This window comes from Citrus clementina, unplaced genomic scaffold (genome assembly GCF_000493195.1).
Source record: "Citrus clementina cultivar Clemenules unplaced genomic scaffold, Citrus_clementina_v1.0 scaffold_9, whole genome shotgun sequence".
NCBI lineage: Eukaryota > Viridiplantae > Streptophyta > Magnoliopsida > Sapindales > Rutaceae > Citrus > Citrus x clementina.
In genome coordinates this window covers 21,221,152-21,293,240 of record NW_006261964.1, presented here as the reverse complement: position 1 = coordinate 21,293,240, position 72,089 = coordinate 21,221,152, and the positions used below count along the sequence as shown (strand labels likewise).

The 72,089-nt window shown below is 33.6% G+C and overlaps 4 protein-coding genes, 2 non-coding genes and 1 pseudogene across 7 annotated transcripts in view; 3 read left to right on the top strand and 4 right to left on the bottom strand.

Annotated features, from left to right (window-relative positions):
• The first annotated feature begins 15,869 nt into the window (after positions 1–15,869).
• LOC112101582 lies at positions 15,870–15,977 on the top strand. The gene has a single exon (XR_002907613.1). It is a non-coding gene; the product is annotated as a small nucleolar RNA R71 (small nucleolar RNA).
• A 7,041-nt stretch (positions 15,978–23,018) lies between these two features.
• LOC112095510 lies at positions 23,019–23,122 on the bottom strand. Its single transcript, XR_002903883.1, has one exon. It is a non-coding gene; the product is annotated as a small nucleolar RNA R71 (small nucleolar RNA).
• A 20,818-nt stretch (positions 23,123–43,940) lies between these two features.
• LOC18031972 lies at positions 43,941–45,324 on the bottom strand (annotated as a pseudogene).
• A 3,616-nt stretch (positions 45,325–48,940) lies between these two features.
• On the bottom strand, positions 48,941–56,642 carry LOC18031491 (DNA repair protein recA homolog 2, mitochondrial). 2 transcript variants are annotated; one of them, XM_024191766.1, is made up of 8 exons: positions 56,466–56,642; positions 55,713–55,773; positions 54,916–55,151; positions 53,965–54,052; positions 52,532–52,704; positions 51,082–51,228; positions 50,851–50,985; positions 48,941–49,758 (listed from the first exon to the last, which is right to left on the bottom strand). In XM_024191766.1, the coding sequence occupies exons 1-8, from the start codon at positions 56,544–56,546 to the stop codon at positions 49,474–49,476; spliced, it is 1,206 nt and encodes a 401-aa protein (XP_024047534.1). In that variant the 5' UTR covers positions 56,547–56,642; the 3' UTR covers positions 48,941–49,473. The 2 variants fall into 2 exon arrangements, with proteins under 2 accessions (XP_024047534.1, XP_006421174.1); XM_006421111.2 differs by having other exon boundaries at positions 54,916–55,130.
• Positions 56,643–61,972: 5,330 nt separating this feature from the next.
• On the top strand, positions 61,973–64,390 carry LOC18031548 (40S ribosomal protein S6). Its single transcript, XM_006421110.2, has 6 exons — positions 61,973–62,071; positions 62,203–62,267; positions 62,588–62,645; positions 63,240–63,348; positions 63,522–63,794; positions 63,923–64,390. The coding sequence occupies exons 1-6, from the start codon at positions 62,066–62,068 to the stop codon at positions 64,162–64,164; spliced, it is 753 nt and encodes a 250-aa protein (XP_006421173.1). The 5' UTR covers positions 61,973–62,065; the 3' UTR covers positions 64,165–64,390.
• Positions 64,391–66,165: 1,775 nt separating this feature from the next.
• On the bottom strand, positions 66,166–69,003 carry LOC112099762. The gene is made up of 5 exons (XM_024187235.1): positions 68,866–69,003; positions 67,078–68,751; positions 66,514–66,954; positions 66,366–66,428; positions 66,166–66,270 (listed from the first exon to the last, which is right to left on the bottom strand). The coding sequence occupies exons 1-5, from the start codon at positions 69,001–69,003 to the stop codon at positions 66,166–66,168; spliced, it is 2,421 nt and encodes an 806-aa protein (XP_024043003.1).
• Positions 69,004–72,085: 3,082 nt separating this feature from the next.
• LOC18031983 (protein FATTY ACID EXPORT 1, chloroplastic) overlaps positions 72,086–72,089 on the top strand; it is a 4,266-nt gene continuing 4,262 nt past the window's right edge. Inside the window, exon 1 of the mRNA XM_006421109.2 lies at positions 72,086–72,089. This exon is cut by the window's right edge and continues 252 nt beyond it. The gene's annotated coding sequence lies outside the window, so the exon portion shown is untranslated.

The following is a 72,089-nucleotide window of genomic DNA, read 5'->3' as shown; positions in this document are numbered from 1 at the left end:
GTTATCTTGCTTATTAGTCCAGTAGTGGTGCAGTCAATTAAATGAGCTAACCCGGGGATCATTTGGGAACATACAATAGTGGCTACAATAATTAGGCATGTAATTAAACTAGCCCAATTATTTAATTCCAAATCTACTCCACTAAAAGATTGGAACTGACTTCCATAATTGTATGCTCGAATAATAATTCGTCCCAAGCCACATTGATTTCTTTACTGCACAATCCTTTGTACCACATCGTTAATTAAATTGATATCTCAACTGTCCAATCAATTTAATAACATCTTATTCCTTGATCCTTACTGGTTTTCTCTAATGATCATTTTCAACATACTAAATATGTTGACACACTCTGGCCAGAGAATTCTATGATCAAGTACCGAAAACCCATCAAGAGATGTGTTGTACAAGTTCTATATTGTTAATCCATAACTCCAATACTCATAATTGCTCCCACCAAGATACCGGGTAATCTTGACCACAAGGATGTGTCGTGCCCGTTGGTAACTCAAATGGAATAACAATTACAATCATGAAATCATAATTAACTCAAGATTAAGATTACAGTAAAATCAACGCCTATGAGATTTAATAAGTCTGACAGTTATTACAAAGTTAATTAAATCTCATATGTGATCCTGTTCAATGTAGTCGCACTACATCAATAAATTCATACATGATTAAGACAAATCATTCAATGAATTTATTACAGTCTATACCTAAATAAAGTGCCCAACTTTATTTATCAACTGCGAACTAAATTTATTTAATCATAAGATAACTTGTATTTATGTCTTCTGTGAATCCACATGGTGATCACATAAATACATATAATATGATTAAATGAACTTTAATACAAATATTAATGCAATTAAGATATTTGAATAAAATACCTCATTTATTTTATTAATCAGAAAATTATTTATTACAATTAAATAAACACATATGCTTTTAAAGAGCATATTTTCCCAACATGTAGTGTTAGAGAGAGAGAGAGGGATACGTGAGTGAGAGAGGGAGTTAGTAAATTTTGTTATGATGATATGTTTCAGGTTCATTGACTTAGGTGGCGTTTGTTTTTTAACTTAATAATTTAAAGTGACTTAATTTAATTAATTAAGTTAATTAAAGGTGCTTGTTTTTATAACTTAATAAGACTTTTTAAATAATTTTGACTTAATAAAATAAGTTAATTTTTTTAGCTTTTTACTTAATGGAGAAATCTAAATTAAGTCAATTACTTGCTAATGTCAAAAATATCCCTGTTTTATAATTTATTTTTCATGTCTATCCCAAAACTCACCCATAGACATTTACCCCACATAAAAATATCCATATTTTTTCTTTCTTATATTATATAAGATAAAATTTAAAATTTATGGTATTTTATATATTAAAATTCTAAAATAATTATGTATTCACTTTAATATAGTTTTACTTATAAATGTTAAAATATTGTGGTATTTAATTTATTATTTATTTGACATTCAAATTTAATAAGGATACAAATGTAAAAGTACATATTTTCAGTTTTTTAAGTTGAAAAAAACAAACAACTTAATACTTATTACAGCTAATTTAAACGGCACCATTGCAAAATCCATATAAATCCATATTACATAAACATGACTTATATATATCATATGTTTATGTCTTTAAATTTTAAGTCACGAATATATCATGAATTCATGACATGTGTATATATGTCACAAACCTACTAATCACGTGTATATTAATATCAATTATACTCTTTTACAAATCATCAAATAAAGATTATATACCTCTCAACTTCTATCAGAATTGTTTTACGGTATCAGAGCAACTATGGCTTCAATTTCCCAAATAATCAAACCTAGACTTTCTATTCAAACATTCCACCAATGCTCCGGCCTAGTTTATGTCAAACTTACTTCTTAAAACTACCTTTTATGGAAGTCCTAGGTTCTTCCATTTATACAGAGCGTGGACCTTCAGCATCACATTAACGATGCTGAGACACCATCTAGTTGACAAACTAATTATGGGAAATAAGTTAACAATCTATAGTTTTCTAATTGAAAAACAATGATAGATTACTCACGACTTGGCTAAGAGGAATTATGAATGAAGATGTACTAACACTAATCATAGGCCTTCAAAATGCAAAAGCTGTTTGGTTGTCCATAGAGAAACAGATGCTTCCTGCAACCAAAAAGCAAGAGTCGTGGTTAAAAGACTTTCTAAAGAAGTTCAAGGGGATATATGACAACCTTGCTACAATTGGAAAATCTTTATATGATAAAAGATAAAGTTTTTCAACTGGCTCGTGCCTTGGGAACAAAGTATGCTGACTTCAAGACTGCAATGCTTACCTAACCTCTTTATCTAAGCACAAAGGAGTTTATGTAGCTTTCATAAACATGAGCAGACAATGATGCTACCAAAAGAAGGAGAAGGCAAAAAACATAATGATCATAATTATACGTTTTACCGGTCAAAGAGAAAGGGGCAAAAATTATAAAGGAGCTCGCAGAAGAGGGCACTCACAAAAAAATAGAGGTCAAGGAAATAATAACAATCAATATCAATGGGCCTATAATAATCAAACTCAGTCAGCATATAGTCAATGGCTTCAAAAGCCACCGCAACAACCATCTCGAGTATCAACGACGGATGAAATAAACAAAAACAAAAGGAAAATTCAGGTACCATACTTTGTCATATTTGTGGTAAAAATAACCATAGTGTTGTTGTGTATTATCACAGGTATGATTATTATGGGCCTGAAGATGAAATATCTTAAGCTCTAGCTATTTTGAATATCAAGGATGTAACGGATCAACAATTCAGGGGCCACTATTCATATAACCAACACAACAGGTAACTTAGTTCAATATTCACTATATGTGGGATATGAAAAATTTATATAGGTAATGGAAAAGGCTTACATATCTCACATATTGGTAGCACCATTTTAAAAACAACACACGATAATTTAAAATTGAATAATATTCTTGTTGTACCACGTTCAAAAAAGAACTTATTATATGTTCCTAAACTTACTAGTAGCTCTAAATGTTCTTTTGAATTTAATTCTGATGATTTCATTATGAAGAACAAGGAGAACCAAGTTCTGGCAAGGGGCATAGGAAAGGGAATCTTTGTGCTTTGGAAGAGGTTCATGCTGCTATCCTAAATGCAATAAAAGGAAAGTTTGAAGAGTTTAGTTTGTGGCACCATCGACTTGGACACCCAAGTTCATGAATTCTACAAGCTTTAAAAAATGATAACCTTATTTGGTTTTTTAGATGGAATAAAATACCAAGTGTGTGAATCTTGCCAATTAGGCAAAGCCTATAAACAGCTATTTGGTCTCTCTAATAATAAATTAGGCTTTCCTTTGCATGAAATAAATTATGATCTATGGGGTCCCTCTACTATTAATTTATCTCAAAATTTTAGATATTATGCATTATTTATTGATGATAATACTTGATTTTCATAGTTATATCATTTAAAATCTAAAAGTGACTTTCTTGATTGAGTTTTGAAGTTTCAAAGACAGGTTGAAAATTTGTTTGACAAGAAGATTAAAATCTTCCAAAGTGATGGTAGTGGAGAATTCAGTTCAACAACATTTATCAATCACCTTGAAAAATGTAGAATTATAAGACAAGTGCTATGTCCTTATACTCCTAAGCAAAATGGGGTTGTTGAAAGAAAGCATCACCATATAGTAGAGATAGCTTTAACTATGATGTATCATGCTTCCTTACCAATGCACTTGTGGGTAAAAGCCTTTCTCACTACTATATACTTAATCAATAGAATGTCATTATCTACACTTGGAATAAAGAGCCCATATCAGACAATTTTCAAAAAATTACTCGATTATAATGGTTTGAAGGTTTTCAGTCACATGTGCTACCCTTATCTTAGAGACTGTAGAAAGAATAAGTTTGATAATAAAACTTATCTATGTGTCTTCTTCGGTTACAATCCATTACATAAAGGTTATCATTGCCTACAACCTAAAACTAGATGCATTTATAATTTAAGACACGTTGTCTTTGACAAAAGTATTTCCAAACAACTTCAATTCATCCTCTAATAATCATTCATCTAACGAGCAGGAACATGATGTGATTATTTCATACCCAACTCGTAATAAGTGGCTTACAAAAAATGATCCAAGCCAAGATAAAGAACTTGAGGAGCATTCAATTACAACAAGTAATTCAACCCCAAATAACTACGCGCTATCTTAAGAAATAATCCACAAGGAATCACAAAATTTTAGATGTGAGAAGATTAAAGGAGAGTTAAATAATCAAAAGCAAAATGCCTCACAAGATGTTCCATACAATGAAAATTTTGATGCTCACTCAGAAAGTTCTATTTTGCAAGAAATCTCTAATAATAGTCTTGCCTCTCATGGATACGTAGCCAATGGTGTCACTCAAATCTCTGCAGAACACATTAGTGAAGCATTTTCAACAAAGAAACATCAATTTTAGATAGCCATCATAACTATCATGATATTTCCAAAAACTTGGTGGTTAACCTTATGTTACCTCATAAAACTGCAAAATATGCTCTATTACAAATGTGCATCCCATAATCACTAGAACTAAACTTAAACATAACCCCAACCGAGCTTTGCAAGCCTTTCATACTAGCCATACTGAGTCTAAAACTTTCAAGACTGCCTTTAAAAATCCATTTTGGTTACAAGCCATGAAAGAAAAACTTCAAGCACTCCATCACAGCAACACATGGACGCTTGTACTTAAACTAAAAAAAAATACTAATATCATAGGAACATTGTGGCTCTATAAGATAAAATACAAAGAGGGTTGCTCTATTGATAGATACAAAACTTTTATTCAAGTTCGAGGCATAGACTATGAAGAAACATTCAACCCCGTTGTCAAATCGATAACCATTAGACTTATCTTAGCAGTAAGAATAAGCAAAATTGGTTGATTAGACAACTCGATATTTGAAATATTTTCCGACATGGCTCTCTTAAGAAGACATTTTATAAAGAGCAACCCCTTGGATTCAATGATCCAATAAATCCTACTTATGTTTGCATACTCCATAAATCACTCTATAGCCTTAAACAGGCTCCTAGAGCATGGTTTGAGTGCTTATCTAAAGTTTTGTTAGGAATTGGCTTCAAAAGCAGCAAGGCTGATTTTTTCCTTTTTACCTTTCATAAAATTTATGTTATTAATCTTATATTAATTTATTTATTGTCATAGGAAATCACGAAGGCATCATTTTTTAAATCATTAACAGCGTAAGTTCCTAATTCGGTTTAAAAGATCTTAGGGTCTTAAGTTATTTCCTTAGCATTGAAGTAAAGAAATTTAGAAAAGGCCTCTTCTTGTCACAATCCAAATACACAAAAGACATTCCGGCAAAGGCAAATATGCAAGATTGCACACTGATTCGAACTCCAATTGCCATAAGCTCCACGGCTTGCATTGGCGATAATGAATTGGTTGAAGGTACTGAGTATCGAGGCTTAGTAGGGAGCCTTCAATACCATACATTACACCATTAACCACGTATGTCAATTTTAAAGCACCTACCAAGGCTCATATGCGGGCTATTAAGCGCATCTTAAGATATTTCAAAAGCACCATTGATTATGACCTTCGGTTTTTATCTCAAAGTTCTCTAACACTTTATGGTTTCTCTGATGTTGATTGGGCAGGTTGTTCAGTGACACAGCAAAGTACAACTGGCTACACCATCTTTCTAGTGCTGATATGATCTCTTAGTATTTAAACATCAAAACGCAATCTCTTATTTGAGTACAGAAGCAGGGTATGGCGCCTTAGCATCCACTACGACAAAGATTACTCGGATTACTGTTGGTTAATTTTTACTCAATTGTTATTGATGCCAATGTGCAACTGTACAAAACAAGTAATAAAGTAATTGGTATTTAAGATCGTCTCCACAAGAATTGATGTTACTATAAATGCTACAACAATTACAATAGTGCAATCTACCTTTATTTCAAGATGAACAAATTTAAAGTTGATTACTACCGAAATTAACAATTGTAAGAAAATAAAACAATTAACTGTGGTAGTGAAATAAATTAAATAAATTGCGTAAAAGAATCAAATGAGAATGAAGTAGTTGAATGATCGAACTCTCTTTATGGGTTGATTGTTTTTCATCAAATTAGCACCAGTTGCTATAGCAATTCCTACAGCACTGGGTAGAATCATTTCGCATCCTTAGTTGTCGCGTGTTGGACTTCTCATACCCTTAAGTGTCCTAACAATGACCAGTTGCTATTCTATCTAAAATATGGCATTATGAACATCTACTCTCTCTACCCTACAAAGTGAATGACTATGTCTAGTTCTTCACAAATCTTAACTTCAAGTATAGCCCTTATGAGATTCAAGAAAAACTTAATTCAAGAAACTCAAATTAAGATTAAGTATTACTCCAATAATATCCACTAAGACAGGTCATTTTACGGTTCTATCTTAACTTGAACTATTAAATGGGTGGTCAACCGAAATAACAGTTATAATAATAACTATTAGAGTAACATGCTACAACAATCGTACAACAACTCAAAAGAACAGTCAAATACCCATTTAAATTGTTTGACACTCAACTACAAGCAAGTTTAGTTCATACTTTGAAAAAGAAAAAGAAACAGCAAAATATTGGTCACGAAATTCATCGATTCAATCAAAGAGTAAGGACAAGAACAAATAGAGAACAATGAAGATTGAATCCAAATAACTCTACTGGATTCTTCATTGATGCAGACTTAGTTCTCTTGAATTCTGATTGTTTTCTTTTTTTCCTCTCGATTTCTCCAATGTTAATTCCTTGCCGCTGTTTTATGTGATGCGAGCCCCTTTTTTATAACTGAAAACTAGGGTAAACGAAACCCTAGGGCGCGCATGAGTCAAATTAGGAAACTGTAGATCGTAATTCTGCAGATATCCAACGCTAAGTTTTCTCTGTCTTTGTTCAAGGATTGCTACAACAATGGTCACTTCAGCAACGGCTACATCACTACTACTCCAGATTTTGTTTCATTTCTTTTGTGGCTGTATTCTTCCTTTTCTTTGCCAGCCTACTGCATTAGCATCCCTTTCATGAATTATAAACTTCTGGAAACCTACAATTATGCACTTGTTTTGAGCACAAATTACTTCAAATCAAGCAAAACTTATTAAGACTAAACTAAAATGAATGTTTATAGAAAACGTGACAAAAATGTAATAAAAACACATCATTTACTCTCTAAGTGCTCTTGATTTAAGTTTAAAATTTCCATAATAACTCTCATTTCATAGAGTTATCACACCCCCAAACTTAAACCGTTACTTGTCCTCAAGTAATGACAATATACTTAACACTTCATGCACACAATCATGCAACAAATAACTTAGCCCTGTCATCAAATTTGCAGGAATTCGTCCACCCTTAGATCACACTCTCAATCACGCAAAATAGCCCTAGTGGTTCAGTTCTAGACTTAAGTTTCCTTCTGTCCAAAGTGTGTGTGTGCCACGTTGATCAAATTCCAAAGGTGCTACAACATTACAAAGATTTTGCATATAATTCAAAGGTAGAACCCAAATATACTCCAATATGGGATAGCAGAAATCACACATACTCAAACTGTGCTATAATAAGAACAAAAACTTAAAGGTAATCAACCCTCTTCACTGCAACATTCATTTTTCATGTGAATGTCGATCATTTGTAATGATGACACCCAATTACTCAATCAATGTGTAGATCATAGTTGCTGTAGCAATATCCGTAGCATAGTCGTATCTAAAGATATCTTTAACTCAAGGTTGAACATGGGCTCATGAACAGACCTGGCTACTCAATATCCTAGACAGAGGGCCTTTCTTTTCTTTTTTTTTTCATAAGATGCTACAGTAATGCTCTTAACTCTTGTTACTTTTGGATTCAAGTCTGGATATGAGGTACATACTCAGCCTTAGTTACTCAGCAACTTGAGCCATTGGAACCAAATTCAATTTATTGAGATATTCTACTCCTTTTTGTTTTCTTGGCTTTGCTATAGCATCCTCATAAAACTCAATCAAAGTCTAAGAGTCATGATAGAATTTCAACCTCTATCTATAACTATCTCCACTTGGCATTCTGATAAATACTGAATAACACTCATTTTATCTTCATTAAGTTTTCAAATCCATACACAAATATTAGATAACAAAGCTTCACAATACACAAACATAAACCCACACATTCAGAACACAAAGAAACACAACCCCCGCCCCCCCAAACTTAAGTGGTGTTATGTCCTCACAAGCACACAAAACAAAACCACATAAATCAAACATGCATACACTAAATAAAAGGACATGCAGAATGAATCAGAAAATTAGAACTAAATGAAAGAAAAGTTTTTTGTAGAAATAAGTAAAATAAACTAGCGGGTAGAGGGTACTTCCCTATTATTGGGGACTTGCTGCAGTATGGTGTAGTGACTTCAGCACTTTTTGGATGCACTTCACAGCCTATCCTTAGGGGATTCTTGTAGTGAGGCAGCTGGTAACGTCTTTTTCTTTTTCGATAATGGGCTAGTGGGAAGAGTTGCAGTTGGGGCAGCCTACTTGGTGGAAACATATCTGGTCCTTTTTTATTCTGGTGAGGTTGCTGTAGCAAATCTTCTAGGAGTTCCTTCATTTCTTTTGCTGATTCCTCTAGGACTAGCATGAATAGGTTTGCTGGGAGTTTGATGTGGACGAGTTGGAGTTGGGACGTCAGCTGCATGTCCCTCAGCTGTGATGGCGGCAATGATATCCAGTAGCTGCTTTGTCTCTGTGGATGTACGAGTGACTCTGGCTGCTGCAGCTTCCAACTCTGCGTCAATTTGCTCGACTTCATCATCAGAGGTAGGAGGGGTGATTACTTTTCCTTGCCTTTTCTAGAAAGGAATGGAATGGGATGCTCCTCTACAGGTTCATCTTCCTCTGCTTAGACGATGTGCTTTTTTCTGGATTTGGAAGAGGTCCTGACTGGGGATTCCTCGAGCTCTTTCTCAAGCTCTTCCTCTGCCTCTGTTGGGGAACTGTCGGTTGTGAACTTAACATCATGTGCTTCTGGCTGGTCTGACTGGTCATCATCATTTAATTCGGCCTCTGCTCGTGGTTCGGCTGCAATTTCCTCTTTTGGTTCATCTATGTCAGTAGCTTCTTCACTGACTTTTGCTGGAGCCTCTGTAGTGTTGGTTTCAAAATTGTATTGCTGGAGCAATGAATCAGGGAAATTTCAGTGGGTACTTTTCATATATAAAGCAAATTGGTGTAGGTGGCTTTCCAGGTGCTGTAAATAGCTCCAAAACTGATTGTTTTCCCTTTGCTGAGCTTCAACACATTGAGTGATGCTGGTGCTCAATGCTTGGATTGTCTGTTCTAACCCAATAGCGCTTCTCGCCCTTGTTACAGTAGCTGGTTCAGATGGGGCTCCAACAACTTCACCAGCAATTCTCTTGATGGTGAGTGCAGTAAGGGCACCATCATTCTTGACATGCTCATCTTTTGCATCAAGACGAACTCCCGATATCACACAGATGCTGGTGATAAGTGAAGGAAATAGCAAGGCAGTTATTTTGTGGTTTTTCATGGCACAGTCCCGAATTTCTTTTTCGATAATGCTTCCCAAATCTATGGGAAGCCCTCTAACAATAACATACAACAATACCAACCTTTTTTGTGAAACAGTGGTGGTGTGGGTGGTTGGTATAAGTCTGGATTTCAAAAATTTCACGCATACCTTAACAATGGGTTTTTAATCTATCCTATTAATTACACACCCTTCCTCATTAGCCCAAGATGCACCCTCTATCGTAAGTGTCGTGAAATTTTTTTTCCATCTTTACGGGGTTAATTTGTCAAGCAACTGGGCATACTTGCAATTAATATCAGCAGGTAAATTATATAAAGCATTTATAACTCGAGAATCTAATGGAACAAGCGAGTTTCTTACCCAAATATTGTGCTAACCAGTGCTTACCAAATTGGCGTAAAATTCTTTTACTACTGGCAACACAGGGTCTTTAAGGAGGTTACAAAACACTAGCCACCCGTGCTTTACTGCAGCATTATATAATGATTTCACAATTCATGTGGGTGGAGGTGGAAACTTAAACCCTTTTTCCTCCAGAATCTTTCGCGGTTCAATGAATTCCTCATATTTTTCTTCCATGTGGTAACTTTGGAATCGTGAAGGGTCTTTTAGTCGGTTGCTTGTCCTTTTGTACCTTGGCATTGCTAGAGCAGTAAGAATTCGATGGTAATAGAGCTAATAGTAAAATGAGAAGAAGAGGTTATGGAGTGCTGGAGTTGTAACTACGAAAGGGGAGAGAGAATAGTGTTAAAGGTTAATGTGCACAGTGACGCCCTTATATATGGGGAATTAAATCAAAACAAATCTGGTAAAAAGAGATAAATTAGGAAAGAATATTTTTTAAATTCATTAAGCATATCCCATAAAAATAGGCAAGAGAAATTAATGCATTAATTTAAAATATATTCTTCCTCAATTTCTATCCAAATCCATCCACCCATCTGTCACATATTATCTCCAACGGTAAGTGAGAGGCTCCATGATTAAGTTACTGTAATGGTAATATTGTTTGCTGCAGCACCCAATTGTTTGCTATAGCAACGGTTACATACTCTCCTCAAATAGCTGCTGACACGTGGCTTGCTTCTGTTCTGTTAACATTACAGCCCAATTGTTAGTATTGAATCCAACTTCAATAAGTGCGTGTCTTGGCACATAAATTATATATAAATAATAAAACAACAACAAAAAAGTTAAACAATCCTAAATAAGGGGAAATAAAAATAAATAACAATAACTAATAATAAAAAATAAAATAAAATAAAATAAACAGTATTTAACAAAACCAAGGAGAATCCATCTCAATTGAAGTGATTGCCTCTGCAATGGGTTGCCTCCCATTGAGCGCTTGATTTAAGGTCTTTTAGCCTGACTTTACTTGAGTGCTCACAAACTTGGTTCTTTAAGGAGTGAGACCTCCTTTGAACAATCAGTAGCTGAATGTATGTAATGCTTAACTTTGTGCCCATTGACTTTGAATTCATGATCTGTCTTTTCATCTCAGAGATCAACAGCCCCATGAGGGTAGATTCTAAGCAGCTTGAAGGGTCCAGACCATCGAGATTTCAGTTTCCCTAGAAATAGTCTTAATCTCGTATTATGGAGCAGCACTAGTTGATCAGGGATTAATTTCCTATGTTGGATATGTTTGTCATGCTAGTGTTTTGTTCTCTCTTTATAAACTCTTGCATTTTCATATGAAAACATGCGTAATTCATTAAGCTCACATAATTGAAGCTTCCTTTGCTATACTGCAGCATGTATATCCCAATTTCACTGCTTCAGTGCCCAGTATGCTTTGTGCTATAGCTCGAGTAGCAAGTAACAAGCTTTCCCATACATAATTCGGTAGGGAGACATGCCAAGTAATGTTTTGTATGTTATTCTGTAAGTCCATAGGGAGTTATATAAGCGCAAGGACCAATCTTTTCTTGATGGGTTCACCATTTTTTCTAGGATCTTCTTAATCTCTCTATTAGACACTTCTACCTAGTCATTGGATTATGGGTGATATGTTGTTACTACTTTATACCTGACTCTATATTTTACCATAGTTGTAGCAAATACTTTGTTGTAGAAATGAGTACCCTCATCACTAATAATTGTTCGTGAAGTGTTAAACCTGGAAAAGATGTTTTTCTTAAGGAAGTTCACTACTGCGCTAGCATCATTGATAGGTAATGTTGCAGCTTCTACCCATTTAGAGACATAATCCACAACAATCAAGATATATAAGTTCCCAAAGGATGGTGGAAAAAGACCCATGAAGTTTACTCCTCATACATCAAAAACTTACACTTCCAGAATATTTGTCAATGGAATTTGATGTCTTTGAGTTATGTTTCCTGTCCTTTGACACCTGTCACAACATTTAGCAAACTCATAAGCATCTTTAAAAATAGAAAGCCAATAATAACCTGATTCCATAACCTTAACAGCTGTTTTGTGACCACCAAAATGTCTTCCATATGCTGCAGCATGGCAGGATTCCAGTATGTGAGGAATTTCTTCCTCTGAAGCACATCTTCGTATTACTTGATCTGAGCATAACTTATACAAATATGGGTTATCCCACTGGTAGCTTCTAACATCATAAAGAAATTTCTTTTTCTACTGAAACTTCAACTCAGGTGGTAGTAATCCACTTATTAAGTAGTTAGCAAAATCTGCATACCATAGAGGTCCTGATTGCTGCAGCATCTATGCTTACTAATAGTTGTTCATCAGGGAAAATTTCAATGATGTCTTTTTTTGTCAATGTGCTTGTGTCTGCTTCTAGCCTAGACAGATGGTCTGCTACTTGATTCTTAGTCCCCTTTCTAACTTTAATTTCCAAATCAAACTCCTGAAGCAATAAGATCTATCTTATTAATCTCGGTTTAGCATCCTTCTTTGAGATTAGGTACTTGATGGTTACATGGTCTGTGTACACTGTCACTTTAGTACCCACCAAGTAAGCTCTAAATTTATCAAAAGCAAATACTATTACTAGCAACTCTTTTTCTGTAGTGGTGTAATTAATCTGAGTTTAAGTAAGAGTTTTGCTGGCATAGTATATAGAGTGGAAAATCTTATCATTCCTCTGCCCCAACACTGCCCCAATAGAATGGTCACTGGCATCACACATCAGTTCAAATGATAAAGTCCAATCTGGTAAAATAACCACTGGTGCAGTGATCAAAGCTTTCTTTAATTCTCCAAAAGCTTGAAAACAGTCTTTATCAAAATGAAAAGGTTTGTTATATTCTAGCAATAAGCATAGTGGTTTAGCTACCTTGAAAAAGTCTTTTATGAATCTTCTGTAAAATCCAACATGACCCAAAAAACTTCTAATCCCCTTGATTGAAGTGGGAGGTGGCAGTTTATCTATCACTTATATCTTTGTTTTATCTACATTTATGCTCTTTTTGGACACCTTATGACCCAACACTATGCCTTCTTGCACCATGAAGTGGCATTTTTCTAATTGAGTACTAAGTTAGTCATCTCACATCTTTTAAGAACTTATTCCAAGTTATGTAAACAATCAGTATATGGCTCTCCAAAGACTGAGAAATCATCCATGAAGACTTCCAGTGTTTGCTCTACCATATCTGAAAAAATAGACATCATACATCTCTGAAAAGTTGTTGGAGCATTGCATAAACCAAGGGGCATCCCTCTGAAACTAAAAGTTCCATAAGGACATGTAAGTGTAGTCTTTTCTTAATCCTCTGGAGGTATAGCAATTTGGTTGTAGACTGAATACCCATCTAGGAAACAATAATATTGTTTTCGAGCAAGTCTATCCAACATCTGATCTATGAATGGAAGTAGGAAGTGATCCTTCCAAGTGGCTTTGTTGAGCTTCTTGTAATCCATACATACCCTTCATCCAGTCACTGTTCTTATAGGAATAAGTTCACTTTTCTCATTTGCTATCATTGTTATTCATCACTTCTTTGGAACACATTGAACTGGGCTTACCCAATGAGCTGTCTGATATTGGGTATATGATCCCAGCATCTAACCATTTGATGATTTCTTTCTTCACAACTTCCTTCATAATGGGGTTTAGCCTTCTATGTTGCTCCACTGAGTTGCTGAAGCAGTCTTCTAACAGAATTTTATGCATGCATATAGATTGATTGATCCCTTTAATGTTTGCCATGGTCCATTCAATTGTTTTTATGTATTCACCAAGCACATCTACCAGGCTTTGTTCTTGACCTGCATCTAAAGTAGATGAAATGATTACAAGGAGTATGTTATTTTGACTAAGATAAGCATATTTCAAATGTGAAGGTAACAATTTTAATTCAAGAATAGGAGGTGATTCAATAGATGGTAAAGTTATCTTTACTTCCCTGTCTGAAAGATATAGATGTTTAATAAATCTACTATGTCTGTTAGATTGCTTTCCTTCCATCCAATCAATCTAGTTTGTTGCAATATCTTCTTTTTCAAAGCTCTCAGAGGTGGCAACTTTGATGACCTCATTACTGCAGCATTTGCTGCTACAAAAAAATCCACAACACTTAGGAAATTGTAATTTTCTGCCTCATCAGGGTTCTTGATAGCTTCTAATACATTGAATGTGACTTGTTGGTCATTCACCCTCATTGTTAGCTCTCATTTTTTCACATTTATCAGAGTTTTCCTAGTTACTAGGAAAAGTCTTCCAAGTATAATGGGTACCTCTTTATCAGCCTCAAAGTCTAATACAATGAAGTCCACTGGAAAGATGAATTTGTCAAACTTCACTAGTACTTCCTCAATTTTTCCTTTAAGATATGCATGAGATCTGTCAGCTAATTGCAGAGTGGCTCTTGTTGGCCTGCATTCTCCTACTCATAATTGCTTAAATACAGATAATGGCATCAGATTAATGTTTGCTCCTAAGTCACAGAGTGCTCTGCCATTGTACCTAGTTTCAATGGAACATGGTATTGTGAAACTTCTTGGATCCTTCAATTTTTGAGGAATCTTACTTTGGAGCATATGACTGCTTTTCTGTGTTAAAGCAACAGTTTCAAACTCTTTCAACCTTCTCTTTCTTGCTAGGATGTCTTTTAGAAATTTCACATAATTAAGCATTTGTTCCAATGCTTCCACAAAAGGTATGGTGATGTGTAATTACTTCAGCACTTCCAAGAATTTACTAAACTGCTTGTCTTGTTTTTGTTTCTAGAATCTCTGTAGGAAAGGAGGTAGATGCCTAAATTACTGGGTAGCTTCAGGAGGTACCAATCTCTACTCATTTGGTTTATTGCAAGTTGTTACCACTGGTGTTGCAACGTTTTCGTCAGCATTTATTGGTTTATTTCCTTTCATAGTTGCTGCAGCTTGACCACTAACACCAATATCTTGATAGCTGGGTTGCTGTAACATGCTATCATCTTGAGGTGGTTTTTGTGAGGAATTGAGTTCCAACCTTTTTCTAGCCACATCAATAGGGATATCAACATTTTTTCCAAATCTTAAGTTGATTACTTTGCAGTGTTCATTTCATTCTCTTCTTGGATCTTCTGTGTTGCTGGGCAAGCTTCCCTGAGATCTGCTACTCATTGATGTGGCAAGCTGTCCAATTTGATTTTTCATGTTTCTTAGAGATACAGCTTGACTTTGCACAATTGCTTCATTCTCCGCAATGTTTTCCTTAATCAGTGTTTCCAAAAAAATGAGAGAATTATGGCTGGTGTGCTTTTGCCCTTGATTCTGCAAATGAAAATCAGGTGGTTGAATATTTCTATTCTATCCACTCAATGCTGGAACATTTTGATTCTGTTTGCTCCATGAGAAATTTGGGTGTTGCTTCCATCCAAGGTTGTAAGTATTTAAGTACGGGTTGTTTTGAGTCTGTCGGTTGAAATTATCCACATAGTTTACTGATGCTGAATTTTCAGGACAGTTATCAAATTCATGTTCTTCACCACAGTACACGCAAGACAGTTCAGCATTTTACTTTACTATTGCTGGAGCAGAAGTCATGGCTTTCACCATGTTAGTCAATGAGGTTACTTATGCTAATTATGTTGTAATTGCATCTATATTATGTACCCCCACTGCTCCTCTTGCTATTGTCTGTCTAGTTTATGGTCACTGATAATTATTGTTGGCAATTCTCTCCAAAATTTAATAAGCTTCAGTGTAAGATTTAGTTAACAAAGCTTCATTTGCTAAAGCATCAAAAAATAATCTTACTTGGATTTAACCCATTATAGAAGGTTTCTAACTGTATGCAATAAGAAATGCCATGATGAAAACATCTTCTAAGTAGTTCTTTAAATCTCTCTCAAGCCTCATACAAACTCTCATCTTCAAGTTGAAGAAAAGAAGTGATCTTATTCCGTAATTTTGCATTCTTGGTTGGTGGAAAATATTTCATTAAGAATTTATCAGCCAATTCATTACTTGTAGTGATGGAATCAGATGGTAATGAGTTCAACCATACTCTTGCTCGATCCCTTAAAAAGTAAGGAAAAAACATTAATATTAAAGCATCTTGTGTTGCTCCCGCAATTTTAAAAGCATCATTCACTTCCAAAAACAGCTTAAGATGGAGGTGAGGATCTTCAGTTGGTAGTCCATTGAATTGACCCACTGTTTGCAACATTTGAAACATCACTGGCTTAAGTTCGAAGTTTGCGGCTTCTACCTCAGGTCTGACTATTCTAGGATGTATAACTTAAGGAGTTAACACAACATAATCTCTTATAGCCCTATCTCTGTCATCTGCCATGTAAATGATATTGTTGTTGCCTGGTTGTCTCTGATTAACATGCTCATTTAGCCCCTCTTGAACATTGACAGGTTGTAGTGGCCCAATAGGGTCCAAGTTCCCACATCTTGCAGATTATCCATGTCTGAAACAGTTTTTGAATTTCTTTGTTCTCTCTGCAATCTCCTTACAGTCCTTTCAATCTCATGATCAAATTGAAATACAACAGATTTGTCTTTGCGCATGCAAGTGTTAATCTGTCAATAAATAGAACAACTCTGACACGGCTCTCTTAAGAAGACATTTTATAAAGAGCAACCCCTTGGCTTCAAGGATCCAGTAAATCCTACTTATGTTTGCATACTCCGTAAATCACTCTACAGCCTTAAACAGGCTCCTAGAGCATGGCTTGAGTGCTTATCTAAAGTTTTGTTAGGAATTGGCTTCAAAAGCAGCAAGGCTGATTTTTTCCTTTTTACCTTTCATAAAATTTATGTTATTAATCTTATATTAATTTATTTATTGTCATAGAAAATCACGAAGGCATCATTTTTTAAATCATTAACAGCGTAAGTTCCTAATTCGGTTTAAAAGATCTTAGGGTCTTAAGTTATTTCCTTATCATTGAAGTAAAGAAATTTAGAAAAGGCCTCTTCTTGTCACAATCCAAATACACAAAAGACATTCCGGCAAAGGCAAATATGCAAGATTGCACACTGATTCGAACTCCAATTGCCACAAGCTCCACGGCTTGCATTGACGATGATGAATTGGTTGAAGGTACTGAGTATCGAGGCTTAGTAGGGAGCCTTCAATACCATACATTACACCATTAACCGCGTATATCAATTTTAAAGCACCTACCAAGGCTCATATGCGAGCTGTTAAGCGCATCTTAAGATATCTCAGAGGCACCATTGATTACGACCTTCGGTTTTTATCTCAAAGTTCTCTAACACTTTATGGTTTCTCTGATTCTGATTGGGCAAGTTGTTCAGTGACTCGACGAAGTACAACTGGCTACAGCATGTTTCTAGTGCTAATATGATCTCTTAGTGTTTTAAACATCAAAACACAATCTCTCATTTGAGTACGGAAGCAAGGTATTGCGCCTTATCATCCACTACGACAAAGATGACTTGGATTACTGTTGGTTCATTTTTACTCAATTGCTATTTATGCCAATGTGTAAGTGTACACAACAAGTAATAAAGTGATGATTATTCAAGATCATCTCCACAGGAATTGATGTTACTATAAATGCTACAGCAATCACAATAGTGCAATCTACCTTTGTTTCAAGATGAACAAATTTAAAGTTGATTACTACCTAAATTAACAATTGTAAGAAAAAATAATAATTAACTGTAGCAATGAAATAAATTAAATAAATTGCGTAAAAGAATCAAATAAGAATGAAGTACTTGAATGATCAAACTCTCTTTATGGGTTGATTGTTTTTCATCAAATTAGCACCAGTTGCTACAGCAATTCCTACAGCACTAGGCAGAATCATTTCGCATCCTCAGTTGTCGCGTGTTGGACTTCTCATACCCTTAAGTGTCCTAACAATGACCAGTTGTTATTCTACCTAAAATATGGCATTATGAACATCTACTCTCTCTACCCTACAAGGTGAATGACTATGTCTAGTTCTTCACAAATCTTAACTTCAAGTATAGCCCTTATAGGATTCAAGAAAAACTTAATCCAGCAAACTCAAATTAAGATTAAGTATGACTCCAATAATATCCACTGAGACATGCCTTTTTGCAGCTCTGTCTTAACTTGAACCATTAAATGAGTGGTCAATCGAAATAACAGTTATAATAATAACTATTAGAGTTACATGCTATAGCAATCGTACAGTAACTCATAAGAACAGTCAAATACCCATTTAGAGTGTTTGACACTCAACTACAAGCAAGTTTAGTTCATACTTTGAAAAAGAAAAACAAACAGCAAAATATTAGTCATGAAATACATCAGTTCAATCAAAGAGTAAAGACAAGAACAAGTAGAGAACTATGAAGATTGAATCCAAATAACTCTGATGGATTCTTCACTGATGCAAACTTGGTTCTCTTGAATTCTGATTGTTTTCTTTTTTTTTCCTCTCGATTTCTCAAATGGTAATTCCTTGCCGCCATTTTATATGATGTGCACCCCTTTTTATAACTGAAAACTAGGGTAAATAAAAGCCTAGGGCACACATGAGTCAGATTAGGAAACTGCAGATCGCAATTCTGCAGATATCCCGCGCTAATTTTTCTCTGTCATTGTTCCAGGATTGCTACAGCAATGGTCGCTCCAGCAACGGCTACAGCACTGCACTACTCCAGATTTTGTTTCACTTTTCTTGTGGTCATATTCTTCCTCCTTTTTGCCAGCCTACTGCATTAGCATCCCTTCCATGAATTATAAACTTTTGAAAACCTACAATTATGCATATATTTTGAGCACAAATTATTTCAAATCAAGCAAAACTTATTAAAACTAAACTAAAATGAATGTTTCTGCAAAACGTAACAAAAATGTAATAAAAACACATCATTTACTCTCTACGTGCTCTTGATTTAAGTTTAGAATTGTCATAATAACTCTCATTTCATAGAGTTATCAATTACATATTTACTTTGGGATATTGGGCTTACTATAACTCAAAATCCTTTACTACTTGGTGACAACATGAGTGCACTTCATTTAACCAAAAATCCATTATTTCATGCCCGTACCAAACACATTGAGATAGACTATCACTTTCTCTATGAAAAGGTAGCTTAAGGTTCATTAGACATCAGATATGTTCCCTCTCATCAACAAATAGCAAAAGTTTTTACCAAGTCTCTTAGCAAACAACCATTTTTTACACTTCAACAAAACTTCCTAACTTGAGGGGGAATGACAAGAATGAAGCCAATATGGTAATTGCATATTTGACTAAGAGGATTTCAACAATATCATCTCAACAGCACCATCAATGGAAATCAAATAATGATTTCCAATCAATCAATGATTCTCAGCTTTATTGTGCGTGACCACCTTCAATCACATTCTAAGACTTATGTAAATACCATAGCTAGACTAATCCCTTGTGTATAAATATCAGTTGTACTCTTTTACAAATCATCAAACAAAGATTATATACCTCTCAACTTCTTTCAAAAGTGTTTTACCATCTATGCATCATATAATGCTCTTGATGCTTGCCTCGTGTGTATGTTACTATGGTCTTCATCCTTGTTATATATGCCTCATATTATGATCTTGATCCTTGCTATATATGCATCATCATCTTACGATTTTTATCAAGTGATCGATGACTGGCCAAAATTCAAGTGCAAAATGGGTCATGTTACAATTACATACAGTCTCTACCATATATTCAACAAATTAAGCCCTTTTATATTATGCAATGTTTGTGTTGCAGTAATATAAGATCTAAATATTCGGTAAATTATGATTTACCTTTAAATCATAATTAAAGTATCGTATATGTTCTTAAAGACTTAACCAAATAATTTTCAAGCAGCTTTAATTTTTTAATTGGCCATCCAAATTCAAATTTTGGAGAGAGAGAGGATCGGACATATAGTTCAATTTACACCAAACCAAACTGAAATTCAAATTCAAATCAATTTAGTTTTTAATATGATAACCATTTAGTTTTAATTTAAGCCTATAGATAACATTGGTATTTATGATCAACCATCTCTTTAAATGTGTCCTACACGTAGTCTATAAAAGAAGATCGAATGTAATATTCTAAAGCCAAACATGCATATGAATTAAGCTTTGCAAAAACGAAAGAGATTATGATATAACTAATGTTATGTTTACTGACAAAAGTGGGAGTGAGGAGTGTGAATTCCTTTCACTCCAGTATTTACTTATATATTTTAAGCAATGTGAATATTATGTTTATTTGAAAATATAATATTATGATATTTAATTAAAAATAATAGTATTATATTTATTTAATATTAATAATTAATAATAATAAATAGTTTATTCTAAGAAAATATTAATTTCGTACTATTATCAATAATTTTTTATTTACATAATTAAGAATATTAATAATTTTATTAATTTAAAAATATAATAAATATTTTTTTCAAGTATATTTTTTATTAATTTTGTACTTAGAAACTGCATTCTTTAGATAAGGGCAAAACTTTAATTTAAAACCATTTACTCTTAATGCAAGATAAAGTAAACACATAAATTAGATTCTGATTCTGATTCCATACTTCCATTTTAGTGTAAGTAAACAACTTATTCTCACTCTAACTCCGCACTCCCAATCATAGAATTTCACTCCAATTCAAACGATAAATGCTACCTAAATACCGTAACCATTGACATTATTGTTCATGAAGTTTGCCCTCATGCACTAGTACATACGGTAGAATTTATTCCGTTGCAAATATATTACTTCAGGTCCTTGTTGAGTGTTAGAAAAATTATATTTATAAAGGAGAAAATCGTCATTTTACACTACAAGTTTTACTAACACCTTTACTTTTATGAATTTAACCTTCTTTTGATTTAATTTCGTGTGTTTTATTTTAATTAAGTATTTTATGTATTTTAGGGGCATTATAGTCATTTCACAATAAACGAGAAATCAGATGGCAAAACGGACATCACTTTTGAACTCAAGACGGTCGAAAACCTTAGGAAGAGCAAAAAAAGAAAAATGGCACTGTTCACATGTACGGTACTATTCACGTGTACGGTACTGTATACGTTACTGTTCACGACACTGTTCATATAGACGAACGATGACGTGGCATTGACCGATGATGTGGCATTGATTGATGAGGTGTCACGATCTTGTTGGACTAAAATTCTTATGTATTGTTGATGGTGATGTGGCAGCATATCAGTGGACCAAAAATCTCGCGTACGGTACATGCATCACACAGGATTATTTTCAACCAAACAGCGTTACTGTTCAACCCAGGTCAAACCGTGTTACTGTTCAACCCGGGTCAAACCATATTACTGTTCATCCGTGTGGTCAAACCGCATACTGTTGACTGATGACGTGGCGCAATCCTGAGCATCCAAACAGTTTTTAATCCGATGGCCATGATTTACTCCATGTATCTATAAAAAAGGGGCCTCTCCCCCCTAATTTGAGGGCTCTGAATCTATTTTTGGGATCCATTTTCTGTAATTATTTCTCCATCTTGTATTTTCTACGTATTTTAATAAATTCTCATTTTGCCCCTAGTTCAATTATGAGTAGCTAATTTTCTTTCAAGCTTAGGTTGAAGGTGAAGTCTCAACATGTGTCATGGGCTTTATTTAGTAAATTTACTTTCTCTTCCCCTCTAATTTTTGTGGATATTTTGACTTCTCGTCGACAAATAATACTAATCTTGTCTAGTACCGCCTTGGTTTCACCAGCCCCCTAGTACAAGGTTATTATTATTTGGCACGATAAGCCCTTAGCACCATATTGATTAGAGCGTGGTTCATGAGGTGTGGATTCCCCCCTCATGATTTAATTGCATTAATAAGGATTATTTAGCCCATGATGCATGTTGATACAAATCCAGATACCCAAGTACGTCATTTCAATAAATTCTCTTCAATTTATTCTCGCCATTTCAATTCCAATTTTAGAATTTATTCTTGCCATTTTAATTTAAGTTTTAGCATATTCCAAATCATTTCCACTACAAATCCAATCACCCATTTACAAAATTAATTCTACACACAATTAAAATCCACCTCCTCGTGGGATCGACACTCGTCACCATTAATCTATACTACAATAGATTCGTGCGCTTGCGAGTTCAATAAAATTTGCACAACAAGTTTTTGGCGCCGTTGCCAGGGAGGTAAGTAATTTTAATTTATAGAATTAATTTTTGTGAATAATTTCTTTTAATTATTTTCTTGTAATTTTTTTTAATTAAAAAAAAGTGAATCTACATTTAAAGATTAGTATTTCTTTTCTTTGTCTCTTCTTTAAAATTCTGTATTTTAATTTTCAATTTATTTTTTTGTAAATTCTTTTTTTTGGTTTATCTTATTAATTTATTTTTAGTTAATTTATTTCACGCATTTTTTTGTGTATTTTTTATAGTAAGGTTGTAATTGCGCAATAAGGTTAGTATCGTAATTTCTCCCTCTTCTTTATTTTTATTTGTTTTGTTCCCATCTTTTTTTTTATTTATTTTGCATGCATGGTCGAAGGTCATTATTACCTAATCTTGAACCTATAGATCTTGAATTAGAAAAAACACTTCGCACATACAGGCACGTTAAAAATAAATTTGGAATGGATTTACAAGCACCACAGGAGAGGCCATTTAAGGACTACTTCAGTCCCTTAGCTAATTTGAGCACATCATGCATAAGATACCCAAATGTAGCTGCTAGGAGTTTTGAACTAAAACCTAGTGTGCTAAATTGTCTCCCAACATTCTATGGCCTAGAAAATGAGGACTCATATAATCATCTGAATGATTTTCATGCTATTTGTCAAACTTTTAAATATGAGAATTTTTCAGACGATGATGTTAAACTCAGATTATTCCCATTTTCTTTAAAAGATAGAGCTCGTTCATGGCTTAATACATTGCCTGCTAATAGCATTGCATTATGGGAACAAATGGTAACAAAAGTTTTGAATAAATATTTCCCAGTACATAAAACCAATGCTATTCGCAGGGAAATCTCAGAGTTTACCCAGAGAGAAGACGAACAGTTTTTCGAAACATGGGAGCAATTCAATGGGCTACTCTTGAAGTGTCCACATCATGGGTACGAGAAATGGCACCAATGCCAATACTTTTTGGAGGGATTATTGCCGAATGTGCAAGAATGGCTAATGGCAACAAGTAGAGGAGAGCTAATGTCAAAAAGTGCATCAGAGATTTGGGAATTCTTCCAGCGACACGCGAATAATTCCCAACAACGGAGTCGATCACTTAGGAATACTAGAAGAATTAAGGGAGTAAATGAGGTTCAAATTGGCGAGTCAACTTCGGGAATCAAAGAAGTCAAGGAGATGGTTGAAGGTCTTGCTCGACAAATAGCATCGTTATCGACTGCTAAATCAACAGAACCACATGATCATGACTCATACCCAGATCAAGCCAATGCCATATGTGTAATGAGAAAGCCATCAAATTACAACCCATACTCCAACACATATAATCCTGGATGGAGAGACCACCCCAATTTTTCATGGTCTCAAGGATTCCAACAGAATGGACCAGCATCTCCAGCTCCACCAATGCAACAAATTTCTCAAATTCCTCAAGCCTCTCAGTCCCCATTTAGACCATTCAATCAGAACCAAAACCATTCTCAACCTAGACCATGGGAGGATGCATTCCAAAATTTCAGGAATGTTACTCACTCCACGATTGAGCAACAGAACCGCACCATTGATGGATTACGAAATGAGTTTAGAGCAAGCTTCAACTCACAAGCTCAATCAGTTTCAAGCCTCAAGAAGATGGTGGGATAACTTGCTTCTTCAGTTTAGACCTTGGCAATGACTGTTGGAAAGGTAAGTTTCCAAGTCAACCAGTGCCTAATCCTAAAAGAGTGCATGAAGCAAGTACCAGTTCACCACAGCAGCATGGAGAGGTCAAAGCAGTCATGACCTTGCGAAAAGGAAAAGAAGTCGACAACAAAGTGGAGATGCCGGTGACAAAAGAAAATCAAATTGTACCTGTGAATGTTGAAGACTCGCCATCGGAGGAGAAAGAAGAAACCAACCCACGAGAATACGTTCCGAAAACTCCATTTCCTCAGAGGTTAGCGAAAGGAAAGAAGGAAATATCCACATGTAAGATTCTCGAAATCTTCAAACAAGTAAGTGTTAACATCCCTTTACTTGACGCTATAAAGCAAGTTCCATCTTATGCCAAGTATCTTAAAGACCTGTGTACTAAAAAGAGAAATATTCATGTTTAAAAGAAGGCATTTTTAACAGAAAATGTTAGTTCTATACTCCAACATAAAATTCCTCTAAAATGCAAAAACCCAGGCTCCCCCACTATTTCATATAGCATAGGGAACCACACAATTGAGAATGCTTTGTTGGATTTAGGAGCTAGTGTAAATTTGTTGCCTTACTCAGCATTTTTGAAACTTGAACTTGGAGAATTACACCCAACTCCAGTGGTGTTACAGCTTGCAGATCGGTCCACGAAAATACCTCGTGGTATTGTAGAGGACGTGCTTATCTAGGTAGACAAGTTTTATTTTCCTGTCAATTGCATTGTAATTGACACTCAACCAATACAGGATTCGAGGAAGCACATCCCCATTATTCTAGGCCGACCTTTCTTGGCAACTGCGGATGCTCACATTCAATACAGGACTGGAAATATGCAGTTGTCCTTCGGCAATATGACTATGGAGCTAAACATTTTCAACATTGCCAAACAACCTCACAGTGCAGATGATGGAATTGTGGATGTGGATTTAATAGAAACAATAGTTGATAATACTTTTCTTTCAAACCTTAGTGATGATCCTTTACAAACATGTTTAACTCACTTTGGTTTGGATTTTGATGTTGACAGATCGGTCGATGATGTCAACACCCTACTTGACTCAGCACCATCCATGGACACTAATAAATGGAAGTCAAGAGTTGAACAACTAGCATCATCAGAAAAGAAACTCATCTCATCATCTGAATCACCACCGAAACTCGAGCTCAAACCATTGCCCAACACATTGGAATATGCATTTTTGGGAGAAGAAAGTACTCTACCGGTAATCATCTCATCATCCCTAAATGACGAACAAAAAGGTAAGTTGTTGGATGTTTTAAAAGAGCATAAAGAAGCATTAAGATGGACCATAGCAGACATAAAAGGTATAAACCCAGTAGACTGCATGCATTATATTCATCTTGATGAAAATGTTAAGCCTACTAGGGAAAAGCAATGTCGGTTAAATCCTAACATAAAAAAAGTTGTTAGAACTGAAGTCCTTAAGCTATTAGATGCAGGTACCATTTACCCAATTTCTGATAGTTCATGGGTCAGTCCTGTACAAGTTGTCCCCAAAATGTCAGGAGTCACAGTAGTTACCAATGCTGATAATGAATTGATACCAACTAGAGTAACTATAGGATGGCGTGTATGCATTGATTATAGAAAGTTGAATTCTGTAACGCATAAAGACCATTTTCTTTTATCATTTATTGATCAAATGCTTGATAGATTAGCAGGCCATGAATTTTATTGCTTTTTAGATGGCTACTCAGGATATAATCATATTCCCATAACACCAAAAGATCAAGAGAAAATCACTTTCACTTGCCCTTTTGGCACTTTTGCATATAGGAGGATGCCATTTGGATTATGTAATGCACCTGCTACATTTCAACGATGCATGCTAAGCATTTTTTCTGATATTATTAAACGATTTCTTGAAGTCTTTATGGATGAATTTTCTATCTTTGGTGATTCGTTTGATCAATGTTTACATCATCTAACACTAGTTCTGCAGAGATATATCGAGAAGAACTTGGTCTTAAATTGGGAGAAATGCCATTTTATGGTAAAACAAGGTATTGTTCTCAGTCATATCATTTCGAGCAAAGGTATTGAGGTTGACAAAGCCAAGGTGGATCTCATTTCTAATCTTCCTCTACCCAAAACAGTCAGAGAAGTAAGATCTTTCCTTGGGCATGCTGGTTTCTATAGACGTTTCATTAAAGATTTTAGCAAAATTTCTAGACCTTAATGCAATCTACTTGCTAAGGATGTACCTTTTGTCTTTAAAGATTCATGTCTTGTGGCATTTGAAATCATCACCCATCATTCAGCCCTCAAACTGGAGCTTACCATTTGAGCTCATGTGTGATGCATCTGATTATGCAGTAGGAGCAGTATTAGGACAAAGAGTTGATCGAATTCCCCATGTTATTTACTATGCTAGTATGACATTAAATGATGCATAGTTGAACTATTCAACTACTGAAAAAGAAATGCTAGCAGTAGTGTTTGCATTAAAGAAATTTCGATCTTATCTCATTGGTTGTAAAATAATTATATTCACAGATCATGCTGCTCTTAAATATCTTCTCACAAAGAAATATGTAAAAGCTAGACTAATTCGTTGGGTGTTACTTTTGCAGGAATTTAGCTTGGAATTCAAAGATAAGAAAGGCACAGAAAATGTTGTGGCGGACCATCTCTCTCGTCTCCATTTTGACACAATTACAGAGTCATTAATATTGAATAAGTCATTTCCAGATGAACAATTAATGAGTGTGGAATTATTACCTTGGTATGCTGATATAGTTAATTATCTTGTCACAGGTAAACTTCCAAAGCATTGGACCAAGCAAGACAAGGCTAAATTCTTTGCGGAAATAAAGAATTTCTTTTGGGATGACCTGTATTTGTTTAAGTATTGTGCAGACCAAATTGTTAGACGATGTGTCCCAGAAAGTGAAATTCAGAATATCCTTTCATTCTGCCATGAACAAGCTTGTGGAGGCCATTTCAGTGCTAAGAAAACAGCAACTAAAGTTTTACAATGTAGTTTCAATTGGCCAACTATATTTCGAGATGCTTACACTTTCTGTTCTTCATGTGATAGGTGTCAACGAATGGGGAGCATTACATGAAGGAACATGATGCCATTAAATCCAATTTTAGTAGTTGAAATTTTTTACGTATAGGGTATCGACTTCATGGGACCATTTCCCCCATCTTTTGGCCATCAATACATATTGGCTGCTGTTGACTACGTATCAAAATGGGTAGAAGCAATTCCACGCAGAACCAATGATCACAAGGTGGTGATAGGATTTTTGAAAAGCAACATTGTTTCACGCTTTGGATTCCCTCGAGCAATAATCAGTGATGGTGGTGCCCACTTTTGAAACAAAGCATTCAAGGATCTTTTGACAAAGTATTCAATCACACACAAAGTGGCGATCCCGTATCATCCGCAAACCAGTGGCCAAGTTGAGATCTCCAATCGAGAAATAAAGCACATATTAGAAAAGGTTGTTCATTAAGACTTGATAATGCATTATGGGCATATAGAACGGCTTTCAAGACCCCGATTGGGATGTCACCCTACAGGCTAGTGTATGAAAAAGCTTGCCACCTACCTGTGGAACTCGAGCATCGTGCGTATTAGGCCATCAAGAAATTCAACTTTGACATGCAGCAAGCCAGCTCAGAAAGAATATTACAACTGACAGAACTTGAAGAAATTCGCAATGACGCATACAAAAATGCCAAGATTTACAAGCAACGGATGAAAGTCTTTCATGACAAGCAAATTATGAGAAAATCGTTCACTCCAGGTCAGAAAGTGCTTTTATTCAATTCTCGTTTGCACCTATTCCCAGGTAAGTTACGTTCTCGATGGTCTGGTCCCTTTATTGTTCATAATGTTTTTCCACATGGGGCAATTGAAATTAAGGACCCAAAGAACGGTGTCATGTTTAAAGTTAATGGTCAAAGATTAAAGCCATATCTAGAGTACCAACCACATAGAGAAGACACCGAAATAAATTTGAGTGACCCACCAGATTTGAATTGATTTTTTTTTTCGGTGATTTGATTTTTTTCTTTCTTTATATTATTCTTTTGCTAATTGAAATTATTTTTGCATAAGTGTGTTTGTTTAACTATTAAGTTTTCTCTTATCATTTTTAATCATGAGTACCTTACTTAGACCGTTCCTCCTGAACATTCTTAAACCACTTCAACTTGTCAAAACTCATCTCAAAAGGCAGATTCAATTTTGTAAAACACATCGCATTTGGGCTCTACAGCCACCAGAGTTAGTACCCTATGTTGAGGATTTAGAAAGCCAACTCAGAGACATTGAGAGAAGTGTTTACGACATCTAGTTGGAGCTTGAGGTAAATTCAATAAGAGGACGATTTTAATTTTCTTTGTGTGTTTTGATTTGTTTTTCTGTTTGTGTGCTTTAGTTTGTTACCACGGTGAAGTGGCGGATAACGGTACTCCATGACAATCAAGTCGGTTACTTCAGTTTCCCATAATAACTGATATTTTGAGGCGAAAGTATGGACAAAAACGAGATTCTAGCAAAGCTTCACAAGCGATTCCCTTCACTTCCTCAGAATGCCATCCTTACAATCTATAAAGCTCGATCCGAACGCATGCGATTGCTCATGAGGAATAACATACCTGCTGATATCCGTTGGTTAATCGAGGCGAAAGTATGATCGATAGGTGAGTTACCTCCAAAATTTATTGCTTACATGCCTGGTTGTGGTAAAGGAAATTATGCAAGAAAACAACGAGCTCAAAGAATTTATGTTGCTTGTCATAAGTGTGCCAGAATGAGTTGCGATAAAAAACCATGTTCTTTAGGAATGGTGTCTGATAATAGGGAAGATAAGATTCAATTCATTAGGGATGGCTTGAATAAGGAGTCATTGGATGATATCCTTCTGTCTCTTGAAACGCATCCCAGTGGATATGTGCAAGGAGCGATTCTCCAGTTATGGCCACTATTCCAGAAAGAGCATGCACGATATAGTCTCGGGAATCTAACTATAAACGACCCTGTTTGCCAGTTTATAAGAAAACTGGATAGGAAGCCTATCCTCGACCCATAGAGGGCGTTCAAACCGTTTCTGGACGTAAAATTAGAGGAAGATGTGAGCCACAGTCGCAACTACCTGTAAATATCCTTTTACTTTACTGTTATTTTATTTCACTATTGTTTTATTGTGTGCATTATTGTCTTTAATAATTTTATTACTGTTTGCTTTTTCTTTATTACTGTTTGCTTTTTCCTTTTTACTGTTTCCTTTTTTACTCGAGAGCCACGTGCTTTACGCGTTATTTGACACTGACATGTTACCTCCTACACAACTGTGACCCACTGTCACCAAGACTCTTAAATGTGATTTTTTTTGTCAAGCACTCACAAATTATTTTTTGAGAAGTATCACAATGGCAGCTACTCCAAATAAACAGTTCAAGAACATTTGTGTGCTTTCTGGATTTAACTATGGCAAACATAAAGAGTTTGTTGAGGCGGCCATAGATCTTGGTCCAAGTATAGCAGAGAGAAAATTACACTTGGTGTATGGAGGAGGTAACCGAGAGTTATAAAAAATGGTCTCAGAAGCTCAGAGGCAGCCAAGTGTTAGGCATCATCCCAAGAGTCCTAAAACCTTTGGGCAATTTGTCTGACTCATCGACTGGAGAAGAGTTAGTCGTCTCAGGTATACAAGAAAGAATAACTGAAATGCTTAATCATGCTGATACTTTTATTTTCCTTCCAGGAGATCTTGCAACACTAGAGGCACTTATCACACTAGCATCTTGGGCCCATCTGCACATTCACCAGAAACTCATCGGTTTGTTAAATGTCAATAACTTTTATGATGGCTTTATCACATTTCTTAACCATGCAATAAAAAACTACTTCATTCCTTCCAATGCGAAAAAACTTTTTATTTGTGCTCACACTGCTAATGAGCTACTTGATCTATTACAAGCTTATAAACCGGAGCCAGACCCCTGGACCTTTGTGTTGGAGCATCTAAATAATGATGGTAACAGTAGCCGCAGTAAGAAGTACAAATTAGATTTAACTCTCTGCCTGTAAATATTTTCTTCTGTGCTGCATCACCCAGGTGATGTCTTCTAAACTCTACTTCTTTCCTTTAAAACATTGAGGACAATGTTTCGTTCTGGTTGGGGGGAGAGAATAGTTGACAATTGTGGAATCTTGGTTAAGTTTTTACTGATTTTTTGTTGTAGAAACTAACTGTTGCTAACTATTTGTGTTGAAGATGGCTGAATATGGAGTGTAGTGACTCTAGAAATGCATCTTCATCGTAAAAAAAAAACAAAAAAAAAACAAAAACCATTTTCGTTTTCTATCATTTTAAGTGTAACTTTTCTAATTAGTTTTTATGCATCATTTTCACATTTCTGCATGCATATTTTCCTTTCATGCTTAGAATAGGTTGGGGGGTAGAATGTTGTTTAAAATATATATATATATATATATATATATTTGTGTGATTTGTTTTAACATTGGATGACATGATTAATTTCAAATTTTAGTATTTGTATTATCTTTGGTCTTAAGTGATGTTACGCTATGTTTGCTACTTTACATGTTGATGTCGAAGACAAATATGAGTTGCTTGAAGGAATGAACATGTCATAAATAAGTGCCAAGTGAGTTGTTGAGCCTATCATTTTCTTGGAGAGTAACCCTTTTGCCCATTCTCTATACAGCTTAGCAGTTTATTATTTTATACACGATCTCTAGATTTCTTTTGAGTTAACCCTTAAAAAAAATGGTAAAATAAAAAAAAAGAAAAAAAAATGTGTGTTGCTACATTGGGAGGCCCGTCTAACTAGTAGATATGGATGATTATTTAGAGCCCTAAAAGACGATGGAAATGTCATCTTTGATCCGTTTGAGCCTTTCTAGCCATCCCTTTTATTAAATATCCATAGTTAACCCTTTTGAGCCTTTAAAAAAAAATATTTTCTTTGTCAACTTATCATCTTGACCTACTCCCTTTTATTAAATATCCATAGTTAACCCTTTTGAGCCTTTAAAAAAAAATATTTTCTTTGTCAACTTATCATCTTGACCTACTCCGATTTGGAGTATTACCCGATGTCTTATAAGTTCCATCACCTATTTATGTTTGAGAAAATGTAAATAATTATACTGTTCAGTGAAGTTATGCCAAATAAAAGCAAAAAAAAAACAAAAACAAAAGTTGTTGTTTCAAAAGAATAAAAATAACAATAATAGGTGAAATCCACCTTGCAACTTCCAAAAACAAAAAAACATTTCTCTGCATTTTTCTCAAACATACACTTTATTTTCCTTATTTCCTTTCTTTGTTAGCCATATCCCTAGCCTACGTTACGTCCTAATAAAAGTCCTTCTTGATTTTAGGAAACTATAGTTTGAAGTAGAAGCTAGTTATATGGGCTAAAAAGATGTAGTGGTGCATATAAAAAAAATAAATAAATTGGGTTGACTATCATTTTTTATTTGACTTGAGATCGTATTATTTCTAAGCTGAAGGCATATTTATTTCATCTTGGTGAGAGCATGTGATATCACTTCTTTATTATTTTCTCTCAATTACCATTCATTGGAGTGACTATTTTTATTGGGTTTAATTTCTTTGTGAGAGTGTCACTACTTCCAATGAGATTTTTGGGGTTTGACATGTCATTCTTGAAAGTAGCTATAACAAAGTCTACTGGGCTTATTCATGTGGATGGTTGATGTGGGTGTGATGTTGCTTTAGACTGAAGATAATGCTTATACTTTTATTTGATTGCTATCATTAATCTGATTGAATAAACACGAGTGTTTCTAAATAAAATTTAAAAAAAATCACTTTGGTTTTGAATTTTGTTTTCGCTTTATTTGCTAGGGACTAGCAAAAAGCCGGTTGGGGGGTGTGTTGAGTGTTAGAAAATGTATATTTATAAAGGAAAAAATCGTCATTTTACACTACAAGTTTTAGCAACACCTTTACTTTTATGAATTTAACCTTCTTTTGATTTAATTCCGTGTGTTTTATTTTAATTAAGTATTTTATGTATTTTAGGGGCATCATAGTCATTTCACAATAAACGAGAAATCAGATGGCAAAACGGACATCACTTTTGAACTCAGGACGGTCGAAAACCTTAGGAAGAGCATAAAAGGAAAAATGGCACTGTTCACATGTACGATATTATTCACGTGTACGGTACTGTATACGTTACTGTTCACGACACTGTTCACATAGATGGACGATGACGTGGCATTGACTGATGAGGTGTCACGATCCTGTTGGACTAAAATTCTTATGTACTATTGATGGTGACGTGGCAGCATATCAGTGGACCAAAAATCTCGCGTACGGTACATGCATCACATAGGATTATTTTCAACCAAACTGCGTTACTGTTCAACCCAGGTCAAACCGTGTTACTGTTCATCCACGTGGTCAAACCGCATACTGTTGACTGATGACGTAGCGCAATCCTGAGCGTCTAAACTGTTTTTAATCCGATGGTCATGATTTACTCCATGTATCTATAAAAAGGGGGCCTCTCCCCCCTAATTTGAGGGCTCTGAATCCATTTTTGGGATCTATTTTCTATAATTCCTTCTCCATCTTGTATTTTCTATGTATTTTAATAAATTTCCATTTTGCCCCTAGTTCAATTATGAGTAGCTAATTTTCTTTCAAGCTTGGGTTGAAGGTGAAGTCTCAATATGTGTCATGGGCTTTATTTGGTAAATTTACTTTCTCTTCTCCTCTAATTTTTGTAGATGTTTTGACTTCTCGTTGACAAATAATACTAATCTTGTCTAGTACCGCCTTGGTTTCACCGGCCCCCTAGTACAAGGTTATTATTATTTAGCACGATAAGCCCTTAGCACCATATTGATTAGAGCGTGGTTCATGAGATGTGGATTCCCCCCTCATGATTTAATTGACATTAATAAGGATTATTTAGCCCATGATGCATGTTGATACGGATCCAGATACCCAAGTATGTCATTTCAATAGAATTCTCTTCAATTTATTCTTGCCATTTCAATTCCAATTTTAGAATTTATTCTCGCCATTTTAATTTAAGTTTTAGCATATTCCAAATCATTTTCACTACAAATCCAATCACCCATTTACAAAATTAATTCTACACACAATTAAAATCCACCTCCTCGTGGGATCGACACTCGTCACCATTGATCTATACTACAATAGATTCGTGCGCTTATGAGTTCAATAAAATTTGCACAACAATCCTCTTGGTGCATGCAACTGCTTTAGTTTTAGTTAATTAATTAAAATTGACTTGGTATATGGGCTATGTATTTGGAGCTAAATGTCCCCAATGCTTTTGAATCACATCTCCCGTCTTGCGATTCTTATCAAACATAGCAAATATGCAAGTCTCAATAGGTCGTCCAGGCTTCTTTGGTGACCCTTGATTCACATGTCGTATCAAGTTATTATTATAAGTCCATACATTATCAACATTCGTTTATGCTCCGTTACCACCGGTCATCGGCCACCCACTTTCCGATATCACAATATCCAGCGAGCCCCTACCGTCTTCCTCCAAAGCAGCATAAGTAGCATCCAACATGGCATCAATAAATATCACTAGCAATTATGATCATAAAATATGCGAAAGACATAACCGCATTCATTTTAGGAAAAAGGCAAAGGCATACATGATAACTCCAGAAATGAAGAAAGACTAACACTAATTTCAAATTTTCAACATATACAATAGAGATTTGCAAAGATCGGCTATTATCTAACCTTTTTAGTTTTTAATAACACAATGCATGTTTCATAACGGAAAGTGAAAAAAAGAAAAGTTGCTTCCAAAGTTTTGAAATTTGAACATTCCACTTCCAAGCAGAGTTTGTCAATTTCCCATTTTCCTCAAATATTTCACAATTAAATAAACCCTGCTTCATAACTCAGAATGTTATCATTTTTTGAATTACATATTCATAGTCATAATCCTTGTTGCAAACTGATAATCCTTGTTGCAAACTGATCATACATACTGTGAGTCTGTGAACATATTTCTCAAGAAGGAGAACCACAATACAAAAAACTGATAAAAGATTGATAGTAAGTGTTGGTGTATATTCTAATACTATTAGTGTCAATGTGCAAGTGTACACAACAAGTAATATAATTATAAGTATTCAAGATCGTATCCACATGAATTGATGTTATCAGACTTGCTACAGCAATTTTAACAGTGCAAATTTTGTTCTAAATTAAAATAAAACAATTAATGAAACTAATATACTAACTAAAATAAAATGCAACAAAGTATATTATCACATCAAACTCAAGGATAAAACCAATGGGAATATAGAATAGTTGAGTGAATAAACTCTCCTAATGGTCTTAATTATTTTCTAATGGTTGGCTCAGTTGCTGTAGTATCTGCTACAGCACTAGGCAGAATCCTTATGCATCCTCAGTTGTCACATGTTGTATATCTTATATCTATATGCAACCTAACAGTGATCAGTTGTTATGCCAACATAAGATATATCATTACACGTATAGGTTCTATTTACCCTACAAGGTGAATCCATATGTCTAGTTCATCACTGATCTTAAATCAAGTATGGCCCTTTTGAGACTCAAGTAAAACTCAATCCAGGAAATCCAATTTAAGATCAAGTATTGCTTTGATATTTTCCACTAAGATAGACCCTTTTGCGGCTCTTCCTTAGCTAGTATCATTAAATGGGTAATCAGCCGAAATAATGAATAAAATAAATTCTATTAAAACAAAATGCCACAGCAAACATGCAGCAACACATATATTCAGTCAATAAACCATCAAGATTGTTTATCACTCAACTATAAATAAATTTAGTCCTGATTTGTAAAATAAAAATAAAGAACAAGGTTTCGGCCATGAAACACATCCCCATGAATAAATAGAAAACAAGAGAAGAATAAGAATGACTAAGCTCCCAATTGATCTCTGCAATTTCTCCTCTTGTGCAGCCCTTAATCTCTCTCTTGAATCTTGTTTTTCTTTTGTTTCTTTGTGGTTTTTCTCCTTGGGTGACAGCCCTCCTTATTTGGTATGATGTAGGAAACTACAGATCGCAATTCTGCAAGTATCCCGCGCAGAATTTTCTCTGTCGTTGTCCCAGGTTTGCTACAACAATGGTTGCTACAGCAACTGCACTATTCTAGATTTGTTTCAATGCTTTTGTAGCTAAGTTCTTTTCCATCTATTGCAAGTTTATAGCATCAGCATTCCTTTTTTGAAATTTGGGCTTCCAGACACCTACAATTATGAATATGATTTAGCACACAAATTATTCTAAATCAAACAAAATTTATTACGAATAAACTAATATGAATGTTTATGCAAAATATAATAAAAATGCAATGAAAACACATTATTTACTCTCTAAGTATTATTGATTTAAGTCTAAAAGTGTTATGATAACTCTTATTTCATAGAGTTATCAGTAAGTAATAAACATCCAAATCAGTTGGACGTGTGACTTTTTTTTCCACAAATCAGAAACATGTCATTGGCCAACATAGTCTCCTTCCCCAAACTGAATTTCTTCTCAAAAATCCATGCCAACTTTGACCCAACCAAACCTGTCTTGCAACACATGCATCTCAAAATCAAAACTCTCCTTATCTAGTGTCTTCTACCTTACTTATCAGCTATTTCTAAAAAAAGGTGGAAAATGTACTTACCTGTCTATTATATTCTCTTCATCATGACAATTTAGAGCAAACCTTATCACATTATTTAATTATCATGACAAATAACAATAATGTACAAGGCCATGATGCTTAATTAAATGGCATTTTATATAGCAGGAAAGATTCACCAAGATCAAGAATGGGTCTGATGTTGTTTTGGCTGTAAAGAGCTATGACATCTGCTTAGATGGTAAGTTGTCACCAAGCATTCCATTGCAAACACATATTTTAGGAACTGCAAAATGCGATATATACAAAATCAACAAATAATTAAGAAACCTATATTAATTAATGAGTAACATTAATCCATGGATAGAGATATGGATAGGGTAAATGATCAAATGGGTACGTTGGGTTTCAGTAAAGTAGTCATTTCGTACCGTATATTTCAAAAAATCTTGTCTTTTGAAAAAAATATATATGTTAACTTCTAACTTGTTTTGTGTCTTTTACTAATTTTTCCTTGATGTGGTAAAATATTAATAAAAACTCATTGTTTATCAATAAAAGCTATACAACTAAAGTAGCACTAAAAGATAGAAAAATTGAAAGTTACCAGAATTTTTTTAACCTATGGGTATGTTTTGATGGATTTTGAAAAAAAAATGGGTAGGGAGTGGACAAAGCTAAAAATCATTTTTTTTAAGTTCTATCTCTCTCATACTTAAACCAGGATGATTAGCCAAAAAAAAAATTGTTTAAAAACTAATTAGTCAAGTGCCTGAAGCAATTTTGATGGATTTTGAAACGCGAAAAAATTTAATTTTTTACAAACAACAGAGAAGTTTTGATCATTTTCTAGAGAAATTAAGATATATATTGTTTTGGTCTAAGGTAGCCATTAAAAACCTAGCAAGTAACAAGGCGATTGAAGCCATTGAAGGGCTATTGAGAGAGGTATATGTTGGAATCTTACTAGTATTTCAAACTACTATTATCCCCACATTTGAGGGAAGTGAGAGCAATCACTATTATGTTTGATTTGAAATTAGTCATTGTTTGATTTAATAACAAATTAGAGTTGAATAAGTTAAATTTAGATAATAAAATAACTTAGTTTACTATCTAATTTGAGCTTGTCAAATAAGAAAATGTGATATGTGTATGGAATCAAAATCCACAAAGAGGACATAGGAACGACTTTTGAGTAGAGAAACTGAATTTCTCAATTTTGTTCACAATGTATTGAGAAATAAAGATGAGGCAGGTGAAAAGTTCTTAATGTATAAGAGTGAAATCCATGAAGTGACATCTCCCCATTCATTGAATCAATTGATATAGTTGAAAGAAAAATAGAACATTGACGAACATGGTAAATACCACGGTCATAAGTTTTGGAGCACTACTGAACTTGCAAGGGGAAGATATATTGTTAGCTTGTCGTATTCATATTAGAATATCCTAAAAGAAAATAAGAAAGACACCCTATGAGTTATGGAGAGGCTATAAGACTAACTTATCATTCCTCAAAATGTGGGTTACTTAGCAAAGGTTCTTATACTTGATCTCAAAAGGATTAGGTTAGGACCTTAAACTATTGACTTTTTTTTTATAGGGTATGCCCACAACAGTTGTACTTACAGATTCTTGGTACTTTAAAATGAAGGACATCCATTGAGGCAGATACCATCATTAAGTCTAAGATTGTTGAATTCTTTGATTTTTTTCTTAAGAAAGCCAACACTAGTTACACACCCTTGAAAGAGTCAATTAAATGATCCTCCTAAGAGTTCAGATGTTCAATATAGGAGAAGTAAAAAGATGAAAATGATCATTAGTTTTGGTGGAGACTTCTATGTTTTTCTTATTTAGAATGATCCTCAAACTTCTAAAAAAGTTATGGCTTCTCGAGATGCACATCTGAGAGAGAGGCAATCAACAGTGAGTTAGATTTCATCATGAGCAATTATGTATAAGAATTAGTTAATTTACTTTTAGGTACAAAACCTATTGGTTACAAATGGATTTTCAAAGAAAATTGAAAGTCAATGGATCAATTGATAAATAATAGGTAATATTAGTTGTCAAAAGATCTGATAAAAAAAAGACATACGTTATTTTGATACCCATGCTCTTATGATATAGATTGCATCCATTAGAATTCAATTACACTAATTGCAATTTATAACTTACATGTTTATTAGATGAATATCAAAACAACTTATCTAAAAGTAGATATAAATGTAAAAATCTACATGAGTCTACCAGAGGGTTGTGTAGTTCCAAGTATTGAGCAAAAAGGTATGCAAATTAGTTAAGTCAGTATATGGCTTAAAAGAAACACCAAAACAGTGGCATGAGAAGTTTGATAAAGTATTAAATATCAAATGGATATGCAAATGAGACTGAGAGGATGCCTGCTTCTAACTTCGATTTGATGAATATGGGAGAAATAGATGTTATAGTAGGCATCAAAATCACTAAGACTAATAATGGTCTGATATTGTCACAAGAATATTATGTTGAAAAGGTTTAGATATTGCGATGAGAAATTGATTATTACACCATATGATGCAAATAAACACCTTAATTAAAATATAGAATATAGTGTAAATAAATTGAGATATATCTAAATCATTAGTAGCTTAATATAGTTGATGAATAGTAAAGCCTAATGTTGCATATGATATAGGCATATTAAATAATTATACTTAAAATCCTAGTAAGGATTATTTGACTGCCATAGACAGACTATTTGAGAGGCACCATTGATTTTGGATTTAATTATAGTAGCTCTCCATCTGTGTTAGAAGGGTATAATAATGCGAATTCAGTTTGAAGATAAAATGAAATCAAATCCACTAGTGGTTTTATATTTACCCTTGATAGAGGAGTTGTGTCTTGAAAATCTTCCAAACAAATTAATGTGTTTAGCTCATTCTACCATGGAGTCCGAGTTAGTTGCTTTAGAGAAAGCATGTAGTAAGGCTGAATAGCTAAGAAACCTCTCAACAAATCTTCTCATTAACATTTATCCTTATATTTATATGTGATTATATTGCGATTGTCACATCGCCATGGGCAAAGAGATAAGATATATAACGGGAAAAGTATCTAAATTCATTTGAGATATAATATTCTTGAATAACTACTAGAACCTGGGATTGTGAGTGTAGATTATGATGTTAGAGTCAAATTTGACCATTTCTCTAACTAAAAACTATTAAACATGAGGTTAGTGGTAATTACGTTACGGGCGATGAGACTTCTATCCATAACAAAAGACAAGATTGAGTAAACCTACATATGTAATTGGAAATCCTATAAAGTAGGTTCATGAGGGTAATAAAAAGTCAATTATTATCTTGTGGCACTATCATTCTATTGATTTGAATCCTCCCTATGCGACATAGTCACCTATTGCAATGATTTAGCCTGATCAATTGAGCTCTTAATGCACTTTATAGCCCACATTTTGCATATGGTAGCAAACTGCATGACACGGTTAATGGAGGTTCACCTATATAAGTGTAGAACTTGGTCAGTTCCTCTGAAAATGAGATAGGCTTTGCTAGAGTACTCATAAATCCAGGGAGCCTAGGGCCATTAAAGTGTAAAACTGGGTTGGTTCCTCTAAAAATGAAATAGGCTTCTCTAAAGTACTCATGAATCCATAGAGGATAAGGCCATTAAAGTGGCAAACCATAGAACAACAAATACTGAGAGAGTTTAATGTGAGCTTCTAGTCCTCTACCTTACACAAAAGAAATATTGGTTCATAGAAACTATAAGTTTCATCAAGTTTCCATGAGACACGATTAGTTGTCAATGGTTGACCCTAAAAGGCATCAGTTCATATGCATTAAACTTTATGATGAAAGAAATTGAAGTATTTTGAAATATATAGGGATTGTTGGAATTTTATTAGTATTTCAAAATACTAATGTCCCATGTTTGAGGGAAGAGCAATCACTTTTATGTTTGATTTGAAGTTAGTCATGTGTTTGATTTAATTACAAATTAGAGTTGAATAAGTGAAATCTAGATGTGACTTGGATTATTTAATTTGAATTAAACTATGAGGCACAAAGATGACTAATTCAAATTAAATAAGGAAAGTGGGTAACTAATTTAAATAGAATTAAAAAAATGATTATAGAGGATCTCTCTATATAAAGAAGACATAAACAGCCTACAAGTTATAACGACCTCTATTACCTCTCTTGTAGCTCATATTTTTCTTCATAAAATATTCTTTCTGTTGTAAACTATTGTGCTCGGAGGGTAACCTCACATTGATGGCGTCACTAAATCCTGAAGATTAATCCACATTATTTGTGTCCCTATTGCATCAAGAAGTCTTTCTGGATGAGTGAATATTGGTCTTAGATAGCGCATCACACACGCCTTGACGAATTTTATAATTGCTAGTACATGAACAGTATCATGAATAGTATCCATGAACAGTAATGTGAACACTACTAACAACTACTATTCATAGAGTTCTATTCTCATCTTAAAATTATTGTTTTGGCTAGCTTTGGAATTCAAATAAGTAATATTGACTCATATTTTCAACAGTACAGAATTTAGTCATGGAGATAAACGCAATATTGAAGTGTTATACCAACACCATTTCTTAGCAACCCATGTATAAAGGAAAATCATCATTTCCATGAACCATAATGGAAGAAAATTGGTGACTATGAACCATGGTGGAAGAAAATTATTAATGACTATGAAACAGAGTGGAAGAAAAATAAATCTTCTCCACCATAAACCATAGTGGAAGAAACAAAATATCTTCTCCACCATGAACCATAGTGGGAAGGGAAAAAAAAACTACACAGATAATTAGGATTGGGCAAATCGGGTTTAACTCTAGGTTTTAATTTGGTTGCAACCCTATTTAGTTCAAACCTTGAATCCAAATTGAATTAAACCAAATTAAATTTGGTTCAGTTTAATTTAGATTTGTCTTTCAAATCGGTTCGGTTTCAAAACTCAAGTCTAAATTTCAGTTTGGGTTCAATTTGAGTTACAACAGCTCAATTTTCCAAAAATGCATCAGCAACCATCTAAAACATGACATTTCAACAATCATCGTTGACATTTCAACAAGCATCGTTGACATTTCAACAAGTCTTTTTATTGTGCAAAATTTTAATATACTCGCTAACGTACAAATCTTTGGAAATATAATAGTGGTAATGAGGTCGAACCTATAGGGATTGCTAGAAATTGGGAGGTCTAACTTAAATCTAAATCAATATTAATCCTAACCTAGTTGAGCAAATTGAGTTTTAAAGGAAATTAAACTAACTAAACTAAGAAAACAATTATGGTGTGTTTACTTGAGGGTTTAGGGAATAGGAATGAAACTCATGTTTACTTAGAAAAATGTAATTTGTGAATAAGAATAAAATGTGTGGGTTCCACACAATTTAGAAATAAGGAATGGGAATCTCATTGTCATAGGGGGTTGAGAATAAAAATGAGGGAATGAGAATGAATATATATTTACTTTTGTATCTCTCTAATTTTTTCTTATTTCACAAATTACCCTCATTCAAATCACAATTAATTTTATTATTTTAAATGTCATTAATAATATTTATTATTATTATTATTAAATTTTATTAACTTTATTATTTTAGTTATTATTAATTATTGTTAGTATTATTTTTATTAATATTACCATTATTAACATTTATTACTATTATTATTATTATTAAATTTTATAACTTTATTATTTTAGTTATTATTAATTATTGTTATTATTAATTATTGGTATTATTATTTTTATTAATATTATCATTATTAACATTTATTATTATTATTATTATTATTATTATTTTATTAACTTTATTATTTTAGTTATTATTAATTAATGTTAATGTTATTTTTATTAATATTATCATTATTAACATTTATTATTATTATTAAAAAAATTATTAACTTTATTATTTTAGTTATTATTAATTATTTTTATTATTATTTTATTAATATTATCATTATTAAAATTTATTATTATTATTATTATTATTATTAAATTTTATTAACTTTGTTATTTTAGTTACTATTAATTATTGTTATTATTATTTTTATTAATATTATCATTATTAACATTTATTTTATTATTATTAAATTTTATTAACTTTATTATTTTAGTTATTATTAATTATTGTTATTATTATTTTATTAATATTATCATTATTAACATTTTTTATTATTAATTTTATTTTTAATTAATATCATTTTTATTACAATATTTATACGTGTATCTAAATAATAAAAATTACATTATTTAATATTATGGGTATGTTGGTAAATTGATTTTCATTCTCATTCATTGTTTCCATTTATTTTGCGAAGTAAACACATCAATAGCATTCTAGCACATTCCTATTCCCATTTATTTTTGTCAAATAAACATTATAATCTCATTTTCATTCCACATTCTCATTCCAGCCCATTCACATTCACTACTCATTCCCATTCCAGCTCATTCTCATTCCATGAAGTAAACGCACCATTAAATAAAAAGATTCAATAAGACAAAGGTTACCAATATTTCATAATCTACCACAATTCAACTAATAATTATCTAATTATCAATTAATTCTCAATTTAGAGTGACAACTCGAAATCAATCAATCTTATCTCATGGATATAACAATTAAGCCCAAGTAATTGAATCTAATGTAGGTTCTTTTTTTATTGAAGGTGGGATTTCCAGTTATTAATGTATCCTATTGGAAAACAAAGAATCAAAAGTTTCCAAAGCATTTTATGTATCCAATTTACTAGAAAACAAATATTCAAAGCGAATCACATTAATCATTATTTCATCAAGCTTGGATTTACTCAAATAATCTCTTAGCTATCAAGAATACATGATATTAAAGATGAAAAGATAATTACTCAATCAATCATGTGAAAAAAGAATCAAAATTATCAAAGAACACATGTAGGGAATTTATTAAATAAAAAGACAATTATTTCATTGAAGAGGATTCCATCCTTAGCCTCAATATAAGAAAATTAGCTAGACATACTTGAATAGCAGGCAACAGAATTAATATAACAAGCTATGAAAAGCTTTGAAGGACTGGTGTTACTCCTCTTTCTCTATGCGTCTGCGATCTAGCTTCTGACTTGTCTAATGTCCTAGCATAATATAATGGGAACAACAATATTGTGCTAAGTGACCCAACTGAAAAGTAGTTGATTAACCCAAATATAAGATTGTTTAGTTATAATATAACCTGGTGAATTCGATATCGAACCACAAGAAATTTAAATATGGTATTCAATTATTAAATGAAAATAATAATAGTTAAAGAAGATAAGAAGGAATAGTCTAAATCAAAATAAAAGTGTTAAAGGTTATGGGATCCACTCTTGTTATTCAAATTATAATCATAATACTCTCTCATATTTATATTCTGCATTTTTTATTATGTTGAAAATTATATGCTCGTGGAGAATCTTCTCGTGGTCACAGTTTTCTGATAAGGGATAAGGATATTAGCAAATTGTCTTCCCACATATAAATTCAAATGTTGGCATTAACATTACATTTTGACATCAACATTTGCATCAAATTATGATCTTGATCCTTACTATATATGCATCATCTTCGTATGATTCTTATTAGGCGATGGCAAGCACAAATCATATTATTAAATTATTAATCAACAAGCAAGGACAAAGCGGGTTGTGTTACAATTAGATGGTCTTTGCCGTCTACATTCAACAAATTATTTCATTGCATATTAGACTACGCTATATTGCGGTGTCAAGCTCTAAAGTATTCGATAAATTATGATTTACTTTTAAGTCATAATTAAAAGTATCTTATGTGTTCTTAATCAAACAACTATATTACATGTTTTTAATTAAAGAATTACAAGATATAACTCTCCTTAGGAACTTGACTAAGTGATTTTCAAATAGTTTAATTACTTCAGTTGGCCATGCAAATTTAAATTTTGGAGAGATAGACGACTGGACACGTAGTTCAATTTACTCCGAACCAAACTAAAATTTTAATTCAGTTTGATTTTCAATATGACAACCATTTGGTTTTAATTTAAGTCTATAAATAACATTGGTATTTAAGATCAACCATCCCTTCAGATGTGTCGGACATGTAGTTTACGAAAGAAGATCGAACGTAGTATTTTAAAGTCAAATATGCATTTAAATTAAACTTTGCAAAAACGAAAGATATTATGATATAATTAAATACCTTAACCATTGACATTATTGTTCATGAAATTTGCCCTCATGCACGCATGCATGGTGGTAATACAAACTCTTATTCACTAGTACATATGGTAGAATTATTCCATTATAAATATCACCTCAAATCCTGTCGGTGCATGCAGCTGCTTTAGTTTAGTTAATTAATTAAAATTAATTTGGTATCTAGGCTGCCTATTTGGAGCAAAAAGTCCCCAGTGCCTCTCAGTCTCGGGCCCCTTTTTGCCATTCTCATCAAACATAGCAAATATGTAAGTCTCAATAGGCCTTCCAGGCTTCTTTGGTGACCTTCGCTTCACATGTTGTATCAAGTTATTATTATAAGTCCTTGCATTATCAACATTCGTTAACGCCCGTCCCCACCAGCCGTCGGCCACCCGCTCTCCGATATCACGATGTCCAGCGACCCCCCGCCGGTTTTCTCCAACGCGGCGTAAACAGCATCCAACATGGCATCAAAAAGACTCAGGTAACTTAACGACCCGTCGGAAACAACCGTCTGTTGTGACCTAAATAGTGCATAATCGAGAGATATTTGGCGGTTATCAGCAATTGCGAAGTAAGGGTACAAGTTGACAAGCAACGGGGATCTGTTTTCGTTGAGGAAGCGAATGAGGGGATCAAGAATGGGTCTGTAATCTTGCTTAAATGAGCCTCTTGACGGCGGGAAAGATTCACCAAGAGCTCCGGTTTCGATGGCAGTGGAAACCTTGATTTGGTTGCCAAGGCCGGCTCCGTTGACGGCGCTTTGTATGTTTCTCATGGCGGGAACAAGGTACTGAGCGAAGTTATCTCCAGGTTTTGCTTCATTTCCTACAGCAATGTATTTGAACTTGACATTGTTAGCAAAATTTCGGACGTTGTTTTGGACCCAAGTGTTTGCTTCGGCTTGATTGGAAGCGATTCTTCGGAGGTCGTCATTGGGAAGGCCCAACGTGACTTCAATGTTGGAGCCTCTGAGAGCTTCGAGTGCTTCTCTGTTTGGATCATAGAGTCTCATTCTTCTGATGTTGTTTTGGTTGTAGAGAGCTATGACATCTCATTTGATGGTAAGTTGTTACCAAGCATTCCATAGCAAACACCTATTTGAGCACCCGTAAAATGAAATATGTACAGAATCAACAAATTATTAAGAAACTTATAGTAATTAATGAATAATATTAATCCATGGCTAGAAAGATGGATCGGGAAAATGATCAAATGGGCAAGTTGGGCTTCAGTGAAGTAATCATTTCGTGCTTTATATCACAAACTCTGTTTTTCATATTCGATCACTGACGGGAAAAAAAAAATTGCATAAAAGCGACGTGATCAAGTTCCTGAAGCAATTTTGATGGATTTTGAAATATGAAAAAAAAAAATTATTTTTTTACGAACAACAAAAAGGTTTTAATCATTTTCTCGAGAAATGAAGATACATACTTGCTGTGTCTAAGATAGCCATTAGCAGTCCAAGAAGAAACAAGGCGACGGGAGCCATTGAAGGGGTATTGAGAGAGGAAAAGAACTTAGCCATAGAGAAAAACGAAATTGCAAAATGTGTTATACTAACACCAATTCTTGCCAGCCCATTTATAGAGGAAAATCACCATGACTATGAACCATAGTGGAAGGAAAAAAAAAAAAAGATCTTCTACACTGATAATAATGACAACTTGAATGTTCAAAACAAATTAATCGGACAACTTGCTGGGTTCTTTGAAAAGTCCTGACGTTAATAATTTTCTTGAGCATGCATGTCACTCTCCATAGGTTCGTCGGCTGGGGCCTACTGCAACTTCCTCCATATTTGTGGTGTTCATATTTGGAGACATTTAATTACTCAACAACAAGATTCTTTTTTAATATGGTGTTCAAAAAACGGAACAAGTCTTCAATATTAATTGTATTGTTGAGGACTCGCCGTGGTCATGCATCTATCCAATTGTATAATTTCATATAATTGTTATATATCTTATTCGTGTGTATTCATTTACTTTATTTTAATTTATATTGTATTTGTATGTTGATAATTTAAAAAAAAAATAAGCAGAGACATATGTAATTAACAACTTGTAACTAAAGGATTGATATACTGAATTACAAAATATGTAGACGTTCTCGTTTTGGAAATGTCTTCGTGCCTTTAATATTAATTTGTTCTCCACTTAAGCTGCCATTATGCATGTTCATGAGCTTGATATCACGGGATGAGTATTTTGCACAGCCAATCTATGCAGCACTTGGATAATTATTGTTCGAAAGTTGCAAAGTAAGCCTTGAGCTTCTCAACTAGCTAAGCTAAGTTGTTTGTTGAAAACTAGAGAGGAGAGTGAGCAATTGAGTCAAAGAGAGTTTGTATTCCCAAGAGTGTCTGTGTACAAGAGAGCTTTGAGAGCTTGCTTGCAAATTGTTTGAGTTGCTTGTTGCTCTTACTTGCTATACAAATGCTAAGTGTCATGCCCTATTTATAAGGAGACTTACCTAGTTCTAAAATATTCTAAGTATAGAGTTCTTATGGCTTGGAGAACTCCTCATTGCTTGTAAGACCTGGAAATTTCTATATACAATATGCTAGCTAGAGAGCCTACATTCTACCACGTCTCTTGAGAATTCCTAAGTATGCACAAGTGTAAAGAAAGTGCTAGAGTTTGCTCTTCTAGAATCAAGCCAAACTAGTACATCTTGGCTCGTGCATTTAGTCTCTTTGGTCTAGAATTTGAGCAATCCGCGACATTGAGCCCTTACCCGGTTGACTTTGTTTGGTTTAAGATCATATACACCGATCGAGTGCTATCAAAAAATAATTTGCTACTTGATGTGATTTATCTGGTACATATGCTACACAAAAGCATGCATGCCTAATTGCCTATGCATGCCGATGCTGCCTTGTAATATAACTTGTTGAGCTTGAGAAGGACATTGATCAACAGATTGATTCTCATGGCTTCTACAGTTTGAATTTTTTCCCCCCAAATTCTCTTTCCACCCTATGTGAACGGGATTCAAACCTCATACTACTTGCTTCGATAATTAATATAATATTGCTTATTGGTGTCCACATGATTAATTAATGTATCAAAATGTAATAAAAAATAAAACATTAAATTTCTCAACTTTTAGGGCTAGGAAAAGAGTTGCACCTCTCTATGGTCATGATGACATGCTAATCCCTCTCTAAATGGGATTCTTGCAATTTTTGGAAATAAATAAGTAGAGGATCAACATTTAATTTTCATAATTTAATTTTTACATATTTTCATATTTTTCATTGAGGAATATCCGGAATATATAAAATATACCAAAATCAATTGGAGTCATAGAAGATAGAAGTTATTTAATGGTGTATTTTTTTAATAGGAATGGGAATGAGAATCGAAGAATGAGAATGAATAATATTTAATAGGAATGGGAAGGGGAATCGAAGAATGAGAATGAATAATTCATTTAATTGCTTAAATGAGAGGTGGAATGGGATATTATTATTATTATTATTATTATTATTATAGTAATACTTTTATTATTAATATAATTATAATGATTAATAATTATAATAGTATTACTATTATAATAATTATTATTACTAATACTACTATTATTATTATAAATAATGACAATAATCGACAGAGATCAGTTTAATAACTTATAACAATCCCTTCCGATTCTAAGGTAAAGTGAACGCATTAATGACAATACAATTCATTTCGATTCTAATTCTTACAGTTAAAGTAAACTATTTATTCTTATTTTCATTCCTTATTCCGATTTCAACATTCTAATTCCACTTCATTTCAATTGCAATCCATTCCAATTATTGATAAGTAAACACACCATAAGTCTTTCTTATCAGCTGTGACAAATAATGCCAAATTGCCACTTTCATTGTACTTGTATATTTTTGCAGAAACGTGCTCAATGGGGCAGCTGAATCCCAATTGAGTGCTAACTTGTTATGTGGAAGATGGAACTCAAATTTATTGATGTCATCAATTCATCATCTCATTATGTGGATGTGCTAATGTCAAAGTCAAGCAAAAACTAAATTTCACTCAGTCAGCAGGCCGCTTCGCTACGGTTTCTAGAGTTTAGACTGGGAGATCACAACCGCAAATCATGCTATTAAATATTAATCAAGAAGACTCAAGTCAAAACTGGGTTGTGTTACAATTAGATATCTGTCTCTGTCTGCGGAACTCGACAAATAGTCTTAATAATGATATACAAGGATTTATGTGAAGTTAGGGGTGTTGCATAAATATGATTTTTAAATTACTTAAACTAATTAAAAGTATATTGTTTTTTCTTTTTTTGAAAGGAAAGTATAATGTATTTTTAATTAAATAAGTATGGCTAAAACTTGTCTTTAGAGACTTGAATGAATAAATTTCAAACATTTTTCTTTTTTAACTGACTACTCAAAATCAAATCTTGAGAGAGGTATAGGCTGGGCATATGGATCAATTTGCCCCAAACCAAACTAAAATTCCGGCGTCAATTCTGTCTGATTAGGGTAACCGTTTAGTTTCAATTTATGAAAGCGATCCATTGTCTGGCTGGTTTCAATAAAGTTTAAATCGATTTGGTTCACAAATTCAGGTCGGATGGCAAATTTTTGAAGATTACAGAATTTACAAAGAAAAAAAAAACATGATACGGTGGCTTTGAAAATATTACAATTAAATTAGGAGTTGAACCATTGGGACCCTCCAAAATTCTCTTAAACCCCTTTTTCAAATTACACCCCGTTAATGCCAAAAATACCATTTTTCTGAATAAACAATATTTCCATTGTAAGTAATCTCACTTCCATGCTCAAGATCAAGCATTGGGTTTGAGTCATCTTCGAAAACTAAAACTAGATTCACACTAATGATTACTGCAAAATATTTTTTGTACAATAAAATTCAATGATATATAAAACCAGTTCTTAATTTTGTGCTTCAAACACAATTCCTGATGGTAATTTTCTGTCTGTTTTACATCTCTTTGGTTGATTTTTGTTATTAATTTTTTTTCATAAAGATAATGATCCAAGATCCCTCTTTTTCTATTACTGTAAAACTGACAAGATAAGCCTGTAATTTAGAGCAAAATTAAAACCTACAACCAAAGAAATGATATTTTCTCATAATAAAATTTCAAGGGGATGGTATGTGCTGAAGTAAGGGAATTTACGGGTCATTTTAATTTCCCCAAACAGAAACATGTTCACCCCTACCAGCAGCAGTACCAAAGGGAGCCCAAAACACAAAAGAAAGAAGAAAATGACCACTTAACATGCCTGCCCCAAAAGTTATGAACTACAAGAACTAGAATAAAGTATTTTTGAGTTACACCGCTTATGTACAATGCCTAAATGATCACAATTTTTGGGGGGACGGTAATTATGGAACCTAAGCAGCCTAACACTTTAAGACAATCAAGGCAATGGAAAAGCCCATTAGAAGAGCATGAAGACTAGCACAAATCCCTCAATCTCAGAACTCAGCAGAATAATTTTGAGTCCCCACAAAGAGCATCAACAACACCGAATTTCATTTGGCGTTGGTATGGACAAATCTCCAGAAACCGCTTTATGTGCAGTCAAATTCTCCGATTGTTGGCATAACACAACTTTCGAGTCCTCTCCTATTTGTATTGACCCGATATTTGCATTGACCTGACTCGCTTGATAATCTCAGAATACCTCATACAGTCAATGCCTTTCAAACAAATGTTTCCTCAAGATCATGATTATCTTGTTGAGAACCTCATTATTTTCAATCAAATACTGTTCAGCTTGATGTCTCTCATTGAAAACCTCCCGTTTTATGATGTACTTATTTTCTTCCTTCTGAATGATTCCATGTTCAGATGCCAATTCAAAAATTTCGGGCACACAGTAGAAGCCTTTGCCAAACTCTATCATGAGGTCAGCTTTCTTCATTGCAGGTGCCAATTTATTTTTCACCACTTGGACGCTAACCTCCAGCCCGGTTATCTGAAGAACAAGACAATAAAAAATATGAACCTCAATGACTCCAGGGACGATTACATAAAGTTAAACCCAATGAGAACTTAAAGCTAAAGAAAGATCATAATAAAAGATAAATAAATAAATAGAAGGGGTAGAAAAAGAATGATGATAGCAGAATAGAATTTAAAGAAAAAAAAAATCCATCAATCCAAGCACATAAAAACATAAATTAAATAGTATATGCAAATACATATTCATATTTAATCCCAATTTTAAATGAGATGTAATTAAGTCCTAATTTAAGATTAAGATGCATCAAGGAGCTAAACTATCACATTCTACGAAGGTGTCAAACTAATGACCTGAATAAGGCCACATTGTCTTTCAAGACATCAAATATTTTATGCAAAAAGCACAAGAAACAATATTGAGTTCTTGTTGATCTTCCATGGAAAATAAGAACTATTTCCTAAGCATGAATCAAAAAGACACTGCTGATGGTGCATATTGCATTTTGAAATACAATAAAATGCTATAGTTAAGGACAGTTCTGTACCATCTCTTCTTTCCTTCTTATTCAGACTGGCATGGCTTATGGTAATATCAATTTTCTTTCTCGATTCATCTACTTCTTCAACCATGGTACCATAACTTCGAAAGGGCCGGTCAAGAATTATATATCATACCCTCAAAACAGCCCCTAAAAAAGCAGTATGTTTTTCCTTGAATCAGTAAGCCAGTGATCAGACTACCAGTACGGCAACAGTGACTTTATGTTGAGACAACCATAAATCTCCCTCACTATTTAAGTTTTTTATAATACCATGGGAAGACCAAGCATGTAATTAAGGATATTCAATTTTAAGTAGTAAGGGGAAAAAAAAAAAATTTAAAGCAGCAACTAAATTATGATAAGACAATTTACGAGGATGAAAGGAATAGAGCTGGAAGATTTTCACAAAAAACCACATAGCTACTTCCACATTATCTGACAAACAAATGAAGAATGAAGCATTAGGGCAATTGATATTATTAATTCTGCTTAATTAAAACATATCTCCAAGAGCCCTATAATCTAATCATGCTCCCTATGTTCACTACTTCTAGAATGTTTACCTTATCTGCAATCTTGAACAATCTCGTCCTCATCATTCTTAAACGAAGAGCTGCATAAAATTTCAAAGCATTTCCACCAGAAGTGACCTCATCCATACGTCCTAAACCCTGACCTGATTTTGCACTAAACCTAACCTAGATATTGAACATAATTGGAACTGTTATGCCACATATTCTATCATAGTGTGTATTTAAAAAAATTCAAAAATGTTTTAGTAACAGCACTTTAACCTGATTGAGGAAAATGATAAGGGTATGGGACTGGCACAATGAATAATGAATTTTTCGAAGTGCTTGTGTCATTATTCTTGATTGTGCATCACTGTACATGCCATTTATGGGAACACCAATTTCACATTTAGGGATGAGGGCAGCAACCTGTGAAAACCACACATGTAGAACATTATTAAGTTTGAAGAAATGGAAGGAAGTAAACTTGATCACAATGTCAATGCCAATTACAGAAAGTGACCATAGGCAAGTGCAAAGTCCAGTGCCAAAGTAGAAAAACAGCAACACAAAATAATCTCCTCTTCCTTTCATTTTCCTCTTACTTCCCAATACACATTATTCATGATTACAACATTTTTCCAACAGCCAACTAAAGATAACCATTGATAAGGGATACTGACCCTTTTGTTGTGACCCAATACACTAAATACTGTATATTCACTATACAGTTGTAAAACTATTCACTACATAATTGTAAAACTGTGTGCATGTAGGATAATTTTAACATCCTACATCGTAAATGCAGTTTAGCAGAAGTGTACAACAATGATACCCTTAATCAACTAAAGATGAGAGGGCACTTTCACTTGCTGACAATGACTGCATCTTGCAAAAGAAAACACAATATTTTTCGTTCTTGGTGATTAAGGAGAGATGAAACATACACATCACGAATGGCATTGTCTCAAATTTTTTAGATGGCAAACAAGCTGTATATCTGGGGCGGCAAAATTGATCAATTTGACCCCAAAACCACTAACAATACATACACAGACAGAAAGAGACACGGGATCATAAACAAAAAGAGATTTAAATGTTAACTTTCATCTCATAAGCTTCTTTAATAAGCTCTGGTCCAACACTATTTTATCGTCTTGTATTTGACTTCAAGATCTATTTTTCTATATAAAATTATATTTCCTTGAAGGAAATATACTGACAAGAAAGAGGAACAGTTTTTGGCAATAGTAGAAGAGACAATAGGTACAAATACAGAGCAATAGACGTAAACGAGACAACAGACACTGTTGGAAACTAAGATTGCATCAAGCAAAAACTACATTGTGGCAGTTATACTCTAAAAGGTTCACCTAAATAAATAAATAAATGAAAAAAAGGCTCATATATAGAATGTATTTCTTTCTACATTTTCCAAAATTGGAAAGGAGCAATTTACTTGATGTTTGGTTTTGGCTAAATGTTGTTTTGGGGTTTATTTTTTTGAAGGCGGTAATGATTCTTCTGAATTGGACTACTTTTGGGAATTGTTTCTAGTTTCTAGTTATACGCTTCAGCTTCATACATAGATGGGTAAGCTTTAGTTTTTATATTTATCGTTGTGGATTTCCTGTCCAGCTTTTGTATATTTTATCTTTACCGATGAAATTTCAGAATTCTTTCAAAATTACATAAATAAATAAAAATGTTAACTAAAGAATGAATCACTTACACTATCAACCACAATTACATCAATGGATCCACTTTTGGTCAGTGTATCAACCACACTCAGCAAATTTTCAGCAGAATCTGGTTGAGCAATCAGAAGATTTTCCACGTCTATACCCATTGCTTCAGCGAGGGAAGGGTCTAATGCATTCTCTACATCAAGATAAGCACAGTATCCTGAAAAAATGATACAATTCAGAAAAGAAATAAAAAGTCAAACTTCATGCAAAAGACATACATAATACCAAATGGAAATAATTATTAGGCAGAAATAACATCCCTTTCACATGACTGCAAACAAGTCATAGAATGCACAGATATCAAATAAGTAAACAGATAGCTTAAATGATCCATTGCAAAACTATTTGCAACAGACATATTTCTTTTGCATCTATAATTGCCAAGTTCTTGAAGAGGCAATGTGATGTCCTTTAAATGGCTATGATCCATCATCATCATTTACCACTGAGGATAAAGACCATTTTTTATCTTCCTGTAACCAAGATGTGTACTTTCCAGGCTAACTCATATCCAATCATTTTTTTTTTTTTTCATAAAAGACACAAGAATTGACTTTTTTTAATTCTGATAATGTCTTCAAAATAAATGGTGGTTAAGTCAAGAAATAGACAAAACAAAATATCTTAATGACTTACATTAAGCCGTATTTAGACTTCAAATATTTAACAAATAAACTCTAAGATGACTCGATATCAATGGTCATATGATTCACAAAATGAATTGGATCATGCATTAAAAACAGGGGAAGTGTGTAGCGTGGGATTCAATCACAAGACAGCAGGAAACTAACGCCATTGGTAATATATAAGCCAAATTTCATGCAATATGGCGCAGTCTTCAATCTTTGTAAATGGTCAAGATTCATTCAAATGAGTTTTGCGATCCACCACAAGAAAAATGACAGAATTTAACTGCATAAATATCATTAAGTTAAAACTTTCAGTAACACCAACTATTTAGCAGGAAGCAGCATAACTTCTTGCAAAAACTACAGTAAGGTGCATCAACAAGTTATTATTCATTTCAAGCAATCAATCATTTTGGCGGATTGGGGTTCTCTAGACTATTAGCACCAGATGCACATGATATCTACTTACAGAAGAATGGCCTTAGTCACATATATAATAATCAACTTATGGAAGAATGAACTGTCCTGCACTTACGCAACTGAAGGAAAGAATCTCCAAATTTTATGATCAGTTCTAAACTGAACATGCTTTTTGAAGCCTGGCTACAGTTTTACTGGAGCATAAGCTGACATGAGATATGAGTTATCCCAAGTTAACGAGATAATACATTAATATGGAGTACTTGGAAACTATTGCCAATCATTTGGGGAAAAAAGAAAACACACACACACACTGCTAATACTAATTTGGTTAAACCAAATTTTAAGAAGCCAAAATCAATATGCACCTCCAAGCTTTTGAGCTTCCTTGATAACATGAAGTGCTAGTGTTGTTTTGCCAGATGCTTCACGCCCATATATTTCTACAATTCTTCCCTGCAAAGGGATCTCTCACCGAAGTTAGGCGTCTTTCATTTCTAATAGCAACAGAAGTAAAATGAAGAGGATGCAGCAGCTCTCACAGAAAAATCTTCAAATAAAAGCAAGTACTACATAAATAGAAAACAATAAAGCATGACTATGAACTGACTCTGTATCAAATTCCCATGCAAAAATAATAATAATAATAAATAAATAACTAAAGTTAAGAGTTAAGCATTGATACACCTGCAATCATTCAATTCCTGGACATCCAACATCAAACTAGAAATCAATGAAAGTTTAAGCTATAACTAGAAATGGCAGATAAATCATTAAAGGAAAAGGAGGAAAGGAACTAATTCATTGAATATTTCCATCCCACATCAAACATGAGGTGTGTTAGATGTAAAAAGGCATATTTTCCAATATTTGGTCTTGGCATCAGCTTTTGGCTAAAATAATAGTGTCAACAAGATGCACAAGTATTGCAAACTTTACTTTCATGTAATTATGGCAAAAGAAACCTTTTTGCAATGATTCTATTGGTCTGGCTCATGAGATTTAAAAATTTCTGAGACATTTCCTTCAGCCACATCAAATATACAAACTTATCGAAGTTAAGTTAAAAAAATAATAATTAAAAAAAATCCTAAGAGTGTCAGCTGTCAGTAACGAACTAGTTTATGAATGTAATGATATATGGAAGTATGAAACAGCAGAACTCTCTCTAATTTTTTATTTGTTTCATGAGAAGCTACAAATAGGTATCATAAATCCTTGATGTGTCATTCGCCGATAACCTATTCCATGTCTATTCGTGCAAGATATGCTTATTGAGGAACAAAGCGCAATGAGACAATGATTTTTCATCTAATCACCTTTGGTAATCCTCCAATACCAAGTGCTAGATCAAGCTTTAATGAACCTGTAGATATTACAGGCCCACGCCTTGAGCTAAAAAACCGCTTCAAAGATAACATAGACTCTTTACCAAAATCATTGGCAAGCTGTGAGAGTGCCAGACGTAGAGCATTATCTTTCTGCATTATTTTGGCATCATCATGCGGTTCATCAGCAAATTCTGGAACTTCAGCTGAAAGTACAAATGGAGTAACTGCTCAAAGTCAGATCATTACTAATCCTAGGCTAATAAAAATAGGATACAGCTATGTAACATTGTGCTGCTTTTGAATGAACAAACTAACAATTAATGAAGAGCAGCAAATACTACGGTAGTCACAACAGATTCACTGAATTAGATATAATAAGAGATAACTGTAGGTGAGAAAAAGAAAATATTAAATGCTGAATATTTTATAAATTTCACATGCATGTGTCAGGAGATCAGTCCGTCCTTATTCTCATAGCTAATCTTTCAAGACTAACACGAATATAGTTTCTAATCTAAAATGAAATCACTTGCCGGCAATTCAATGCCAAGCATTCGACTCAAGAAAACACCATCCACAATAGGGACTATTACAATCAGTCGCTACTGAAATCATACTTATATTTAACAATGAATATCCATTTCAATGATGTGTTCCTCAATCCACAACACCATCCCATGACAAATTTGTATTATAATGATTGCTCTTATCCACATCGTGGTGAAGAAATCCACAACAACTTTGTATGACAACAGAAGAGAGAGGGATGATTTGTTGTTGATTACCTGCAGAAGAAAGACTATGGATGTTCATTCCAATACAAGTAATTGCATCTCTTCTTCCATTCTGAAAGAAAGCAGCAATGACCACAAGTCAAATGAGGTACATAAAAATCCGTCACATGTCACATTTCAAGGTACAACGATATTTAAAGATCATTATTTGCAGAGAAAAATGAGGAAGGAAGTTAAGATTCTTTCAGGTTCTTTCAAAAGCTTCATGAAGCCAAAACTCAAAGCAGTAAAGGCATGTCCTACATTGCAACTTAAACTAATTACGGCCAATACCATTGACCTCCTTCTGTGTTTAGACTTAAAAACAAGTATATCCATGCGGCTTCGAAATTTGCAAGAAACCAACCAGAAATTCATCAGACACGTCACTCATATTTTTGTCAAATTTTGTTAAATGCCCCTTCATATGACTACAAAACTATCTTCTTGCAAACCATGTGCTCATCCACTTTAGTTACATTTCACACGATAATTACCGACAAATCCTAATAACAGCGAATCGACCTTAAAATTCTTTTAATCCTAATAATACCACAAAAATCTCCAGCCCACTGCTCACAACATCATTAAAGGCATCGAGACAGAAGCACTAGCTGGAGTTTACATAAGCATACATGTGCACATACACTGGCACACATACATATCTACATACGCATAAGGTAAGTAAATTAAAAATGAAAATCAGCTGGTGTAAGAACTAACACAAGAACAAAAAAACGAAAAGAGATTAAGAAAGAGACAGACCTGAGAGAAAGAAGGAAAGAGAGAGAAGAAACGACGTGGTGCTATGGAACTGAACCGGAAAGGCTGCAGCAATTGTACCATTCTTTTGGGTTCTTCGCGCACTGTTTTGCTCGGAATCTATTTGGTAGTTTAGGGTTTTTCATTAAAGGAGGAAGAAAAATGCGAGGGAAAATTGGTCTTTAGGGGGCGCCGGGAATTGGGAAATGTCAAAAGTTTGCTATGATGGTCCCTCTATGTTTACATTTATTATATTTGGACAAGAGTTTTTATATTTGTTTCATAACTATCCCTATGCTGACCATCTTACCTCATCTTAGGCTATTTCGTCTTTGGCATGCCGCATGCAGAATTAGTTTGCATTAGATTAAATTAATCTAGCTTATCTATAATATTCTCTTCCTTTATTATAAAACTAGAAAATAAAACCGCGCTTCACGCGGCTTTAAAAAAAAAATTTAATATTATTATTTTTTCTTACTTTACACTTGAAGAAACTGATAAAAAATATAAATTGATTTTTTTTTAATATGAGGCAGCCTTATAAAAAACAAAAAAAAAGCTATTAGCCAGCAATACAAAGAAAGAAGCAACGTAAGATAAAAAATAAAATGAGAGAATATATTGCAGAGTGATTTTATTCATTCTAATTGTGTGTGTATAAAACAAAAAGATGAGCTCTCCTTTTATAGTTACATAATCACTCCATGAAATTAATGAAAAATTATGAATCATAATTCCTTGTGAGATAGTGGGAGTTATAGGGAAGCTAAAAGTTGCTAATGGGAGATAGTTGGGAGACTAAGAGATATATGTTATAACATTTACATTTATTTTAATAAATTCATAACACTCCCCCTTGGATGTTCATTACAAAAAATATGTCTCATTAAAATCTTTACATAATTGTTATTGTGTAATAACAATCAAATTAATTATGAGAAGATGAAAAGCCAAATCTAAAAGAAAATTTCTCTATTTATTAGATAATAGAGAATATACAAAGATGAGAAATGCTGATGCCACATCACCTCCTCAAGTCTCAGTTTTATATATATACTATAAAAAAGAACCGCGTTTCACGCGGCTTTGAAAAAAAAAATTAGTATTATCTTTTTTTCTTACTTTACACTTGATGAAACTGATAAAAAAATATGAATTGATTTTTTTTAATATGAGGCAGCCTTATAAAAAACAAAAAAAAAACTATTAGCCAGCAATACAAAGAAAGAAGCAATTCAAGATAAAAAATAAAATGAGAGAATATATTGTAGAGTGATTTTATTCATTCCAATTGTGTGTGTACAAAACAAAAAGATGAGCTCTCCTTTTATAGTTACATAATCACTCCATGAAATTAATGAAAAATTATGGATCATAATTCCTTGTAAGATAGTGGAAGTTATAGGGAAGCTAAAGGTTGCTAATGAGAGATAGTGGGGAGACTAAGAGATATATGTTATGAACATCTACATTTATTTTAATAAATTCATAACACTCCCCCTTGGATGTTCATTACAAAGAATATGCCTCATTAAAATCTTTACATAATTGTTATTGTGTAATAACAATCAAATTAATTATGAGAAGATGAAAAGCCAAATCTAAAAGAAAATTTTTCTATTTATTAGATAATAGAGAATATACAAAGATAAGAAATGGTGATGCCACATCACCTCCTCAAATCCAAGCTTTATATATATATATAGATATATATATCAGATTAGATTGTAATAAATTAAATTTTAGTGAAATTAAATACTACTCTTGCTGATATTTAAATACCAACTACCATGGATATTTAGTAAGAACAATTAAAATTAATCATGGATGTATAATAATAATAATTAAAAATAATTTTAAAAATACAACTGCTAGACCAAATTACGAAGACCCAAAGCCTATGAAAAATAAAAATTCAATTAAAAATAACCTATGCACTTAGAAAATATTTTTAAATAAAAAACCTAAAGGTAATGTTTCGACAAAGTGATAAAGTCGTGATTTTACCTAAAAGAATAATGACTTAGGTCCATTTTTCACAAAGAATTGCCTAAATCTACTCCTTACAAACAATGACTTAGGAATTTAAAAATATTTCTAAATAAAATGCCTAAAGAGTGAGTTTTCGATAAAGTGCTAATGGTGTATCTTACGAAAACTAACCTAAGTATTTATAAAATACTTTTAAGTGAAATGTCCAAAAGCAGGAATCAACAAAGTATCTAAAGGTGTAATTCCACAAAAATGACCTAGGTGTATTCTTTATAAAAATACTTTTAAAAAAGTGCCTAAGAGCAACATTCTAAAGAATAAGCCTAAAGGCCACAAACATTTTATAGAATATGCCTAGGGACAAACATCCGTTCCATGGAATGAGATATTGGCCCCAAAGTACATTCTATGGAATGTACCCTTGGGCAAACAGGCCTTCTACTGAAAATGAGCCAACAAGACAAAAGTACATTCCACAGAATGAGTCTGTGGGCCAATAAAAATTATACAGAATGCACTTACAGGTATTAAACATTCTACGACATATACCTATGAATAAATATACATTTTACATAATGCACCTCAAGCAAATAAAAATTCTTCGAAATGAGCCAATGGGCTAATAAACATTCTCAAAATATGTCTAAGGATAAATATACATTCTAGAAAATAAGCCTACTAGCCAACAAACATTTTGCTAAATGTGCCTGCAGTTGAAATGCCGCAAAATCAACCTATTTATGAGAAACAAAAATAAGGGTCAAAATCAAGCTCAAGCCCATTAAATGTCAAAAGTCCAAAAGAATATACAAGTGTTCAAATAATACTTGTCATGAGCAAATATTAAAATATGTAGTTGTGTGTCTCCATGCATGAGCATTGACCGACACTTGTCATTAGAAAAGTGCCACAAAATCCCTTCAACCGATTCAAGTTGCTTATATAAAGGTCAAGACTCACCTTTCCATTCAAAGGTAAGATGAAAAAGAGGTGCAAAATGTTACTCATATCACTCTAAAAACTCTCTCTCTCTAGGAATTAAATAAAAAAATATTGACTTGATCGTTGGAAGGTTATCCTCAGCACGTTTGCCTCCCTTGATAATTATTTTTTTTTTTGCAACACAATTAATTACAAAAACATGTGATTGAAAACATTCGGATCAACGAGAAAATAGGCTACAAAGCTTTATATAAGAGAAAGTTGGGAAAACACCAGTCAATTATTGTACATTGAGCAAAAATATGCATCAACAACTACTAATTAAAAAAATAAATATATAATAAACTAGTTATTGGGTAGTTAATAATATACACAAATTTAAGTTATTTAAATTATATGTTTTTACATATGAGATATATCAGCGTCTCTTACATAAAATAATTGAAACTATATAAAAAAGATTAAATTAATTACTTATCAATTATTTTTAATAATGTTTTATAAAATAATCAACCAATGAAAAATTAATTAATTAACTAATAAATAAATGAATAAATTTTTAGGTATTAAATAAAAGAAGAAGACTGTGATAAATGACAAAATATTTTTTTAGCCTAATCCCAATAAAACTGCAGTGAAATTGGGATTGTTAATCCCATGATGATTTTAAGACTAAATTTTTGAATTTAATCCACTTGATCTATATAATCTCAAGTATGCATGCCAAACAAATGATAATTATTTCCTCCCAAAATTTAGGCTAATCCCCTAGAGACTTTTGTTTTTTAAGTTTTTTAATTTTTAATTTCCTTTTAAGAGACTTCTAGTTAATTTGACCTGTGGCACTAACAAGTAAGTGTTCCCTTGGAAGCATGGAGCCATCACAACCCGGTTACTGCCACTCTCTTCATCAACTTAAAATGCGAAGGATTACAGCCAAATAGTTAGGCTGTAACCAACTGCACATTTTGTCATCCACATGATATGAAATACAAATGCATTGGAAATACCCTTTTTCCTTTTTTTTTAATTAAAAAAATCCTTCTATGTAAAGGTCTTCTTCAATTTAATACATATGGTGGCTTTTCTTTCCATCTAGATCTACGTCAAATCTATAGTTTGGGTTATTCGTCTGTTTAATCTTTTTATGCCATTTTTTTTGTTAATTTAAAACTTAGAGTTTTCAAAGTGGAGATTTACAAACAATAGATCAATTTTTTTAGGAGATTTACACTTGAATCAATTGGTATATATCATGTTTGGAATTGAGGTACTATACCTTTTAAACTACAGCTGCTGTAGAAAAAAATTGTAATTATAAAATAAAAGTTAATAGTATATAGTAAATATAAACTTTAAATAGATTTTTCATCATACAAGTGAAAATCATATTAACATAATTTTCAAACTACAGTATGTTAGGAACTTGAGTTTCCTCCCAAGATCACTCCAAGCAATTTGTCAAGTAACAAATTAACAGAAAAAATTAAATGAAGAATATGCCAATTATACAACACAAGATTTACGTGGAAAACTTCAAATCTAAAGAAAAACTACGGTCATTGTTAAAAAGATAACTAGAGAAAAAATATTCATTGTGTGAAAAATTTTTACAACCACTTTCTCATAAATAATTTTCTCTCACCCAAGCCCCAAATACATGATTCCTATAAATATTTCCTAACAAAGCAAATCCGTAATACCCATATTAAGGAGCTGAATGCTCCTTCAATATAACTACATGCTTAAGAATATTTCTCTTTCTCAATTTGGATTGCTTATATGGGATTCTTGCATCCACCAATTGAATGCTCTCAATTGGATACCAAGCTCTCAAATGAGAGCTTCCTTTTATAGGTAAAATTTTGCCTAAAATCAAACCATTTTTCAACATTCAATAGCCACCATTCAACATTCAAAATAGCCACCATTCAACACTTATTCATGTCAAAGTTAGGTGAGACATCAAATTTGAAGCCACCTTTTTTTTTTTTAATCAATTTTCAACATAGTAGTTAATATTTATCAAATACTTTAGTGCCGTAAATTACAGCTACCTAACTTTAATTTCAAATAGACTCATAGTCTATTGAAGTGGTAAAGGGTAATGTAAAGTTAAGAACACAATACTCCAAAATAAAGCTCGTAAGTTGTTGTGTGCACAATGACAGAGATATTCTAATGCACTGGCTTGTTTTATATGCACGTTAGAAGGTCTTATTCGTTTGTTCGACAACTATCACTCTAATAAATTACTTTGTTAATTGATAAGTGTCTGTTATGAAACGTAATGTTTATTATGTCAAATGAAAACTAGTCATTTCAGTTTATAAAATTACTTGATAATTCTTTTTCAAAATTTACTTAGAAAATGTACCTTTTAACATTTCGAAAACATTTGTTATGACAATACGGGTCATGGGTCGCCTTATATGGCCCATAATCTGAGTCAGCGGACCACTTGCCCACATTCATGGAGGCCCAAAAGTGCCCTTTTGTTTAGTACCCTAGCCCAAAAACACACCAGCCCCAGCTGGACGGTGATTAATCTATTAGATATATATTCGTTCTCTCGAAAACCCTAGTTCATAATAAGGAGCATTTGTGCAGCAGCAGCGAGAGAGCCGAAGAACTCCACTGGGTTAGTCTGATAGCTGCAGAACAAAATGAAGGTACCCATTCGTTTTATTTGATGAAAAAATATTTTGAAAAAGCTTTGCATTTAATCATAATGCACACATTTTGTCTTCAAATTTTCTAATGGTAATTCTTTTGTTTTTTTTTGTTTTTATTTTTGTTTCAGTTCAATATTGCAAATCCCACCACTGGGTGCCAAAAGAAGCTCGAAATCGACGATGACCAGAAACTGTATGTATCTTTACGTCCTAAATTTTGTATTTTTGGGGAATTTTTGTATTTTTTGGGGGTTCTGTTTGGGTGATGAGAAAGTGAAAGAAAATATATGATTTTGACATGTTGAATGCTGAAGCAGTTTTGGGATAATTTTTTTTTCACATTTTACTTGTGATATAATGGGAAGTTCCAAAACAACTTAAGAGTGTGTAGTTTGATGCTGTGATTAGCGTTTACAGTGTTATCATTGTTTGATTTAGAATCAATCTCCAGTTCTCTGATGCTGTGTTGTTTTGATTGCAAAAATTTTCTTATGATTATATTTAATGATGCAGCCGAGCATTTTTCGACAAGAGGATCTCACAAGAAGTTAGTGGTGATGCTCTTGGGGAGGTACGTTTTGCATTAAGAATTTCTTTATTGTGGAATGTCGAATTTAATCTTTGCCTTGTTCTGTCTTATCTGTGGAAAAGATACAATAGATGCACTGATTCTTCAACTACAGCTCAGTTCTTTTATTATCATAGTTTTTTTTTCCTATGTTTGAGCTATTTTATTGGAATTGATTTGTTGAAAGCTAGGCTATTGATGTTACTTAACCATTTCGTGTGAAAATGGAAGAAAGGCAACGCATCACTGATGTGCTTCTAGTAGTGCAATCGGTCCTTTTAGTTGCCGACACTCATGTTGAGCAGATATGCTTGCAGTTGCCATCCTTTTTATTATTATGGCATCTGAATTCAGATGCTCGTAAATTTTTTTCTTTTTTATTATTGCAGAGCATGTCACTGATGTGCTTATAGTAGTGCAATCGGTCCTTTTAATTGCCAATATTCCTGTCGAGTAGATATGCTTGCAGTTGCTGTCCTTTTATTAGCATAGCATGGGTTCTGAATTCAGATGCTCATAAATTTTTATCCTTTTAAGGAGAAGGCTTTTGCTTTGTTCCTATTTGCCTAAATTGACACATTTCAATTCTTTTGACAGGAGTTCAAAGGTTATGTCTTTAAGATAATGGGAGGCTGTGACAAGCAAGGTTTCCCAATGAAGCAAGGAGTGTTGACTCCTGGACGTGTTCGTCTTCTGCTCCACAGAGGTTTGTAATCTGTGTGCCTTTGTCTTTATTGTTTATTGCCCGAATGTATTTTTGCTATGTTTCGTTTGAAATATGCTCATGTGCGTGTGTTTTTTCTCTGTTTTTCTGAGATTGTTTTTGAAGCTATGTTTGCGAGATGAAACTGATTATAGTATTAATGCTTGTTTTTACAGGTACTCCTTGCTTCCGTGGATATGGAAGGAGAGATGGAGAGCGTCGGAGGAAATCTGTTCGTGGATGCATTGTTAGTCCAGATCTCTCAGTGTTGAACTTGGTCATCGTGAAAAAGGGAGAACATGACCTTCCTGGACTTACTGACACTGAGAAGCCCAGGATGAGAGGTCCGAAGAGAGCCTCAAAGATCAGGAAGTTGTTTAACCTTTCCAAAGAAGATGATGTTCGGAAGTATGTCAACACATACCGTCGGACCTTTACAACCAAAACTGGTGAGTCATTTGTGCATTCTTTTTATATATATGCAAATGTGGTGACATTCTTATGATTTCAACCAAATATGTCAAGACTTTGACATGATAATGGGAATAAACCCGTTTTTTGTCTTCCTTGTTGGCAGGTAAAAAGGTTAGCAAGGCTCCTAAAATTCAGAGGCTGGTGACTCCTTTGACTTTGCAGAGGAAGCGCGCCAGAATTGCTGAGAAGAAGCAGAGAATTGCCAAGGCCAAAGCAGAGGCTGCTGAATACCAGAAGCTCCTTGCTACCCGGTTGAAGGAACAGCGTGAACGTCGCAGTGAGAGTTTGGCAAAGAAGAGATCCAGGCTCTCTGCTGCTTCTAAGCCATCTACTGCTGCGGCTTAGATATGAAACAAGGGTGGCTTTTTGGTCAACAACTAAGTATAGTCAGGGCTGAATACTTCTAGTAGGTTGAGGTAATTTTGATTGAGTGCTCTTTGGACTGGGGGAGACCCCCCATTTTGGTTTTGATGGCATGTAACAGATTTTGGCAATTAGATATTCTGTTTATTTTAATTGTTGAATGCTGAACTTTTTTTTTTTTTCAATGAATTGCGGTTGCCTTTATCAATTCGGTATTCTCTTTTATGGACACCAGGATTGGACGCGGTATCTAATGGGATTTGATAACAACTAATACATACAATATTTTGTCCGCTTGGAATTTAATCCAAGCTTAAGGATGGATGGCAACGGATCGGATTTGACTCAAGATCCATGTGATCTAAATCTAATCAGATTGGATTTGGATTGGATTTGGATATCGATGCGTGGATTATGGCGGATCCGGAGTAAATTTGGATTTATTTTAGGGATATTATCATTTTTCCACCAAAGGTATTTTGACACATTATGTTAGTACCATGGTTTGGTAAAACTATCATTTTATCACCAAACGTTTAAACTATTAGTATTTTCTCACAATTTCGTTAAAATTCAGTTAATATTTAACGGAAAAATTTTAAAAGGTCAATTTTACTTCTGGAGCGTAAAAGACGATTTTGTCCTTTAAGAATGAACAGCAGCAAGTGATGATTAAATTACAAAAATAATCCCAAAAGTAGCTGTTACATTCAAATAGCGGCTATTTTTATGTTTATAAAAGCTGCTGGTGGTTGCCATTTCAACCAACAACCAGCAACCCCATTTAAGCACCAACAACCCAACTGAAAAAGAAAGAAAATGGCAACCCAGCAACTCAATTTCTAACGCACAACTACAAGCCACAGTAAACATTTCAATACCACTGCACCAGCAAGCCCAAGCCATTTTTAAACACTAGCAAGCTCATTTTATTACTAGCAATCAGGCCATTTCAACCTCAACTAGCAACCCCATTTCAGCCCCAACAACCCAGAAAATGACATGCCCAGCTCAAAGACAGCAAAACCAAACATACTTTATCATTCAAAGACAGCAACAATAAGCCATTGTAAACACTACATTTCATCCAAGCTCAAAAAATCTAGCTCTTCTTAATCTTCACTCAAAACCAAACATAGTTTCAGCCTTCATACACATAAATTCAAACAAAACAATGGCCTCCAGTAGTAACTTAAGTGTTAATACCAGGGTTCGAGCTAAGAAACATGCCGAAGTTACCTGCTACCCTAAATATTGCAATTGTGGAGTGCAGGTATGTGCGATGGTATCTACAACCTCGGAAAACCCTAATAAGCTCTTTTGGACATGCAGGTTTAAAAAGTGTAATTTTTGGCAATGGACAGCAAAAGAAGATGTGAAAATGCGTAACATTACATCCGGTCATGGCATGAACCTAAATGAAGATGTGATGAAGATAAGTGAACGACTACGATGCATTAAAGCGAAACTGAAATTGGTCATAGTTTTTATTTGTGGCATTGTGATAGGCTTATTTATGAGGAAGTAATGTAATAAACATGAAAAGTAATGCAACTGGAAAGTAATCAATCAATCATTGTAGCTGAAGATGTAATGAAGTATTATAGTTTAAGATGTAATGCAACTGGAAAGTAATCAAAACAGTTTGTGGATTCCAAAAACATAACAGCAACTTAATGCACTAATATAAAGTTTGTGCATCCAAAATACATAACAGCAACTTAATGCACTAATATAAAGTTTTGTGCATCTAAAATACATAACAACACCTTAATGGTAATATTTCATACAACATCTAATATCTGTGAAGCTTGTGAGCCTTGAGTTGGATTCAAGGAAACATTATCAGCTTCATATTGGCCTGGACAAAAAAATTATTACCTCATTATCTAAGACCAGCAATAGCTATTTGCAGACATCAAACATTAATTTGAAACAATAACATACCTCTGTTACGTCCTCTTACTCCATCGCCTCTTGCTCTTACTCTATTACCCCGTTGGCCCCTTCAGCCTCTATTCCCTCCTCTTCCTCTATTACCAGTACCTCATCTTCCTCTATGAGCAATAAAGCTCTCTTGTGAACCACCTACAGCCTATTTAAATTGAAATATATAAATAATAAAATCATCAATATTTATAACAAACTAAAAATTACTCAATGAATAACAATAAACGAATTACCACTTTCTTTGTCCTCTTTGAAGTACGTGCTGCATTAGAACTTTCTCCCGGCCCACTAACTCCCTATTTAAAATTACATAGATAACAATAAAAAATTAATTTCAATACACATAAAAACAATTAAAACATTAGGTTCAGTGGCTGTTACCTGCTGGGCTCTTAATTCTCTTGCTATCGATGGCCTTAATGGACATTTCCTGACATTGTGGTTCATCCCACCACAAAAGGAGCAGCAGATATAAAATGATCTGTTTTTTTTTTTTATTGGCTCAGTGGCTGCCCTTTTCCTTGACTTTTTTGGTCTTCCAATCTTCTTGGTAATCTCAGGTGGGAAGAGCTTGGGCCTATCACAAGGGTCCCATGTAACTTTGTCAGGAATTGGCTTGAACATCACTACATATGTGTTCAAGTACGCCTCTTTGCTGAAGTATTTTGGTAGATACTCTGTTGCTGTGTGTCTAGCTTGACTAATTGCAGCCATAGCATGAGTACATGGGATTCCAGCTAGGTCCCAATAGCCACAATCACAGGACCTGCTCATGAGATCGACAATGAACCTCCTTGCTGGATAATAACCCTTGTCTTTAACCTAACAAAAATTACATAATGATTAAATAATAATTATAAGGTTGATGAAAAAAAATTGATTAACCTAACAAACATTCAGGTTTAGGAAAAAAATAATTATAAGGAACATAAGTTAGAATTATACTTGAAAGTGAAGATCCCCAGAAGCCATTACATTCATCTTGCTTCCACATTCATATGCAGCATCCAATTTTTTTTTCACTCTAGGTGGAACGTTGGTCCAAGATTGTGCTTCTTTTTTCCTTTCTGTGAAGAGTGTCATGAACATGCATCTAATTTCTTCAAGCATGGTCAAGCAAGGCTTCTCTCTGTGGGGTAATATCCAACTATTAAAACACTTTGAAGTGTTGTTAGTTGTACGGTCTACGTTACAATTCTTGTCATACTCATGTCTTGACCAAGTAAACCCAGCAAGCTCAGTCTCCAGCCACTGCCATGCCTCTAACTTCTCTTTTTTGAGCTTTTCCATTGCAATAGCGTAATCAAACTTGTTAGTGCTACTGACAGCCCTCCAAAACAGATTTCTCAAACTAACACCAAGATGTTCTTTGCAGAAGTTAGCATATACGTGCCTAGCACATGGTCTGTGATATGCAGTAGGCCATGTAATCTCAATGACCCCCAACAAACCCTTTTCCCTATCTAAGCAAAATGTAATCTGCTCTAAGCCATTATCAAAATACGAATGCAGAATTTCTAAAAACCACGACCAAGTTTCAGTATTCTCTATCTCACACACTGCTAATGCTAATGGGACCATTCCATTATTAGCATCCATACCCACAGCAGCTAATAGAACTCCACCATATTTTGATTTCAAGTGACACCCATCCAACCCGATATATGGCCTACAGCCATTGTTAAGGGCATTTTTTTGAGTTGGAAATGCCATAAAGAATCTCTGAAAGAGCACTTTCTTAGGCCTAGTTACAACATCACAAAGCACTTTACAAATTGCACCAGGATCATACTTGTGAATCACTGCAGCATATTGAAACAAATCTTCGTATCCCCTTGCATGATCTCCATTAATGTCTTTTCTTGCCCTCTCTCTACCCCTATATAGTTTTAAATCCCCTATCCGCACACCATAAGTCTCCAACATAAACTCACGAAGAACAGAAATCTTCACATGAGGATCTACAACAACTTTCCTTTTAATTTTCTCTGCTATCCATTTATTGTTCACTGCCACTGACTTTCCAGTCTGTCTACATTCATGCTTCTTTTGCAACTCTTTGATTGCAAATCCACCATTGCCCTTTATTTTACCTCTCATCACATACCATGGACACTCACTAATCTTGCATTTTCCGTAAAATCTCCTAGGCTCATTGTACACCTTTGTAATTTCAAAGCCTTTATCCACCATCACTTCACCTAACACATATCTAAAATGCTCAACATCATCAAATACATCTCCTAACCTCAGCCTATGTTTACCATTACGCCCTGACTTACATGCATGCACTTCAATATAATCCTTCAGCTGAGTGGTACCCAAATCATAATCTGAATCTGATGTGTCTGCTAACAGCTGAGGATATACTTTAGTTGTTTCATCGTCAGAACTAGAACCCCTAGCATCATCCATAATATCTGCACCATTATCTTCATTTTGGTCATCGTCATCAGTATCATCATCATCAGTGTCATCTATACGACTCCCATCAGTTGAATATACTACATCATCATCATCATTCTCATTCAGCTCTATTGGTGGCCCTTGTATGCCTCCAGTCCTAGGTGGTGGTTCATTTCCACCATCATTCACCCATGTAATTTGCTCTGCAGATAACTACACTCCACAGTTATGTAGCATCGCTTGTAACACCCCACAAAGCGGTAAATCAGGACATAGGGTTGGCAAAATTGTGGCTTTAAACACTGCCACTTCCATTGAATCATGTACAGCGAACTGAGCCTGCAAGACTGCCTCAGAATCTACAATAATCAAAAGCTTGTTCCTTGGGTTGGTAACCGATAACTGCACACTTTCAGGAGTCGTCAACCCATGCTCCCTGGTAATCTTCAATGCTTCATTCTTCATCTGCTACAGGGTATATTCTTCAGGTTCAATCAACCCTATACGATGTCTTTCACCTTTGTAAAGTAAATGTAGTTGTAATGGTAACATCATCTACAAGATTAAAAACGAGGAAACATTTTGAATAACTGAAATTACAACATAACTCAAAGCAATTTAATTAGGTAAAAAGTAATGAAAAATAACTAAAAGTATGGCCAATAACCAAAATTTCAGTAAAACGGCAAATGCATGTAAGCTTGATGGTTACAAATAAAAAATTAATTAACAGTAAGCAAAAATTAATTAACAGTAGGCAACTAATAGTCCTAATCTATTAAATTCAAGTGCTAATCACAACTCAAAGCAATTTAATTAGGTAAAAAGTAACGAACAATAACCAAAATTATGCCTAATAACCAAAATTACAGCAAAACGGCAAATGCATGTAAGCTTGATGATTACAAATAAAATGGCAAAAATTCATTAACAATAACCAAGTAGTAATCCTACTTACAATGGACAGAATAGAAGACAGTAGAGATGGAAGAACACTGCTGCGAGAGTGAGAGGGATATGCGTCAGTTACAATGAGCGAGAGAGGGCGGAGATGGAATTGCCCGCTTTCTTTACAATTGAGAGTGAGGGGGGTTGATTTCGATTTCTAGGGCTCCATGTCCAAATTGCCCGCTTTCTTTACAATTGCAAAACGCAACGTTTTCGCCTCACGTGATATGTCCAAAATACCCTTATGACGTCAGCATAGCTTTTATTCAGTTAACGGAATGGTGGAAAAATGCTAACAGTTTAAACGTTTGGTAGTAAAATGATAATTTTACCAAACCATGGTACTGACATGATATGTTAGAATACCTTTGGTGGGAAAATGATAATATTCCTTTATTTTAATATCAATATCTAAATCTATATTTACTCACCATTTAATGTAATTTTATTTTAAAAAATTCTTAATAATTATGTAATTATAAATGATGATAAAATTTATTTATTAGCATGTATTTAAGAATCTTAAATCTTAAAGGTACTTAATTGATAATAAGACAAAAATTTATCAAGTGTAAAATAAAATTAGGATAGTATGCCCTAATTTTTTTTAAGTTTTTTCACTTTATAATTTAGTCTCTATAATTTAGTCACTCTATAATTTAATCTACTCTTACTTCTCCACTTCATTTGAATGCTTGGATTAGTTATTTAATTGTTAGAAAAATCCATAGACTTGAGTTTATTTTTCTATTATTTTCTCATAATCTTATTTATTTTGTATAATCACTAATCAATGGTGGCTATTAACTATAAAATAATTATGTTAATCATATATTTAGTTAAATATGATCATAATAAAAATAATAAAACACCGAATATAATAAATCATTTTTAACTTATATGTTATTATTTAATGATATAGGAATGATGATGGTGTGCAATGGATATCAAAATAATAAAGGAGACATTAGAATATTATAATGATTTTATTATGCAATTACTTTTTATCGATATTTTATTATCTTTCTTATTTGTTTATTTTGGTGTAAAAGTAGAAGCTACAATACTTATTAGATTTTTTGTACAAATTATATAATTTAATTGTTACCAATGCATTTTAGTCTTAAATTTTCTTTCTAAAAAAAATTGTTCTCTTATTATTGAGATTTAGAATTCATGATGGATCTAGAGTAGATTTGGATTTTAATTTTTCAATTTGGATTTGGAGCAGATATAAATCTTTATTTTTTGTTTCAGATCTAGATATGGAGCGAAAAATATAGATCCATAACTAATCTGGAGTAGATACGGATCTTAAATTTTATTACGGATCTGGATCTGAAGCAATATAGATCCAATCCATATATGCTCCATAGCCATCCCTATCTAAGCTACTTCTTGGGTAAGTTATTTGAGAGGAAAATCAAAACTAAAGTTTACACTTAGGCTCACATTCTCGTAGGAAATATATCGATATAAATAATACATATTGGAATTTAACATCAAAGCTACTCCCAAAAATCAAACTCACTGTTTCCAAACCAATCTCATGCCACAACTAAGCACCGTCACTGCCGAACTTGGCTAGTATCATACCAGTGTTTGGTTTTGACGACAGGGGTAATTTGGTATTTTAGCAGTCAAGTAACGATCATCACGCAAGATCACTGGATTGTGTATTACTGTATTATGTCATGTTAAATTTAGATTGATATAAACACGATCTATTTAATAATTGTGTTAAAATATCAAAATTCCCGATCTGAATAATAAATGGGTGACTTGACGTACCTATTTAATAGTGAGATAATCACATAACCCAACATAGCATAATTCAATAACTTGCTTAAACTAATTTAACACGATTTACATAAAAATTTGTGCACTTATTTGACACAAATGATACTCTTTTATGTATTTAAATAAGAGTAATGATACAGCCACAAACTCTTATACAAACTTATTTTGTACAAAACCTGACGTGGCCTTCCGAGCCGCAGGTGTCGAACTTCTAGCAACTATTAAAACCAAACCTATGTAGGTCCAAGTGAATATTAATTTCAACCAACCTTATCCATGCCACATCCAGTTTGTACAAAAATAAAGTTTGTACAAGAGTTTGTGGTTGTATCATTACCTCTTTAAATAATATTTTGCATAAATATTATAATATATATATAAATATTATACATTTATACCCATTAAATTTTAAAAAATAGAAATTTAATAAAACATTATATAAATATTCACCCTTCACATAAAAAAGAGAATAAATTTAATATTTAACTTTTGATGACAAGAACATTCTATTAATTTTGGTTAATAATTTGATAATTGTGTCATTAATCATGTAAATAAGATAAAAAATTGAACCTTGACCTGACACAAAAAAAAAAAATTCATGTTGATCCCAAACCAGATCTATTTAATAATCATGTCAATTTTCATAATTCGAGCTCATTTATTTGTGTCGAGAAAACAAATGTTGTCAAATTTTGCCAACTATAAACGTCGAGGGGAACCTTGAAATTAAGAGAAAACATTCTATTTAAGCGAGAAGACTCCAAACCTCAGGGGAGGTTTTTGAAAATTACTCTACGCAT

Bases quoted from the DNA above. Each gene is read 5' to 3' on its own strand.
- LOC18031491 (XM_024191766.1), bottom strand. From the start codon at position 56,546: ATGGTACAATTGCTGCAGCCTTTCCGGTTCAGTTCCATAGCACCACGT. The intron at 55,774-56,465 runs GTCTGTCTCTTT...GCTTTCTTTCAG, and splicing joins TCTTTCCTTCTTTCTCTCAG to AATGGAAGAAGAGATGCAAT. The intron at 49,759-50,850 runs GTAAACATTCTA...CTTGTTCTTCAG, and splicing joins TGTTCAAGATTGCAGATAAG to ATAACCGGGCTGGAGGTTAG.
- LOC18031548 (XM_006421110.2), top strand. The intron at 62,268-62,587 runs GTATGTATCTTT...TTAATGATGCAG, and splicing joins ATCGACGATGACCAGAAACT to CCGAGCATTTTTCGACAAGA. The intron at 63,795-63,922 runs GTGAGTCATTTG...CCTTGTTGGCAG, and splicing joins GACCTTTACAACCAAAACTG to GTAAAAAGGTTAGCAAGGCT.
- LOC112099762 (XM_024187235.1), bottom strand. From the start codon at position 69,003: ATGAAGAATGAAGCATTGAAGATTACCAGGGAGCATGGGTTGACGACT. The intron at 66,429-66,513 runs GTAACAGCCACT...AATTTTAAATAG, and splicing joins GAGAATTAAGAGCCCAGCAG to GGAGTTAGTGGGCCGGGAGA. The intron at 66,271-66,365 runs GTAATTCGTTTA...AATAGGCTGTAG, and splicing joins CAAAGAGGACAAAGAAAGTG to GTGGTTCACAAGAGAGCTTT.